The sequence below is a fragment of the Zingiber officinale genome, chromosome 7B (genome assembly GCF_018446385.1).
Source record: "Zingiber officinale cultivar Zhangliang chromosome 7B, Zo_v1.1, whole genome shotgun sequence".
Classification (NCBI taxonomy): domain Eukaryota; kingdom Viridiplantae; phylum Streptophyta; class Magnoliopsida; order Zingiberales; family Zingiberaceae; genus Zingiber; species Zingiber officinale.
Window position 1 is genome coordinate 98,774,409 of NC_055999.1, and position 55,469 is coordinate 98,829,877.

Below are 55,469 nucleotides of genomic sequence, written 5' to 3' on the forward strand. Positions count from 1 at the left end.
AAGAGGTATTTTCATCAACTTTTTAATGAAGTTTAGGTGACCAACTTAACTTAGGTAGTTTAATTAGGTCAAATGAGCATAGAAATTTTAATTTTTATCATAGAATTCAAACTTCAGAAATAAAACAAACTTTAAATGAGATGCACAATGGAAAAGCCGTTGGACCAGATGATATTCCGATAGAGGTATAGAAGTGCTTAGGGAAACAAGGTATTGAATGACTTACAAAATTATTTAACATGATATTGAAAACGAAAAAAATACTTAATCAATAGAGGATAAGTACTCTAGTTCCCTTATATAAGAACAAGGGAGACGTACAAAATTGTGCAAACTATAGGGGTATTAAAGTAATGAGTCATACTATGAAACTTTGGGAAAAAGTAATAGAAAAGAGATTAAGGAAGGAGACCACAGTGACAAAAAATTAATTTGAGTTTATGTCTGGAAGGTCAATAATAGAAGCGATACATCTTCTTAGACAATTAATTGAAAAATATCGGGAGCAAAAACAAGATCCACACATGGTATTCATTGACTTAGAAAAAGCTTATGATAGAGTCCCAAGAAAATTATATGGAGAATTTTAGAAAAAAGAGGTGTTAGCGTAACATATATTGAACTAATTAAGGATATGTATGAGGATGTAATGACCAGAGTAATGACTTCAGGCGAAGTAACTAAAGTATTTCCAATAAAGATAGGGTTACATCAAGGATCAGCTCTATTACACTAATTATGGACGAACTCATTACGCACATTCAAGACACAGTACCGTGGTGCATGTTGTTTGTAGATGATATTATTTTGGTAGATGAGACACGTGAAGAAGTAAATGCTAAGCTAGAATCTTGGAGGGAAACACTAGAAGGAAAAGGTTTTAAGCTTAATAAATTAAAGATAGAATATATGGAATTTAAGTTTAGTAATATTAGAAGTAATGAAATAATTGTTAAGATATGAGAGAACGAGTTGCCTGGAACCGAGAGATTTAAATATTTAGGATCATTTTTACAAAATAATGGAGGGATTGAGAGAGATGTCTTACATAGAATACAAGCAGGATGGGTGAAATGGAGGGGAGCGTCGAGTGTTTTATGTGACCGTAAAGTACCTCTTAAACTTAAAGGTAAGTTCTATAAAACTGCAGTTAGACCTGTTATGTTATATGGAGCTGAATGTGGGCTATGACTCGAGCACATGAGCAGAAGATGAGAGTTGCAGAGATAAGGATGTTAAGGTGGATGTGTGGGCATACGAAGATGGACAAAATAAAAAATGAGAGCATTAGAGAGAAAGTCGGAGTTGCATCTATTGAGGAAAAACTCCGAGAGACACGTTTAAGATAGTACGGACATGTACTTAGACAACCAATGAATGCTCCAGTTAGGCAATGTGAAACTATGATAAACATGCATATCAAGCGAGAAAGAGGAAGACCAAAAAAGATTTAGTTAGCAACAATAAAACAAGATAAAATTTATTTAAATATAGATGATGATATAATAGGAGATAGAGCTCAATGACATAAAAAGATTCATACAACCAACCTCACCTAGTGAGAAAAAGCTTGGTTGTTGTTGTTGTTGTTGTTGTAGACAATTATTGTACCTTCAAGAGGGTGCATGAAATGTCTTGAGTATGTTACATAAGTTAAGTAACATTTGAAAAGTTGATCTTTCTGCCATACTTCAGATATATATGGATATATCTTCTAGGAAAGTAGTAGGGACACCCAAAAGCATTGATTCCAAAGTTCTCTATTCTAAAGTTTCAGTAGCTTTTGCTTTAAGTTGGGCTAAAATTGAGTAATTAGGCTGATAAATAAGGCCTAAAGGTTGTGTGTTTGTTTTTTAAGGCTCAACGAACATTGCCTGAGCATATGTTTTTTTTAACTGTACTTTTCCACCTGCTTTTAATAAATTACTTATAAAGAAGTTAGGGCTTATGATTTTCCTGGTGAAAGAAAATGCTTCCTATGGGAGTAAAAGCCTTTATAGGATAGTTTTTCACACCTTATATGGCTATTTTTGACTTCGTCACAATCATAATAAACTTTTGTTTGTGTTCCAGAATAAACTACGTAACACGAATACTTCTTGTCTTCTGATTTTTGTATTGTCATTAAGAAATAATTGGATAATGCATTGACTATAGAAATATTGTAATTGAAGCTCCCTAGTATTGTTGGGATATTTCAAATATTATTAAGTAAATAGTTCTGTATATTGTCAAGTTTTTCTCTTGAGGAGAAATAGAATTGATCTTCGTGTCTTGTGAATTGTTGAAGTTCTTGATTGCCAAACCTCATGGTTTTTATAGAAAAAGTTCTTACCTTTCTCTATCTATCCATTAGCTCTGAAATATTCATTAAAGGTTAGTGTAAAGGTTTGGATAAAGTATCTGCTAGAGAATTATCTATTCTCTTAATATATTTCCAGAGGATTTTTAATCCTCTATTTATAATTCTGTCTATAAATTTAAGTCATCTTTTTGTGCTTAAATCTTTTCTTAATCCCTTCGTTTGTTGACTATATTTTACTATTGCTTCACAGTCTATTCGTCTAGTTATTTTTTGTTTGCTGCAAATGAATAACATAAAGGCATCAAGGCAGTAGATTATTGCTAAGATTTCATAATTTAGGGAAGTTAAGTGGTCTTTTTCTTTGTATTTTCTTGAAGCATATCTGCAGAGTGCTTTAAATGTTTTAGATTCATATTTTGAAGTTTTTCATAATAAGACTCCTCCCCATCCTAACTCATAGTCATCGGTTTCAATTACCATGTAGTCGGTGTCTAATGGAAGAGTTATAACTGGAATGGTTTTTACCACTGCTTTAATTTTTTTATTAGGTCAATATCTCGTTGATTAAAATATCTTTATTCAATAGTTAAAGTTTTATTATATAATACTCCACTTATTTTTTCAATATTTTTAAGTAATGTCTAGTTAAGAAACCCAAGAAATGCTCTTAAGGTTTTTATGTCTTCCATTTTATCTAGAAACACTAGTAATTTGGTTATGATGTGTGGTTGAAGGTTAATTTTTCCCTATCCTATCCTAGCTTGTATAAATTATATGTGTTTTATATCTAGTTTCATTTTCTTTCTAGAGATATGAGTCCATGTTTTTCAAAAAGCTTGAAATAATACGTAAATGAGCAAAATGCTCATCTTTTATTTTAGAGAAGAATAATACATCATTAATATATACACAAGTAAACATAGAGATATTTCTAAAAATATCGGCCATCTTGCTTTGGTGCTACCTTAAGTCCAAATGACATTACTAACCATTTAAAATGTCCTTTTGGATAGGAGAAGATTATTCATTCGATAAAATCAGAACGTATCTTAATTTGCTAAAATTTTGATTTCATATCAAATTTAAATACCATTTTGAATTTTATATTTTGTTTAGTAGTTGATCTTTATCAAGTATTTTATATCTATCTTCTTGACAATTATCATTTAATCTTTTATAATTAAAGGTTATTCTTAATTGTCTACGTTTTTACTCATATCCTTTATTTACTTTAAACACTGAGCTCCTATGTCTGGAGTGGATCTTTGGATTTAACAATTGTTTAATATGTATAGTATATTATTTTGTTTCCCAATTAGTATATCTTAAATCTTATGTCTTAATTGTGAGATCTAGATTTATTATGGATAGTTTGTAATATACTTTATCTCTTTCCCAATATTTAGTAGATTTCCCTCTATGATTTCGATTTTCTCTAGTCTAGAAATTAAGGAGTCTAGGTAGGATTGGATTTTTAATAATTGAAGTAAACATGATAGAGAAAGTAAATTTATAGGGATGTATAAGTCTTCACAATTCTCTACTACTGTTTCTAGATAAGGATAAGGGCACTATAGCCAAATATTTCTAGTTTTCCTAATATTTTTGGATAGCTAATGAGCTAGAAGAGTCCTAGGTATTTATCGAACAGGGACCTTTACATGAGTTTTTATTTGTACATTTGTAATTTTCTTTATTTACTCTGATAACTAGTGCAACAACTGTGGAAGTAGAATGACTATTGGAAGAATCAGTAGTGGTAGTAACATTTGAAAAAAAAGGATATCTGAAGGGGCATCACCACTCTTATATATGGTGAAAGGATAGTCAGAAACAATGAGGGAAATGATGGGCGTGACAAAGAAAATAGCATAATCCTTAATAAGGAGAACTCAATCATGGACAATGAAAAAGCTAAATCCCAAGATTCATTACAAGAAAATTAGGATTTCATAACATTTAAAAGACAACATTTTTTTTTTAAAAAAAGTGTTGTCTTATTTTTTTTTAACAACGCTTTTAGTGAAAAGCGTTGTCTATAGTTTATATTTCTTATTAAAGATAATATTTTTTTCACATAATATTGTCTATTGATATTTATTTTGGGATCAAAGATAATATTTTTCAAAATCGGGTGGAAGGCTGGACGGGTTATGGATCAGATGTTTAACATGAAATCCTGAAGTCTTGGATATTGAGCAAAAGTTCAGACGGTCTGAAGGACCAGTCTAACAATAGATAATTTCTCCTAAGAGGAGTAGGTGAGGACGCGATCTCCATTGAGGGAACAGTATGCGTCAGTTTGACCTAGGATTTCTGAAAAATTTGAAAGTCAAAACCAGACAGTCCAGAGACTGTCAAGAAGTTCTATAATTCATATTTTATTATGTTAACCTTGTTTTGTAGGGTATATTTGGTATTTTGAACTAACGTATTTTGTAGAGAGTGAAAATCACATTTCAAGCTCGGATGAACAAAGTTCAAGGTGCCTTCAGGGTGATTGGAGGCACCTTGAGTGGCTTGGCCGAAGGCTCGTGCGAAGAGGCACCAAGGCACCTTCCATGCACTTGAAGGCGCCTTGGAGATTGAATGGAAAGCACCTTCCATGAACTTGATTCCTTCGAAGGATAAACTTTGCAGATTGTGGAAATTTTCATCTCCGACGCTGTGGAGATAAGCTGCACTGCTGGAGGCACCTTTAGCAGTTTATAAAGGTCTTGTTCGAGCAGTGGCTGAAAACAACTTAATTTCATGACTACTCTCTTGCGCACTGCTCCAAAGACGATCTGACAAATCTGTAACGCTACTCCGACAACTAGAAGCTCGCAATTTTAACACCATGATTGTCGGTATATTGTAATTAAATTATTACATTTGTAATTCAGCTATTTGCAAAGATTTTCTGAAATTATAGTGATTGACTAATGAAAGTGATCAACAATCGTATGCCTTGGAGTAGGTATCATCATATACTCTGAACCAAGTAAAAACCAAAGGTGTTAGCTTGGCTTTTTGTTTCCTTTCTTTATTTCTTTTTTGCTGCACTTACTCTTTTCACGATTATTTTAAATGAACATGAAAGTCACGAGCGCTATTAAACCCCCCCCCCCCCCCCCCCCCCTCCTCCTCCTCTAGTGCGTTTTGATCCTACAGTTTGCACGTACCTCATTTGTCTATGGATGGATAAAATTTGCATAGAAATGTAGAACATTATTTATTCCAATTTTTAAGCTTCGATCATGGGGGCATTCAGATTGGTCATTTCGTGTAGATATGGACATATGAGGTAGAACATGTTGAAACATCAAGTCCATGTCCTCAGATAGGAGCAAGTTGTCTCATTGATCTTCTAAGTCATTGAATTTGTACGGAAAGTCTTCATTAGACAGTCCATATTTCTTGGCAGTCCTCTTTAGGGTATGTAAAAATGAATTGACTAAGTTGTAATATGAAGTGTTAGATTTTGATGAATGTCCTAAGGCAATTGTCTTATGATTTTACTATTTATTTGATAAATATATATTCACTATTTGAGTGCATATTATATGTTTAATGGTCTTAAATTCATTTATTGAATGTCTGCAATACAATTCATAGCATGAGAAAATTTGTGATTGAATCATAACTTGTGATTATCTCTACATGTGCAATTATGAACGTATTAGAATTTTCCTAGTCATCGAATTGATACATTCGAACATCATCAATTTTGTAAGATTAGCACGAGTTATACTCCTTGATTCACCAAGCAACTATTTTCTCACTAGCTGGAGACATTGGGATGTCGAGAGTTAAACGTGGATGTTAGTTATGATAACTAGTTCATTGGAGTGACTCGTTGTAAGACTTCATATAATTATCTACATATATGGATATGTCTGTGAAGCTCTTACTGCAGCTCGAGTGCAAGTTTCCTTCAACTTGAGGTATACAAGTCATCTTGTCATGGAGACTTATACTTTGACATCTTAAGCAAGCATCTCATTGAGGTGTGGATCTGAGATAATTGAGTATAAGTTGAAGTACCCGAAGGTTTTTAGATAGCCCACAGAGGATTCATCGCTCCTTGTGAGGAGACATATACCCTATAACCACTCATTAGAATTATTACTCAAAGTCTTTAGCCAAAACATCACATGTTAAGAGTACGAGACTCTTAGATACATGTAAGAGTAATTTGAATCCGCAAAATGAGGAAGTATTACTTGGGCTAAGTATGACATAGTTAGCCTAGTGGGGGCTGACACATAGACTATTTCCTGAACCAAGTGAGTATAAGACGAGTGAAAGGAACGAGGCACGATTCACTGTAACTACTGAAGGGTTCAGAATTAATTATAAAATTAACTATAATTTTTTAGCTAATTAGGGATCATGATGTATTACTAGGTTGCACTTATGATCGTTTCATAATTAAGTAGTTAATTATGGACGACCAAGATAAACTGGGAACTTATTAGGTCACACGCACTATGAGTATCTAAAAGATGTAAAACAAGTTAAAGAATAGAATTCTTAGATCAAGAGAAAAATATTTGGTTGAATCATACATAAGACAAATATGAAAATATTTATCAAAATGGAAGTGCGGATGAGTCACATATCTTATGGAAGAGTTAAACCCTATTTGAATTAGTCATGAACCAACTTAGTTTAGTTGTAAATTAAACCAAAGGGTTAATGAGCTAATTTTTTGTTAAGGGATAATGAATTGGATTTGGAATTTCTAATTCAACTCATTAATAAGGGCTATATTGATATAGTTAAGAGAGAAATCAATCACCAATTCATTATTTGGTTGATTAGGTTTTTAAAAACCAAATCTTCATCTCTTCCCTCTCCCCTCTCTCTCCGGCCGCCAACAAGAGGAACACCCTCCTCTTGTTGCCGTGACCACCAAGGAAGGACAAAATTTCTTTTTTGTGGTGTTTCTTCTTCCTCATGATCCCTCTTCATCGCTTGTGGTTAGTATCTTCTGAAGGAAAAACTTGTACTCAAGGAGTTGTTTTGAAGAGCTCGCATCTATAAGGTACACCTAGAATAATTGTTATTTATTTTTATTTTGTTTTATGATCTTGTCCAGTGTGATTGTATCCTGCATGTGTGCGGTGTGTGTATTGTAATAAATTAGATTTATTTACATTTTAGTTTTTCATTGTGCATGTTTACAAAATCTATTTTAGCACATACTTCATCAGGCATACCCCAACATGAAGAAGATGGGATTTCTTTTATATCATCAATGGACACAATGGAGTAGATAGACAAAGTGTGTGATAAACTGATACGTCTGATTGGACTTCTACTAAATTTAAATTGGTACAAGTTACTAGTTTTGCTTCCTTTAGTATATAAGTTTTTCTTGGTTGGATAGGTAGTGGAAAAGTGTTCAGGTTCGTTATATGCAAAATAAGTGATGGTATTTGCATATGTTTTCTTGGGTTTAAACCATCTAATATGTTTATCTTTGTTTAGATATGATTTCTTTTCTCTACTTTTTCTTAGATAATAAGTTTTCATAGGCCTAACCTTGGGCTTGTCCTCGATACTAGGCTGATTAGGTCTTCTTCTTTGTTTGTGTTGTTTATGTTGATTTACTCCTTATTGCTGGGGAGTGCATATTTGACTACAGAAACCATATTGTTGGTTTATCAACTATTTCTATATCTAAATGTAAATACATTTTTCTTTTAGTATTGAGATTATGTGTTATATTCATACTCTTATATTATCATATTGGGATGCTATTTTCATATATATCCATGTCTTTTGGATTTCCTTACCTAGGTCTTCTAGTAATTTACTAAATAGTTATTCTCCTAATTTAGGATTATAGTAATTTTTTGAAATTACTATAAATGCTAGGAAATCATTACAAAATGATTTTGTCCGATTCAAACTAAAGAATTGGAGTTATTCTAGATATCTAATGGCTTCTCTTTGCTTTAGATCTAGTCCTATATTGACATCTCTCACAGTTAAAAGTCTATGAATTATTTAACAGAAGTTTAAAATGTTATTTTATTTGTGATGTTGTGCGAGTTATTTCTTCTGAAAAGTTTATTTTATAAGCTTCACATGCAGTTCTTACCATGTCGCCTGAGTAGTTTTCTCCTACTCTCATCACAACTTCTCCATTTTCTATGTTAAGTTCATGTTGAGTTTGATAGTCTCTTTGAACTAAGACATCTATTATTCTAAGTATGTATTGTTGGGACCTTGTGTTGGTGCAACCTTAGGTCAAGGTTGACCTGGTTGACCTGACTCGAGTTGACCTGACTCGAGTTGTATTTTGATGTTTGACTTGGGAAGATTGTCGGTGCAACCTTAGGTCAAGGTTGACCTAGTTGAGTTGCATGTTGATGTTTGACACTCGTGAGAGAGTTGTATTCTTGATGTTTGACAAGAATAGGTGTTTGGGAGATTGTAGGTGCAACCTTAGGTCAAGGTTGACCTGGTTGACCTGATTCGGGAAAAGTCCAAGCAGGGAGCTTGGCACGCGAAAAGTCCAAGTATGGAGACTTGGCAACGGAAAAGTCTAAGCAGGGAGCTTGGCACTGGAAAAGTCCAAGTATGGAGACTTGGCACTGGAAAAGTCCAAGCAGGGAGCTTGGCACGCGAAAAGTCCAAGTATGGAGACTTGGCACTGGAAAAGTCCAAGTATGGAGACTTGGCACTGGAAAAGTCCAAGTATGGAGACTTGGCACGGAGAAGTCCAAGCAGGGAGCTTGGCACGAGGGAAAGTCCTAACTGGGATGTTAGGCAGTTGAAAAGTCCTGGTAAGTGAAGCCAGGCAGTGAGAAAGTCCTAACTGGGATGTTAGGCAGTGTGGAAATCCTGGTGAGTGAAGCCAGGTGGAAAGTCCTGGTGAGTGAAGCCGGGCAAGGGAAAATCCAGATGGATCAAGGGTGATCGGACATCTGGTGTTGAGAAGTCCAAGTGAGTAAAGCTTGGCATATGGAGTCGAAGAGGGCTCGGTAGCTCGTTCTCCGAACTAGGTTAGAGAGGGCAATCTAAACCTAGGAGTTGGATCGGTCTGCAGACCGATCCAGTGATACTCAGTGTTTCCTGATCGGTCTGGTGACCGATCAGATTCCACTCAGTAGCATACTGTGGAGTTCCTGATCGGTCCACAGACCGATCAGGCAACGATTAGAAGCGAAGAAAGAAGCTCCTGATCGGTCCAGGGACCGATCAGGTGTATGCCTGATCGGTCTCCACGACCGATCAGGAGACGAGTGCGATCAGGTCTCTCACAGAGAGCTGGGATCGGTCTGGGGACCGATCAGCACAGGGCCTGATCGGTCCCCACGACCGATCAGGAGGTTCCCTGATCGGTCCATGGACCGATCAGGGATGGAACAGAAGCAAAGGCTTCTTCCCTGATCGGTCCACAGACCAATCAGGGTTCTAGCCGTTGCGACGCAACGGCTAGTTTCTTCGCTGTCTTCTTCGCAGGTATAAAGGGGTCGAGGGCTGCTGCTGCATTTTCTCTCCTTCCTCTTCTCTTCTGCTACTGCTGTTGTGCTCTTGAGCTTTGCTGAGCTCTCATCGCTGCTGAAGCTCTGCGTGAGTTTCCTGCTGGTGTTCTAGCTGCTGGATCTGAGAAGCTGCTGCTTCATCAAGGTTCCAGTCGACAACAAGAGGCAAGCAAGTGTTTTACAATTTCTGTTGTTCTTGTTTGTTGTCTCTATTGTTGTACTCCTTTGTTTGCTGTTGCAAAAGACTGTGGCGAGGTTTCTCCACCCATAAGGAGTATTTATTAGCCGGGTTTCCGGGGATTCATCCACCGACGGATTGACAGGGCTCGTCCACCTTACGGACACGCCGAGGAGTAGGAGCCCTAATCTCCGAACCTCGTTACATCCTTGTGTTAAGGTTTGGTTTTCTTCTCTTTCGTTTCTTTGTTGTATTTTCCGCTGCGCTAACCCTAGTTTGTAGAAAGAAACGCGAAAGATTGGGGTCGGCTATTCACACCCCCCTCTCTAGCCGTACGAAGGATCCTAACAAGTGGTATCAGAGCGAGGCCGCTCTTCATCGGATTAACACTCGGGGAGCACGAGCTAGAGGATGGATCTACTCGGAGAAGATGTCACCATTCCACCCTTCTACGAATGCGGTGACTTCGCGTATTGGAAGGTAAGGATGAAGTACTTTCTTATGACTAACATAATGAATTGGTTTTGTGTACAAGAAGGGTTTTCCCCTCCGATGGATGAGGAAGGAAAATCTATCAAGAAGGAGAAGTGGACGAAAGAACAAATCCAACAATCCACAATCAACGACGAGGTAACGAAAATCCTTGAATTTTCATTACCTAGTGATATCTTGTGTAAGATAGGAGGATACAACAACGCCAAGGAGTTGTGGAACAACTTGGTCAAGTTTCATGAGGAGAGCTCCACTTCAAGTCATGAAGAGGAGTCAAGTGAGCCAAGTAGCTCACATCATGGAGGGAGCGAATTAGAAATTGAGAGTCACTCAACGTCTAAGGAAGAAGAGGAGGAGGTCTCTTCTTCAAGATCGGAGCAAGAAGAAGCATCTACCTCCGGAAGGGATGAGGAAGAGAGCCTTCATCCATCCTCAACTCTAGGTAACTCAAGCCATTTAGTTTCTAGTAAATTACATATAATGTGCTTTGAGTGTAGGAAATTTGGGCATTACAAAAGTAAGTGTCCAAAGAGGATTAAGAAGACTCCACCGGCGCCAAAGGTCAAGAAAGTCGGAGTCCCGACATGCAAAGGCAAAGAGCACGTGGTGTGCTTTCAATGCAAGCAACGGGGACACTATAGGAGCCAATGTCCGAAGGGGAGGAAACCTCACAAGGACAAGGGATGCACATCGATAGGGGGAGCTAAGGCAAACCCTAAGGTATCTTTTAAGGCTCATTCGTGCAATTCTAGTAGGATACATGCTAGTAATTTTATTGCATTAGTCAATAATGATAAGCATGTTAACACTAGAAATCAACACATGTGCTTAGGTGCTAAACATGTCAACCTAGATAGGGATACTACTAGGAATGCTAACCCTAGGATTAACACTTCTAATGTTAAGGAAAACCTAGGTAGGAATCCTAAATCAACTAGACATATGCCTAGGAATATCTCAAGAGAAAATGACAAATTAACACTTGAGGTATTAGAGAGGGAAAATCAAGTCTTGAGGTCAAGACTTGATAACTTAGAAAAGGCTCTTAAAAACATGGAGAAGTCATCTCTAGGGTTTAAGAGTCAAAAACCCAAGTCCAAGGACAAGAAAGGTTTGGGTCACAAACCTAAGTCCCAAGTGGTCAAGCCCACTTATCATAGTGTTCCATTCGATTATGGAACAAAACCTAGGGCTAGGAAGACCACCTCCAAGGTCACAAGGGGAGACCCTAGAGTTGATCTTGATGAGTCCCAAATGACCAAGGCTTCAAAGCCTAAGAGGGTCATTAGGAGGGTTGCTAGGGAAGTCATCCCTAGTGAATATTTAGTGAACCCAATGAGCTCACATAGATATTGGGTTCCTAGGAGCATCTTCTCTATCCCATAGATGGGTTAAAGAGTGTCAACTCCAATTAGAAGGGTAGTTAACCCAACTTTGAGGAAATTGACACTCAAGGAGCATTTTCAAGGTTTTGATAACCTTTGAAAATGAAAAAGAATTATTATTTACTCCTTGAAGAGTAAATTGTGCCATATTTGAAAAATATCGATTTTAATCTTATTTGGCACAATTTAAGAAAACCTAGAGAAATACCATAATTGGGATTTTGGTTTTCTCTTAGGGATATATGGGCAATCTAGGGTTAGATTTTAAGTTAGCTAAGGCTAAGGATACTTAGATAGGGAATTTAGGTATTTTATTTGTGCTAACTTCCCATGATTGGTTGCCATATGACATGTCATGACATCATGTTTAGTTTCAATATCATTTGAAATGTCATGATAATGCTTAGGCTAGTTTATATGTCATGTTTTATTTAAGTTTTCAAACTTTATGCCGTGACATCATGACATTGGCACATGTTTTTACTTATGATATCATAATATGCCATGTCATCATCTCTTGCATTATAATCAATGAAATTGATTTAAGGACAAACATATAATTTGATATTGAGATCAAATTGGTGTTTAGAAAATGCATGAGAACTTAGCCTAAGTTGACCTTAATCCATATCTCACATCAAATTGACTTGAATGTGGTTTTATACACCTTAGATGTGTGTGAGATATTAGGAACATGAATTAGAATCAAGGTGCATAGTTCTTGTACCTAGATGAGCCTAATTCAAGAAATGGAGGATCATAGGGAAAGCTTGTGTACAAGTCATGTACATTTAGCCCTAAGATTATGGTCCTAAATTCAAATGGTTTTAAAAGCATTTTAAAATTGATTTGAAAAACCTTGATGAAGCTTTCCTAGTGATAGCATTCATCATTGAACATTGTGATACAAAGTTGAGTTAAACTTGAACTATTTCAAAGTTTTTGAACTTTGTATCAAGATTGAAAAATGGAAGTTATCTTCATAGAATACTATTTTTCCATGATAGTATCTGTTATGAGGAATGTATCCTTAAAATTTTATGATTTTTGGAAATTTCTGGAATTTATTAGGAGTTTCTGAATTTCCGGAGAAGGGAAATCAGAAATCTCTGAGTTCAGAGTATGGATCGGTCACCGGACCGATCCAGGGAAGTCCTGATCGGTCTGGTGACCGATCAGTGATGATCCAGAAAACATGGATCGGTCTGGGGACCGATCCAGGGGGTTTCTGATCGGTCCAGGGACCGATCAGTGCATGCCAATTTCTGATTTTTCAGCTGTTGTCTGAAATTTCAATTATGGAAGTGGTGTTTTTGGATTTCTAAAGGTTTGGAACTCTCAAAGACATTGTTGGTGCAATGGTCAAAGGGGGAGTTGACCTTTAGGGGGAGTTTTACCTAATTGTCAAGGGGGAGTTTTTACTCCTTAAGACTTTTGAGGTTTAGTGATATGGGATTATCACTAAGTTGATTGTTGAGTTTAGTATCAAGGGGGAAATTAAGAGTTTCAATGAAAGGTATGAGACTTTCATTAGAAAGGAACTCTTGACCTTGATTCTCTCTTTTTGATGTGTGTCAAAAAGGGGAGAGTGTTCATTGGAGAATTATTGGAGAACCCAAGTTAGGTTATCGGGTTAACCTAAGCTAGGGGAAGAATGTCAAGGAATGTTCGAGGAAGAACATTGGAATTCTTTTTGATGTGTGTCAAAAAGGGGGAGAGTTATTGGAGAACCCAAGTTAGGTTATCGGGTTAACCTAAGGGGAGAATGTCCAGAGAATGTTCAAGGAAAGAACATTGGACATTGGAAGATGGTTGGAAAACCTAAGTTAGGTTATCGGTTTAACCTAACTTGATTATGGGTTTTGTCAAACATCAAAAAGGGGGAGATTGTTGGTGCAACCTTAGGTCAAGGTTGACCTGGTTGACCTGACTCGAGTTGACCTGACTCGAGTTGTATTTTGATGTTTGACTTGGGAAGATTGTCGGTGCAACCTTAGGTCAAGGTTGACCTAGTTGAGTTGCATGTTGATGTTTGACACTCGTGAGAGAGTTGTATTCTTGATGTTTGACAAGAATAGGTGTTTGGGAGATTGTAGGTGCAACCTTAGGTCAAGGTTGACCTGGTTGACCTGATTCGGGAAAAGTCCAAGCAGGGAGCTTGGCACGCGAAAAGTCCAAGTATGGAGACTTGGCAACGGAAAAGTCTAAGCAGGGAGCTTGGCACTGGAAAAGTCCAAGTATGGAGACTTTGGAAAAGTCCAAGCGAGGAGCTTGAAAAGTCCAAGTATGGAGACTTGCTGGAAAAGTCCAAGTATGGAGACTTGGCTGGAAAAGTCCAAGTATGGAGACTTGGCTGGAAAAGTCCAAGTATGGAGACTTGCACGGAGAAGTCAAGCAGGAGCTTGGCACGAGGAAAGTCCTAAGCGGGATGTTAGGCGGTTGAAAAGTCTGGTAAGTGAAGCGAGCGGTGAGAAAGTCCTAAGCGGGATGTTAGGCGGTGTGGAAATCTGGTGAGTGAAGCCGTGGAAAGTCTGGTGAGTGAAGCGGGCAAGGAAAATCCAGATGGATCAAGGGTGATCGGACATCCGGTGTTGAGAAGTCCAAGTGAGTAAAGCTTGGCATATGGAGTCGAAGAGGGCTCGGTAGCTCGTTCTCCGAACTAGGTTAGAGAGGGCAATCTAAACCTAGGAGTTGGATCGGTCCGATCCGGTGATACTCGATGTTTCTGATCGGTCGATTCCACTCGAGCATCTTGTGGAGTTCTGATCGGTCCACGACCGATCATGCAGCGATTAGAAGCGAAGAAAAGCTCTGATCGGTCCGGGGACCGATCGGTGTATCTGATCGGTCACCACGACCGTCGGAGGCAATCGATCGGTCTCTCAGAGGGAGAGCTGGATCGATCGGGACCGATCGGCCTGATCGGTCCCCACGACCGATCAGGAGGTTCTGATCGGTCCATGGACCGATCGGGGATGGAACAAAAGCGAAGGCTTCTTCCGATCGGTCCACGGACCAATCAGGTTCTAGCCGTTGCGACGCTTCGCTGTCTTCTTCGCAGGTATAGGGCTGCTGCTGCATTTACTCTTCTTCCTCTTCTCTTCTGAGTTGCTGGTGTGCTCTTGAGCTTTTTTGAGCTCTCATCTTCCTGACCTGCTGGTGTTCTAGCTGATGGATCTGAGAAGCTGTTGCTTCATCAAGGTTCCAGTCGACAACAAGAGGCAAGCAAGTGTTTTACAATTTCTGTTGTTCTTGTTTGTTGTCTCTATTGTTGTACTCCTTTGTTTGCTGTTGCAAAAGACTGTGGCGAGGTTTCTCCACCCATAAGGAGTATTTATTAGCCGGGTTTCCGGGGATTCATCCACCGACGGATTGACAGGGCTCGTCCACCTTACGGACACGCCGAGGAGTAGGAGCCCTAATCTCCGAACCTCGTTACATCCTTGTGTTAAGGTTTGGTTTTCTTCTCTTTCGTTTCTTTGTTGTATTTTCCGCTGCGCTAACCCTAGCTTGTAGAAAGAAACACGAAAGATTGGGGTCGGCTATTCACACCCCCCTCTCTAGCCGTACGAAGGATCCTAACACCTTGATGTCGCTAGAGGGGGGGGGGTGAATAGTTCATCACCGAAATCGTCGCTTTTTATGCTTGTTAGTACACAGTAGAAATACAAAATAAAACTAACAAATAAAAAACTAAACCTAAAGGCAATAACCAATACAATCAAACCTCTAACACATTTATATAATGTGGTTCAGAGATCATGTACTCCTACTTCACGGCTATTTGTAAGGTGGACGATTTCAATCCGTCGGTGGATGATTCCCCGAAAAACTTTCGGCTAACTTGAGTAGCTCCTTGTGGGTGGAGAAATCTCATCATAACTTGCACAAGACTACATTAGATTATTTGACTACTTGGAGACTCTAATTAGGGTTAACTACCACTAATTTCGTCACCTTGCTCAAGCATTCCGAGCTCCACTAAATAGAGCTCGGATGGAAATATCCAAGTAATATTTTTGCCAGTAGTCAACTGCTATACTTACTAGTCGATTAACTTTCATGGATTTCGAATGTTATAGGTCAACGGCTCGATACCAATTGACTGATGAAAATACTAGTCCACTGCTATAGTAATGCTATAGCAACACTACAATAACACTATAATAGCTTGGAATTTTACTCATGCACTCGTCCTTACCTGCATAACCTAAACCTAGTCTTCTAGCCTCTTCCATCAACTTCGTGTCCCTTGGATGTCTCCCCATTCTTCATGCCTTGCCTTCTAAAGCTTCCATTAGTCTTGTCATTATTGTCGAGTCTTTCTTTGCCAAGAGGCCGCATTTCCAGGACTTCATTCATTGTCAAGTCACACTTGGACTTACATTGTCAAGGCTAGATGCTTGGGTTTACACCGCTAAGACTCACCCTTAGACTTTTCTCCTTTGCAAGATCACACTTAAACTCTCCTTGTTGCACTTGTATCTTGCACGCTCACAATGCATATCAAATACAATAATAAACCTAACTTAAACCTTTGTCCAAACATCAAAACCTAGGTACCTAGATTGCTCCAATAATCTTTCCTTTTTTTAATGTTTGGCAACCCGTTTAAGTTAGAAAAACATATAATGCAATAAACATACAATCTACACATGCGTAAGTTATGGAAACTAACCTTAGACTTCCCCTTAAATTAGGATTTCTTGGAAAGGTGTGTAGGTTTCCCACTTAAATCTAATACTTCTCCCCCTTTGCTAATCATAAAAAAGAGCTCCAATAATATCCTAATTATTAGACTCTTTGACCTCCAGTGATCATAAATATTATGTATTAATCCCCCATAAAATTACATACATGTATACCATCCTTTTGGTTAACTCCTAATGCTGAAAAATAATTTCAAACTGTATCACTCGATTGCCATAGGCCCTAGTCGATTTCCCTCATCAAAACGAGTTAAAAACCATTCTATGCTTGAAAAATACTGTTACCAATCGACTGGTCTCTGCACCAGTCGATTGATACTTTATTTCAGCCCAAATTAGCATTTCTAACACACTTTAGAAATGCACCAAAAATTTTACAGATCTTTAAAACTTTCTTAAATTTTATGGAGAGGTATATATATATATGACACAAAATCTATAAATAGCTAAATGATTCAATTGAACTTTGACCTAAAGTCCTAGTTTTGACTTCCTCTTGATGTATCTGCCTATACTAAATCGCAATGCATCCCTAGCATTAGTTTATATGGTATCTATATATCTAAAATCAATTTTCATGTAATATGAACCAAATTTCATATTTCCTTACATGAAACACATCCCATTTGTGTCAATTCCCTAGGTTTGAGACTCAAGTCCGTCTCCAAACCATTTTGACACATTTGATGACCCATCTTGAGTCCTAAGTATGGTCCATTTGAGATCCATTTACTATAAGTCCCAAAGACTCTTTGAGCTTCCCCTATAGGTGTTAACCTTAGCCACCTTCCTAGGTGACTCATTTACTATGACTAGGTCAATTCGGTGCACTTCGGGTGACACTAGGCCTACAAACCTTACCTTTTTAACCTTAGACACCTTGTCTTTGGCTAATTTCTTCTAGTCCTTAACCTTGAACACTCCATCCTTGTCATAATTATATGTCACCCTAGCATATTCCTTCTTATTGGCCTTGAATGACTCTCCCTTGACATTATCATTTGCCACCCTAGCATATGATTTCTCCTTGCACTACAACAAAAATATTAAAAGACAACGGTTAAAAACCGTTGTCGTAGGCTCTTTAAAACCGTTGTAACTGGCAGTGTTGTTAAATGTGCGGTAAAAGACAACGGTTTAAAACCGTTGTCTTTGATCACACTAGACAACAGTCATGCAACGGATTTAAAGCGTTGTCTTTTAATACCAATGACAACAGTTCTGCAACATATAAAACCGTTGTAATTGCTTTTTTACAATAATTGTGATCACAGATATGCTTTTGACAACAAATACACTGTTGTCTTTCTTCCAAATTTTGTTTTAAACCATTGTCTTTGCATACTTTTCACAACGGTTAAAAAATTGTTGTCTATGTTGATTAGAAAATGCATCACGAATAGATAAAATATTTTTTTTGCACACAAACCTGTACAACATATATACATTCACAAAACCATTGTAAACATATATGCATTCAGTTGCGTTTTATACATCTTGTCTCAACCAAAAACTGGTACAACATATATGTACATTCACTTAAGTTAAGTTTATAAACTTCTACAATTACTACAAGCTAAGCTATCCAAACATGACCATAAGTTCATGACAACCACAAAATTAAGTTTATCAAACCACAACCATGCAAATTAACTTATCCGTTTCTAAATAGATCAAGTGATCAGGATGTGCAACAATCTTCACGTACTGGTCCTTTTTCTGCATACAAAACTTCATAGACTTAGCTTGCAAACCCAACTTTATCCCTTTTCTGAAAATAAACGTCCTGGAGATTACTTTCCTTCAGGATGAAAAGAAGAAAAAAAATATTAATATGATGTGCTAGATTTCTAAAGAAGAAAGAGGGGTCATTTCTTACCTTCTAATAAGTTGAGACTTAGCCAATATCCATGATCATGATAGAGGTTTGAATACTTAAATTTAGTCCCTCAAGTTTCATTTGAATCAATGAAACCTTTGGTATTTGGTTAAGTACTCACTATGGTCCTTCTCCAGACCGAACCTGGATTCGGAAGCTTGCCCCATTATTTCATTGAACTACATGAGTTAAAAAAAACAAAAAACACAATAGAAGCTAAAATGTTAAAAGACAACATATTTTATTTATGAATATGCAAAGGTATGATAATTTAGGTTTTACCTTTATGTTTTGCATCAGACGTTGACCTTATGTAGGGCAACACCGAAACAACTTCCAAGTAAATTGCAAGTGCTAACAATGGACAAGGCACAATCTACAATTATAGAAAAAAAATCATTAGATCTTGTAAAAACAATCATATAAATAAAAGAAATGTTTATTAGATCTTGTAAAAACATGCAAGTTATTTATGATCAAAGGAGACAAGTTTCAAAATCTTGGACAATTCACTTCAGCAGGTTAAAACTGGAACCAGTCACTAATCTTGTCTGGTAGGATTGGATGGACTCTAGTTAACCTAAAATTTTCACAAGTTTAACTTGGAAAGAATAGTCAAACCTTCAAATGAAACCATAGTCCAGATTTTTCAATACAGGGGTCCTAACAATTTATAAGGTATGGCACAAATCATGAAAAAATTTAAGAGCACTGCCTAACTTACCCACAGATATCGCAGTTGTACTCCTCTTATATTTGTACATTTGGACATAGAATAGGATATCTCAATTACAATATTAATCATTGGAGAACTAAAATATTAGTTACGTATATATAAACAAGTACTTACACATGAGAAAGGGAATGAATAAGCTCCTGCAGGAAATCAGTAATAAATCCATTCTCATCCATTAGCACATGGTAATGAGTGGGTCGGGTTGTACCCTATGAAATTACAAACACCAATATAAGAAAAACTTGAATTACTTATAGCTCTTGAAATATTGAATTTATTTAGACAAATGGCAGAATTTAATCCACAAAGCAAGTTCCTGTCAAGAACATTGATAATTTAATTTTGAAAATATACCTAGTAATTCACAAAGCAAGTACTTGTAAAAAAGAAAGCACCCAAATAAAATCCACACCAACCAAGAATGCTAAAAATTTATAAATGTAAAGGCTTTAAATAGAGTACAACTTTTGAAACACAGAGCTTACAATCATGCCAGCATTAGAGCACATGTAGAAGTCATAATTCCTTGGATGACAAATTTGGTTAAAAATAATTGTCCCTGCATTTAAAACTCCATGGGAAAAAAGTAATGTCAAAACATACAATGCGCTTCATATTTGTGCATTTGCGCATGTCATGTATGAGGCTTGAAACATCACGTCGAGCTAAAAAATTAACAACAACCCAACGGGTGATTTGAGACGACTCCATCAATTTCTGAAAAAGGTATATATTTTAACTACAATAATAAACTCATTGAAAGCAAAAAAAAAAAACACCTTTTGGTTAAAATTCCATCTCCCCCTTGATGGAATAAAATCCTCTCCATTGCCAACTCTGAGCTGCAGCATTTGCTTTTGTCATAAATAACCTCAAATAATACGTAAAAATATAAATACAAAACATAAAACCATACCCGGGGAGGTTACAATACTATGCCTTCTATTTGAGTAAAAGCAGTGGCAATGCTAATGCTACATGCATGTAGGAGTGGGTGAGCATCATAATTATTGAATCTCAAAGACTATCTATCATCCAAGGATAAGCATGAAAAAACAGCATACATGTCATACCAACAAAACCAATCTTAAAGATCGATACATACCTCACTGAGGACACTTATTCATTCATAAGGCTTCAGCCTTGACTTTTCCACCAGGGAAGCTTGTTGAAATGTTGACAGTGATTTGGTATATCTTTGCAGTGAAACTAAGGAGCAGAATTGAATAGTTTGCCAAATTTGTCAGGATAAAAATAAAGGTTCTTTCAAAAAAAAAATTAAAAAAAGTGAAGTAGAATGAGCTCAAAAACCTCAAGGGGCACATATGATGGTCCTTTTGGTTTTCCAACATTTAAGCAAGGAAAATCAGCAGAGTAACACAATTGAATTCTCTGTTGTCACAAAAAATAATCATAAACAAATACTTCAATTGTATATGAATTTTCATTTCCATTTCTCAAAGGAAGGAAGCAAGACCATTCCAACCTTGAGGTAGATACAACACCATTATACAAACACTAATGGTTTTCAGAAAGCAAGATTAGTTCCAAACATAAGCAGAGAAAAAGGAGAATTCTGCAGTTCCAAGCAATAAATTCTTATCACCAAAGGAAGAAACACAGAAGTTGTACAAACTCACATTTATATAAAAGCAGCTTCTCCTAGTTCTTAAAATAATGCTTCATTACATATGCTTCAAAAATTCAAAGATTCTTATAAACCAATTGATTGCAAAATGCTGACAAATAATGAAACAACACAACCTGGAAAAACTCACATTTCATCTTTGCAAGCCTTGTCACTTACCCCAATGATTTTAAATATGTTTAATAAAATTATTTTTTTAAAAAAAATCACTTTTCCAAATAAAACCTAGGTGAGACATACCTTTCGCTCATCCTCACTGCCTCCATGTTCTTACTCATAATTGCTGCCATCCTCACTACCTCCATGTCCTAACTCAAGGAAGTAGGAAGCTGGTACACTTTTTAAGGTTAGATGAGACAGGAAGGTTTATTCATTTGTTACAAAGTTGTTCAGCTGTTCCTCTAAAGGAAGGTGAAGCGAAACCATCACAATCAAATGCTTCCTCCGTTTGCATCTATGAATTAATTGTAGCAACTTGAGTAAAAACCTTTCTTTAAAAAAACCAAAGAGTTGCTAATCAATTCACAGATCAAATAGAGATCCAAGAAATCTCAGAACTTCTTGTTTTTAAAGCAAACAGAACATGAAGTCAAAGGTTTTCTTTAGTTTTGATTGCAATCTTAGATTAATACGATTGCCTAAGGAAAAGGGAAAACAAAATTGAAATAGGAAGAGGTTGTTTGGCTAGATCAAAGATATTCGATCTGTGAACATGTACAAAGAACAGCAATAAAGCAATTTGGGGTAGAAAATTTGAGATCGGCATATAATCAAACACCTTTGATGCATCTTGTTAGTTACCAGCACTGGTCCATCTCCCACGTCCGCGGCTGGCGTCGGCCGGTGTAGAAGGAATACGATGATCAGGAAGAATGGAACGACCTCCATCTCCGATCGGCGACGAGGACCCCTCGATCATACTCGGTGCGCTTGTTCGCGTCGGAGAGCGTCTCGTAGGCCGCGTGGATCCACATGAACTCGTCAGCCGGTCCGCCGCGACCACCGCGTCCGAGTGGCATGCGCCGGCGAGACTCCAGTAAGCCACCATGATCTCGAGCCCCGATGTGGCAGCGGCGACGCCGAGCACGTCGTACAGCGTGCCAGGGCTGAGGGTGAAGTCGGGGGCACCAAAACGGCAGTGCGAACGGGAATCTGGCGATGGCGATGAGCAGAGGGGGAAAGAGGAGGAGGGAGCCCCTAAAATCCCTCCTCTCACCCCTTCTGAAGGTTTCGGTAGGAAGGTCGGGGGGGGGGGGGAGGGAGATCGTATGAGGAGAGGAGTTTAGGGTTCGGGAAGGTTAAGGGGGAAAATAGGGTGCCAAAAAATTTTCGGAGGGAATGCAAAACACTGCCACAACAAAAACTGTGAAGGGAAAAAACGGCGAAAGAAAAAAGTCAAAGACAACGGTTTTAATAAACCGTTGTCTTTGACCCCATAAGAAAGCGCTTAAAGACAACAGTTTTAGAAAACCGTTGTAAAATGTGTTGTTGATTTTACAAAAAGTCGCTTAACGACAACAGTTTTTACAAAACTGTTGTCTTTTGTTTTTTTTGAAAGCTCAAGGACAACGGTTTTGTCAAAAACTGTTGTCTTTAACCAAATTAACAACACTTCCTTCTAAAATCGTTGTCGTAGGGGTGTTGTCTTTTAACATTTTTGTTGTAGTGTTGGCATCAGAGGAACCTAATTTGATATTTTGGGTCTTTAACTATCCAAACACATGTTAAGTCCTTTAGATTCAATAATTAACCTATCTAGAACTTTCTCTAACCTATCAAGTTTTTCCCTTAAAGTTTGATTTTTCAATTCTAGGTTTTTAACCCTAGAATCAACATGTCCATCATGAACATTTGTAGACCTACCCTTTTTAGGCATGTGTCTTCCCTTTTGGGAATAATGCCTAGGTTTTCATCCACTTTCCTTCCCTTAGGCAAAGTGGTTTGAGTCTTATTAGATCTAACCTTAGCATATGATTTCCTAGGGTTATCTACCATGTTAATTCTATTCCTATCATTATACGTAAATCCATAATTATACATGAGTATATAATTTTCATTTTTCTTAAGAAGCATGTAGAAATTTGAATTTGGATTCAACTTTAAAATAGGGATTACCTTCTCTTTTACCTTGGAGCTCCCCCTTGACTTACGCTCCTATTCTTCTCCTATTTCTTCAAGTGCGCCAATTTCTTGAGCTCTCCTCTCCTTGGGCACTTAGTGTGATAGTGACCATACTCACCACACGTGAAACATCTAATATGCTTCTTCTCCTTCTTCTTCCTATAACTTATATTAGTTTCTAAATTAATGTTAGTGAATTTAGAGTTTACCTCCTTTACCCTCTTGAGCGAAGGATACTTATTCTTGTAGTGCCCCATCTTACCACACTCAAAGCATTTCATATGCCTCTTCTCGCTCTTCTTGGTAGTTGAGGTTGAGGGTTGAGCTTCCAAGATCTCCTCATCCTTGGATTGCACTTCTTCTTCTTCCTTCGAAGATGTGGATGATACTTCCTTATTTTCCTTGTCCTCCTTGGATGTTGAGTGCTCCTTAACGTCTGATTGGTCCTTCCCTTGGACCAATGAACCTTTCTCCTTGGGTTCCTCTATTCCTTGGAGTTGTGTAGGATCTTCATGGAGTGCAATCACCTTGCTCCAAAGCTCATGAGCACACTTGTACTCACCTACATGCGACACAATATTAGAAGGTAATAGATTTAATATAGTTCTAGTACCTCTTTATCCGTCTCTGATTGCTCCCTTTGCTTTTTGGTCCAATACCGAGGTCGGAGACGCTTCCCCTTCTTGTCTGTCGGACCTTCAAATGGAACTTCCAATGCGATCTAATGGTCTAAATTCATTTGGAACCAAATCTCCAACCGCTTCCTCTAATACTAGAAATCATCCTTCTCGTATGGACGTGAGATCGGAATATCCCATCCAAGAGGTCCTTCGAACTTCATCTTCCTCTAGCGCTCTCTCGGCGATTAGTCCGTAGAAGAGCGACCTGCATTGATACTACTTGTTGGGACCTTGATGTTGCTAGAGGGCAGTGAATAGCTCATCACCCAAATCGTCGTTTTCTACACTTGTTAGTGCACAACGAAAATACAAAACAAAACAAATAAATAAAAGCTAAACATAGAGGCAATAACCAAGATAATCAAACCTCTAACACATTTATGTAATATGGTTCGGATATCACTTACTCCTACTCCACGTCTGTCCGTAAGGTGGACGATACCAATCCATCGGTGGATGATTCCTCGGAGAACTTTCAGTTAGCTCGCGTAGCTCCTTGTGGGTAGAGAAACCTCATTACAACCACAAGACCATACTAGATCACTTGAGCACTTGGAGACTCTAATTAGGGTTAACTACCACTAGTTTTGTCACCTTGCTCAAGCATCTCGAGATCTATTAAATAAAGCTCGAATGGAAACATCCAAGCAATGTTTCCACCACCAGTCGACTGTCATACTTACCAATCGACTGACCTTCATGGATTTCAATGATTATAGACTAACGGCTCGATAGCAGTCGACTGATGAAAATATCAGTCAACTGCTATAGTAACGCTTCAGTAATGCTATAATAACGCTACAATAACTTAGAATTTTATCCTGAGTATAGTCTTTCATGCACTCGTCCTTGTTCACACAACCTAGACTTAGCCTTCTAGCCTCCTCCATCAGCCTCACGTCCCTTAGATGCCTCCCATCCTTCACGTCTTACCTTATGGAGTTCCATCAGCCTTGTCATTATTGTCGGGTTTTCCTTTGCTAAGAGATCGTGTCTCCATGACTTCATCCATTACCAAGTCACACTTGGACTTACTTACCAAGACTTCATGCTTGGACTTACACTGTCAAGACTCACCCTTGGATTTTCCTCCTTTGCCAAGATCATACTTGGACTCTCTTTATTGTATCTGTATCCTGCACACTCACAATGCATATCAAATACAATAATAAACCTAACTTAAACCTTTATCCAAATATCAAAACCTAAGATATCCAGATTGTCCAACAAGTATCATACATTTGTGGATCATTGCATTCTCTTATGTTAAAAAGAACATAATTTTTTCCAAAATAAGTAATTTCAAGTGGTCTTCATTTTCCTATAGTTCTAATGAATGGATTATTATTTGTATAAAGAGTTATTTTTGTTCTGGGATGATGACCTTGTCAATAATCCTTGGTTCAATTCCCATTGAACTTTAGATACCTAATTGCTAATGGGGGAGTTGTTACTAGCAGTCTTAAGGTTGATGTCGCAGTAGATTTTTCTAGGTTCATGAGGTTAACTTCTTCAAACTATTTTCTAACAATAATATTTTGATCTTCATCAAAGTATAACTCTCAATTCTCTAGTTTTGTTGTTGCTTCTCAAATTGTTCAAGTTCTATTAATTCTTCTAAAGTTATGTATATTGTCATTTCAGCAGGTATATATATGTATTCGTCTAAGTTATAAAAAATATCCACGTTGTAGTTCTTGTTGAAACATACAATTTATTTTATTTTGTTGATATACAAGTTGGTCGACTAATTGAAGATGTTGGTTACCTAGTTGTTGAAATGTTTGTTTTGAAATTTTTAAGGTTTCTTTTTCTATAATTATTTCAATATGCATGAAATTAAAGTTTGCTATTTCTTCACTTTCCTCTATTTATAAAGTAGAAGGTTTATAATCATTCAGCCTAACAGTCAAGTCGTCGGGCTGTCATGCCCGTCTTTATACATAATTGACTCTGGAGGTTGAAGAGTTTGGATTTGAGTTATGAGACTCATATTCCAATTTAGTCTTGCTAGATTTTCTGTTGATAACTCTTTTGACTTTAGGTAGTAAATACCTTTTATGTAAGAGTTTCAATGATATTATTGATATGCATCTTAAAACTATTGTTTATTTGTTTCATAATTTTTCATAAGCTGAAATTTTAATATTGATGGTCTCTTTTTCCGTTTGCTCTGGCTCTTCCTCTCCAGAAAGCTAGATCTGCTTCCCAACTCACGAGATCTAATATCTTAAGATGTAACACAAATTAGGGTTTGGGCTGGCTTGCCGGCACGACCCCTCTAACACTCAAGTTAATCATCAATCAGAAAAGGAAGAAGAAGAAGAAGACTAAAGAATAAGAAGATGAAGAGGAAATCTAATGGAAAGGAATTGCCTCCGATTGCGAGAAGAAGAGAACCAACTTATCCCTAACTTACCTCCTTCCACTCTTTATAGAACCTTCCAAAAGGGAATCTTCACATAGCTCATTAGCTACTTGCTTGAGGAATGATTAGAGGACCAGATTCAACAACCATCACCTGTTTTTTCATTCATCGATCATCACTTATTGTTAATTAGAAACTTTGGAGCATCTGATGCTCAACAGAACTTGATAATATGACTCAGTGGAATGGATCAATTTCCATAACATAGTAACTTTATTTTACTATAGCTCATCATAACAGTGTGATATTGTAACATATGGGAACATGAATATTTGGGAGATTAATATAATTTTCAAAAATATTGTAGCATCACTATAGCTACTATAACAGTATTATACTGTAACATTTGGGCACTTAGATTGCTCGGAGAAAGAATAATTTCTAGAAACATTATAGCACACTGTAGCTTCATTATAACTACTGTAGTAGTGTTGTACCATTTGAGCACTTCTTGGATTGCTCGAGAAAAGAAGGGTTTCTAGAAACACGGTAGCACACCGTAGCATCATTGTAGCTAATGTAGAATTATTGTAGTAGCTGAGAACTCGAATTGCTCGGGCATTTGGTTTTTGGAATACTGTACCAATACACTATAGCAACGATGATACCATAGCATCCAAGAATGTAATTGCTCGGGAAAATATACCGATTTTATTGTAGCATGCGGGTACTATAGCAGTATTGGTACTATGTCGTTTTACTATAGAGGTGGTGCACTGTAGCAGTTGCAGCTCCGGAGACTTTGGTTGCTTGGGTGAATTTGATCATATTGCTCTAGTGAACTGGGTTGCTTAGAGGATCCCCACCATGCATATTGATCGGAGTCACTTAACCCTATTGCTTGGCAGATGTTGGCCAGATATAAGGTTATATATATATATACGATTCGGTCCCCAACTACGATGTATCTATAGGGATTTTTCTTCTAACTAGGGTGCATAACTACAAGATATTGACTTTTGAATTGACCGTCACAAATACTTCTCAATTTACCCTAACGGTTAATGAAAACTTCCATGAGATAAATCGATCATCCCAGATTTAGTGATTATCTAATTCAATGCTGGCTTATAGTACATCTAAATCTTTGTAACTATCAAAAATATTTAGGAGATTTTTAAAATATTCTAATAAAATTATTTTATTTTTTAATAATATTCTTTAAATATTTTTAAATATTGAAGTCAGTTTACAATATACTCTTTTAGACTAAAACAATATAAAGAAAATTACAACATAAAGGACAAACAACATGAAGAAAATTACGATGCTTAAGGCTAAAACATGGGTGTGTTATCCCTCATGATCTAACAATCATAACAATGATGAGTGGTCTCTGAGATCTCTGATGAGAAAACACATTTCATTTACATGTTAAAGAAGTGCAACAAGATCCTAAAAGTTACAATTGTCGACATGGCATATGATTCAAACCAGTAAATCTCCCGGTGCGATATGTTTAGCTTTGTGAGATAAAGCAATCACTTCTTTGGGCTCTGCACCCACTTCAAATATCATGGTTGAATGAATCTCAAGCCATAACTGGAAGATACCAATGAATCAATCTACAGACTAACCAATCATTTGGATGAGAAAATTGCCTCCAAATCTTTGTACAGCTCTTTCGACTTCGACTTGAAGTCAGATGACGACGTCAAGGAAGAGCTTCCGCTTCTTTTTCCGGTCCAAAATCGAGTCAATTGGTATGTGCTACTTGAAGGATCATAAGGTGGTCCTGCTGCTTCTCTACTAAAACTAGCTCTAGCAAGTTCTCTCAGTTGTAACGGCCATGACCTTTCGCTTGCACCCGAAGCTCTTTGGGCTCGACCTCTTGGAGACATTGTACTTCCACTGTCCCCTTCCTCTTGGCTGGATGCTAGTTGCTCGGTCAGTTGTGCCATCCAGCTTGGAGGTAGAACAAGTAGAATAATTCCACCAATAGCCCTCTTTAGCCCTGAAGAGAATGTTCCCCCAGTCGGTCTCAGTCGAACAACTTGTTGATACAATGCGTGCCATTCGTTGATCAGTTGTGGAGTGAGCATGATTATAAACATAGACAGCATAAACAGTCCTATTCTCTTCTCATTGACGTCGGAAAGTTCCTTCTCGTGTAGAACTAGACAAGCCGCAAACAAACCAACTTCACTAGCGACTGAGATGATCTCTGTAAACTGCACTTTCTTTTTGATGAATGGTTTCTTCGAGGCGAGGAAAACGAGCTGGAAAGAGGTGATGGATAAAATGATCAAAGTGGGTGTCCTTGAAGGCCTACTTGATGAGTATGCACCAGCTAGAATTCCGAGAGAGACGCGTTTAACCAATTCCACAACTGTGTAGTAAATTCTGAGGATGCCGAAGAGCTTCTCAATAAAGGGGGCTTCTGAATCTTCATTTTCATCTTCAGACACAATGATTTGGTCATCGCGTTTAGCTTCATCCCCCGTCCTGCCTGAAATTTGTGTTAGCATGTATTTTGGTGGTCCTCGGAGATCCTCAAACAGTGGACCAAATTTCATTCGATTAATCGAGTCTTGTTTATTCTTCCATGACCATAGACCTCTTTTCCCAGGACCCAGGATTACGCGAATGAGCTCCTGATACCAATGGAACTCCTGTCCCTCTTGATGGACTTCTTTGTACTGGAGAAGCTTGCCCATTGCGATACCGAGTGACAGGAACAAAATCAGGGAGATAAGGATAGACGTGGAGATGCCCAAGAGTATTATTCCAACAACTAGGCTTGCCATTGTTCTCCCTGTTTCAATGAAAAGAAGAAAGTCCAATAAGAAGTTATTGTCGAAGAGTTTGATTCAGCCTAGTTGTGCAAGGTTCCAAAAACAACTCTTAGAGACACCACGACCCAATGATGGAATAACCAAACAAATCTTTGGGTAGCCATCCAAGAGATCAAGAGATCTTTTATGTTTCAAATTGAGTATGTTTCCGACATGGGTAAGGATCGAAGGTGGGGTTTTGGGAGGAAAGAGGCAAGATCAGATTTAAAATTTAACTAGAAATGCTAAATAAAAGTTCAGTCGAATTGGTAATTATCGAAAGCATGCCTACTGAAGAAGATACATCTTGATACTGATCCAGTTTGGAGTTACCTCTGATTATTGAAGCAGATGCCTGGCATATGCATGGCAAGGCAAGCAATATCAAGGATATTTCAAATCTTGGGAACACAAGGGCTCCAAACTCCTTTTGCTTTTCCGAGATCTTCCTCTTCAACTTTAAAATGCCAAGAATTGTGACATGGAGCAAGATCAACCCGCCACCTAGAACAGCTAACCAGAACATGTTTCTAGCAAAGTACTCCCATCTATGGAAACAAAGCATGGTTAGGATTATATATTCATTTGAATTGATTGAAGATGTGTTCAAATGACTACTAATAATAGCTGAGAATGGAGGATTCTGTTAGGAAACACAGCATTTCTCTCGTGATTGACCTACCTATCTGAGTTTCGTGAAATCATAATGAATTCAGCTTCAGGTTTCATATTTTGATTCTGCATATTGCAAGTGAGAATCAATCCTCTGAGAATACAATGGTTGCTATATTCCAAAAATAAAAATCTAACCTCAAGAAATGAGAAATATTCACCAGCGGTAAGTGGCTTCCCGGGTGTCAAAGGGTCCATCTCCGGTATCAGGGGTGACACTGATGGGGATCTAAAAGTTTCCAACATCCTTCTTTCCCGTACTCCGGAATAAGTTCCAAACGCAAATGTTGGGTCTTCAAAAAGTGAATTGGAGCCTGTTTCCCATGGAAGACTCATGTATGGTATACTCCACTCTATACCGATAGAAAATTCATAGTACTCTATGGGCATGCCTATTACCAGCCATCTTGATAAGGCAAAGACCTGGATATGGCACAAAATTCTCTGTAGAAAGTGAAATATAGACAATCATCATCCTGTAAAATGTCAATAACATATATATTTCTTCTTTTGCAAAACAGAAGACAGAGTGTCTACCGGGCAATTAATGAACAAAAAATGTTTATAAGCACTGAGAAGAAAAAGACTAATACAGCTCCCGAACAAAAGAACAATAAAGTAGCAAATGGAATATCATATTTGACCCGTGAATCTATCATGAAGATAGCCTATTTCTCACATTCTAATAGCAATTACCTCTTTTTATTATGTTTGCCAAAAGTGAGTTCCATGAGCAAGAGAGTGCTTTCCAAACTTATCAAGAAAATGTAAGAATAATATTGTATACATGTTAATTACTCTCCCAGGGAACAGAATGAGCTGATCGATTCACTTCATAAAAAAAGCTATTTGTTCATTGGAATTTTAAGGCAATAAAACAGGTACTAATATGAGCACAAAAAGACGTAGAAAGTCAAGGATTGTAGTGTATGTAACTTAGTGTATTACATCAAAGAAAGCAAAAAGAAACTGAAAGCATGTAAATTTGTAGTTTCAGTGATTTTCAATACTGTACCATAAGATTTCTTGAGGGTTCAGAAACAAGATATGATTTCTGTCTAGAAATTGCCCCAGAAGATATCAAACTTGAAGTAGATACCGTAAGCAGTGATGCAAACATTGATGTCAATGCTACCGCAATTGTAGCAACTATGGAAACCAATGATGATATTGTGGGCATGGAATCTGCCATGTAAAGAAATTAAGATACTTTAAAAAAAAATGTCATGCGATTACATTCATAGTTAAATGTTCAGCAAGGTAAGAATTGAAGTATGATATCAGAAAGGTACATAACTAAGAATTGCTTAGAATTTTACTTTTGTAGCTTGTAAAACAAGAAGTAGGTGAGGTCAAACTTATTGGAGCTTCAATGAAATTAGTAACTTTACAAATATTAACCTTATATAGTTTTTACTGATATGCTATTACAGTCCACGTTCCTAATAGTGTCATGTCATTTGATATGAGTAATCATTATCAAATGATACAAGCTGTTACAAAATATGTTTCTTTAATGATGTAAAATCAGTTAATATTCTTAAGAGAAACTGTATGATGTAAAGGTAGTTAACTAGTTATGTTCCTTAGAGATTAATTATTTCTGTAAAAAATCCTATTTGTGTCAACTTTGTCCAATCATATTCTTGTTGAGTATTTAAGCCTATCTCATGTTAACTGAGTGTGTCCATTATTTGTCATCTCAAATATGCAGGCACTTAGTTCCTTCAAGAATCTCCTGGTAACATACAATATACATTATAAGTACAAATGGTAGGAGATTTATTTACTATTTCTTCCAAGATTTTGGCTAACAACCAAAGAATGATAGATTTACCTATCATCTATTGCAGTTTAGGAAGGAGGCACAATAAGTGAAGTCGTATGCAATTCAGATTGATAGAATAAGAAAAATTTCGATAGACAAAGACAAGACTTACAATGTTTCACTTGTAGAATGTTAGATTGTAGGTTCTTGTTTCCAGCTATATCTACAGTTGTGTTCTCTGGAACTTCCACAGACACAATGCTATCCTCAGCATGTATTTCAATTATGTACATGCTCTTTGTTATTTCATGGAAGCTAAACACATGACAAAGGAAATTTGTCAGTAGTTAAGTTAATGAACAATTGTATAATTTAAATCAGAGGATGATAGGTTAAAAAACTACATGACATGAACTCACTAGAAGTGAAAACTCTACCTCCGCATACGTCCTCCAGAAATCATTAAAGATGATGAATTGAACTCAAAGACAGCCTTCATGAACCTTATCAGCACTGGTATTTTATGTCGTCTATTCCTCATGTTGGAAGTTGTGCTCAACTTCACAAAAGGCCTTTGATCATCTTTTTTTTAAGGATCAAAAATAAATGTATAAGAAAAATGCAGTCAATATGAAATGAATTTTCAAATTTCTCGAAGAAAAACTTCAAAAAAATCATTGAGAAACGATAATAACTTGAGATTGTTTGAAACTTCTATTACAAAGAGGATTTCAGTTCGATAAGGAACTAAGCAGTTTAAAGTTAGGTGCTTATTCAGTTGAACTCATGTATCATGAAAATGGAAGACTAAGTGGACCAAGCAGGCCATAAGTTGAATTATGTAGACAAGGTGTCTGTGGTTTTTCCAAGGATTAATGATTGTCTCATCTTTTTCCTATAATTAATCCGGAAGATTAAGCCATACAAACTATAATTTAGGATTGAAATATCACCAATCAAAACATTTCTGAACATGGACATTCAGATGCTTGAACTATATTTAAGTTGCTGACAAATTCAGGGATGTCATTCTGGTCCTTGTAGACCTATTGACCTAAATTTTAACCTCCTAGAATTGTAGGTTATATGTTATCCAGGGTGGATTATCGTAGCTGAAAGATTTGATATATAAATGCTCCTTCGAGAAGAGAGAATACCATAAAGGAAAGTGATTGGATCTGATGGAGAAACTGGAGTCCCTTGCCTACTGATTATTTTGCTTGTATCACAAAGTACAGTAATAACAGCCATACTTGGGATATTTTGTGCCTAGAAGAAACAAACATGTGAATTTAATTTCAGTGAAACAAACACCGGGTACATTGTACATGATAACAAAAGGAATGGTGTGTGTTCAAAATTCCTTACTATGTAGCCAAAGCGGCGATTTCCATGTGTACTCCTATTTGTAGGAACAAGTAAACCATTACTTGTATGAAGAATACCTAGAAGTTCTTCTGATGAATTAAGAACTGGTTCTGAGAAAGATAGATAAATTCTCAAGTCCTTCGCAATGTTTGTAGCCTCTGCTGTTCTAATCTCGCCCTTAAGTTGAAGTATCTTCTTTGGAATGCCAGTTTCCAAGCTCATGAGCACACTCCTTCTATCTGTAAATTTAAAAATGATTTAGTGTATGCGCTCTAATGCGATTGGCTTCAATATGAAGAACCAAGCAGTCTAGATGGTGCATATGCAGTCCATGTCGACAAACCAAACCAAGTAAAATCCTCGGTTACACTTATCCTAGTCCCTTCTCAAATAGTGAGGTTTGTAAAATATATTTTTTCCTACAGTTAAAATTAACTCTTGTGATTGTGAAATGGTTAAATAAGTTTAATAAGGCAAGATTTATGGTATGACGATTTATAAGGGTTAATTTAAACACTTGTTTAGTGCATGTTCAATTGTATACCTTCTATATTGTTGTCTTATGTGTATTGTTACACGTGATTTTCAATAAAATTCTCTAAGAATGAAAGCACAATCAGATGAAGTAGGCAACGTACCAAAATGAACAATGAAACTTGAATTTGATGTTCGTTTGAACGTGTTCCCTGAAACATCCTTGCAAAAGCCCCTATCCATTACTAGTACCAAGCGACCATACTGAACATCAGCTGATATAGCCACCACAAGGGCATATTCTTGTTCAGGGAGAATAACCTTAAGGGTAGATGGTATCACATATCCAGCTCCATAAACAAGAAGCTATAAGAAAGTAGAAAATCTTAAGAAGGAAGAAACAAGGGAGGAAAACAAAGAAATGAAAACATAAATGGGAAAATCGTAAAGCTTAATACTCATGGAATGATATAGGAAGAAATATTTTAAATTAAGAACATTGGGTAAGCATTGACTAAAAATTATGCACATGCAAGTCAGATAAGATGTTGTTTGGTGAAACAAACATTGTGAATAAACAGAAGAAAGGGGAAGGGATTCTCAATCATGTGTGAGAACACAAACTGCTTATAATGGATATAAAAGGGAGAACCATGTTGGAGCAACCAATGTGACCCTAAGTTTTGATTTTCGGACAAAGATTTAAGTTAGGTTATTGTTGTATTTGATATACGCTTGTGAGTATGCAGGTACAAAGGCAAAGTCCAAGTGTGATCTTGGCAAAGGAAAGCCCAAGTGTGATCTTGGTAAAGAAGAAGTCCAAGTGGGAGTCTTGGTGGTGTAAGTCCAAGTGTGTAGCCTTGGCAACATAAGTCCAAGTGTGACTTGGCAAAGATGAAATCCCGGAGAGAGGAGTTCTTGGCAAAGTTGAAGTCCCAGAAGTGAGGAGCATCTTGGCAATGAAAGACCCAACAACAAGGACAAGACCAAAGGAAACTCTTGAAGGCAAAGCGTGAAGGATGGAGAAGAATATGAGGGACGCAAGGCTGATGGAGGAGGTTAGAAAGCAAGGTCAAGTTGTGTGGGCGAGGACGAGTGTTGAGTACTTGTACTCGGGTAAAAACCCTAATGTTAGGGTTTACTAGTGACTGGTATATGTCCCAATCAACTAGTGGATGTGAAACAACAAGTATGAGTTTCTGTTTGCTCAGTCTATGGTAACCAGTCGATTGGTATGTTCATCAATCAACTAGTCCCAGTCAACTAGGAGAGAATAAAATATTTCTGTTCTTTCACCCGAAGTGGACCAGTCAACTGGTCATGACACTAGTTGACTGGTATCGAGTCGTTAGGGTGTAATGATTGATTTTCCACAGAGGCAGTCGACTGGGTGACTTTAGCAGTCAACTAGTAGCGATAAAACAGCTTGAATGTTTTCCCCCAAGCTCTATATAATAGACCTTGGGATGGCTGGTTTGGGTGACGAAATTAAAGGAGGTTAACCCCTAATTAGAGTCTCCAAGTTCTCGTGATCCAAGTGCTCTTGATCGAGGTTGCGGTGAGGTTTCTCCACTAACAAGGAGGCTTGAGCTAGCCGGAGTTCCGGGGACTAATTCATCGACAGATAGAGATCGTTCATCTTACGGATATGCCGTAGAGTAGGAGCTTTATCTCTGAACCACATTAAATGAACGTGTTAGGGCTTGTTTGTTTTCTTCTTGTCTTTATTGTTTTTGGGTTACCTTTCTACTTGTTGTTTTGTATTCCGCTATGCTAACGAGTGTAGAAAAGCGAACGAAGTGGGTGACCGTCTATTTACCCCCCTCTAGTTGGTGTCAAAGGTCCCAATAATTATTATCAGCGCTCTTGAGGGCTAACTGCCTATAGGAGCATGTGCTAGAGGAAGAAGATGGAGGCGAAAGGACCATTACGATGAGATATCTGAATCCCACCTCCATACGATCGAGAAGATTTCGAGTATTGGAGGAAGCGTTTGGAGACTTGGTTCCAAATGGATTGGGACCATTGGACCACATTGGAAGTTCCTTTCGAAGCTCCAATGTACAAGAAGGGGAAGCGCCTCCAGTCACGGAATTGGACCGAGAAGTAAAGGCTACAATCGGAGGCGGACAAGAAGGAAATTAGAATTGTATTGAATTTATTACCTTCTAATATTATGTCGCGTGTAGGTGAGTACAAGTGTGCTCATGAGTCATGGAGCAAAGTGATTGCTCTTCATAAAGATCCTACACAAGCACAAGAAGTGGAGGAGCCCAAGGAGAAGGGTCCATTGGTCCAAGAGGAGGAGAAGGACCAATCGGATGTGGAGACGAGCTCAACATTCAAATAGGAAGAAGTGGAACAGTTCACATCTTTAAGTGAGGAAGAAGAGTCCAAGACAAGTGAGGAAGAAGTCTTAGAAATTTAACTCTCAACCTCATCTACTGGGAAGAGTGGGAAGAACCACATCAAGTGCTTTGAGTGTGGAAAAATGGGATACTACAAGAGTAGGTGTACTATAAGGTAAAGTAGGTAAACCCTAAACCCGCTAGAGTTCATTTAAAATCTAATGTGGATTGTAGGAAGGATGGTGCCAAGAAGAAGAGGTGACACATCATTTGCTTCACGTGTGGTGAAAGGGGACATTACCACACGAAGTGCCCAAGGAAGGAAGCGCTTATGAAGATGGAGCGATTGAAGCAATGGAGGAGAATGAAGCCATGTGGATGCTAGTGTCAAGGGGGAGCTCTAATGGTAGGTAGGAAGGTAATCCCTAACTTGATCTTTAATTCTAATATTAATTCAAGTTTTAGGGACATGCATGCTAGAGATAACAATGTAGGTTATTTACCCATGCATAATTATGGATTCAAGTATAATGATAGGAATAAGGTTAACAAGGTGGATAACTCTAGGAAATCGTACTCTAAGGTTAGACCTAACAAAAAACCATCCACTAAGCCTAAGGAGAGGAAGGTGGTGGAAAACCTAGGTGTTAATCCCAACAAAGGGAGACACATGCCTAGGAAGGGTAGGTCTAAGATTGTCCATGGTGGACAAGTTAATTCTAGGATTAGAAACCTAGAAGTGGAGAATCAAGCTTTAAGGGGAAAGTTTGATAGGCTTGAGAGATTCAATATTGGATCTAAGGGATTAGGTATGACGTTGGGTAGTCAAAGCCAAATGGTGATAGATCCGTTTGGGATATCGGTCTTCATCAAACAAGGGTAAGGGGAAGTTACCCATGGAGCACTTTAGCGGGTATGTCATAGTAGAGTTCCCTAAGGACAAAATAAGATCACATGCAATGATTGCAAGTGTAAATGACAAGGGAGAATCCTCCAAGGCTAGAGAAGAGTCATATGCTAGGATGACATATGACTATAACAAGGAGAGGTCAAGAAATGGTAAGGGAAAGTCATTTAAGGACAATGAGAGATCAACCAAAGACAAGGAAAAGTCTAAGGTTGAGAAGAAGAAGAAGGTCAAATGGGTTGACAAATCATCACCCGAGGTGCACCATTGTGGCCTTGTATTTTTAGATAAGTCACCTAGGGAGATGGTTAATGTTAAGAGCTCTAGGGGGAGCTCAAAAAGTCATGTTGGGGCCCATGGTCAATGGATTTCAAGTGGGCCTTGCTTGGAATTTTAGATGGGTCATGGAATGTGTCAAAGGGGTTAGAGATGGACTAGTGTCTCTAATCTAGTTGGTTGGCACATTTGGGATGTGATTCATGCATGAAAATATGAAATGAGATTCCTATTGCATGGAAATTGGTTTTAGATATATAGATGTCATATAAACTAATGCTAGGAATGCATTATGATTTAGTATGGGCAGATACATCAAGAGAAAGCCAAAACTAGGACTTTAGGTCAAGATACAATTGAAGCATTTAGATAGTTTTGGGTTTTATGTCAATCTTAGGATCCGTGATAAATATATTTCTAAATATACTTTTTCCAAGAAGACAATAGTAAAACAGACATCTCCACAAAATTTGAAAATTTTTGGAAATGCATTTTGGAATGAAATTTATACCAGTCAACTACTATCAAAGACCAATCGACTCGAACACAGAATGGTTCTGTGAGGTTATTTTGATGAGAGCAGTCGTCTTGGGCATAGGGAAGTCAACTGATACAGTCTGAAATGGTTTTCAACATTAGGAAATGACCAAAATGATGGTATACATGTATATAATATTATGGGGGATTAATACATGATAATTGTGGTCATTAGAGGTTAAAGAGTCCAATAATTGGACTATTATTGGAGCTCTTTTTATGTATGACAAAGGGGGAGAAGTTTAGGTTTAAGTGGGAAACCTAAATATCTTTACAATAAATCCTAGCTTAAGGGAAGGTTAGGTGAAGGGGGAGCCTAGGATTAGGTTCCATGATATATGCATGAGTAGATTGCATATTTAATTGCATGTTATTGCATTATATGTTTCCGTAACTTAAACGGATTACCAAACATCAAAAAAGGGGAGATTATTGGAGTAATCAGTGTGACCCTAGGCTTTGATGTTTGGGCAAAGGTTCAAGTTAGGTTATTGTTGTATTTAATATGCGCTTATGAATGTGCAGGTGCAAAGGCAAAGTCCAAGTGTAACTTGGCAAAGGAAAGTCCAAGTGTGATCTTGGTAAAGGAGAAATCCAAGTGGGAGTCTTGGTGGTGTAAGTTCAAATGTGTAGTCTTAGCAACATAAGTCCAAGTGTGACTTGGCAAAGATGAAATCCCGGAGCGAGGAGTTCTTGGCAAGGTTGAAGTCCTAGAGGTGAGGAGCATCTTGGCAATGAAAAACGCACAAGACAGAATGAAACTCTTGAAGGTAAAGCGTGAAGGATGGGGAAGCATCTGAGGGACGCAAGGCTGATGGAGGAGGCTAGAAGGCAAGGTCAAGTTGTGCGAGCGAAGACGAGTGTTGAGTAATTGTACTCGAGATAAAAACCCTAATGTTAGGGTTTACCAGTCGACTGGCATATGTCCTAGTCGACTGGTGGTTGTGAAACAACAAGTGTGAGCTTCTGTTTGCTCAGCCTAGGGTCGACTGGTATGTTCATCTGTCGACTGGTCCAGTCGATTGTCAGTACCAGTCGAGAATAGAATGTTTCTGTTCTCTCAATCGAAGTGGACCAGTTGACTAGTCCTGACACCAATCGACTGGTATCGAGTCATTGGGGTGTGACGATTGATTTTCCACAGAGGCCAGTCGACTAGTGACTTTAACAGTCGACTGGTAGTGAGAAAATAGCTTGAATATTTTTCCCCAAGCTCTATATACTGGAGCTTGGGATGACTGACTTGGGTGACGAAATTAGAGGTGGTTAACCCCTAATTAGAGTCTCCAAGCTCTCATGATCCAAGTGCTCTTAATCGAGGTTGTGGTGAGGTTTCTCCACCAATAAGGAGTCTTGAGCTAGCCGGAATTTCGGGGACTAATCCACCGACGGATAGGGATCGTTACCTTATGGACACGCCGTAGAGTATGAGCTTTATCTCCGAATCACGTTAAACGAGCGTGTTAGTATTTGTTTGTTTTCTTCGTGTCTTTATTTTATTCTAGGATTAGCTTTCTACTTGTTTTGTATTCTGCTGTGCTAACGAATGTAGGAAAGCGAACAAAGTGGGTGACCGTCTATTCACCCCCCTCTAGCCGGTGTCAAAGGTCCCAACAAAACATTCTGGCAGTCAAGCAAAAGAATTAAGTTTTCTGCATACTCACACTGCAATAGCTAGGGGTGCATCTAAATCCACCTCCACCAGTGCATGGTTCACTGAAAGAAACATTTACAGACATATTTAGAGCATTTGTGAAAGATGATGCAGCCGAAAGGTGGGCAGTAGGGGAAATCGTATCTGCAGTGAAAGGACATCACAGTTAGGATTAACAAGGCATTTGGTTTCGAAAGCAGAACATGGTCAAGCATAAACAATCACAAATATTTCTAGAGCTTAATTAAGTTGAAGATACAACCCTGTGAATGGTTGTCAAGTAGATAATTTTCTGTAGTACCTTGTTGTCATGAGAGTTAATAACCTAATCCGTATTCGTATCATTTTGATGTATTTTTTCATAATATATTGGACTAGTAGCCCATATGCCAAAAGCTAACAAGTTTTGGTTTATCCATAATGCTCTTAGACAATACCAAGGAAAATTAGAACTCTATATTGACACCTATTATATAAAATAGTGATGCTAGTAGCATGTCATACTAAGATCTCAAATCAAAAGTGCAAGACAAAGATAATATAGAAACAACAAAATCATACCATGTTAAAATTAGCAAAATGTTTCAAGACAACAAAGAAAGCAAGGGAAGTTTCTTAACCAACAGTCCAGTAATAGCTAGCACAGCGAACTCTTCGAGAAGCACTGACGCAGACCTCAAACATATGATTTCCATCAAGCAGGCCTGAGTATGAAACTTTTTTCGACTTACAGGAAGATGAAGTGTAGTTATCCAACTGCTCAAACAAACAGATTAAGAAACAAGTATCAATGGAATATGTAACTTCTTTTAAAGATTGCTTGTCATACTTCAATGAGTTGTATTTGAGCTCACTATTTGTAAATTAAAATACAGAAATGATAAATTTAGTGTAAGCATGATGTGGTCTTATGGTATGAAAATGTGAACATTATTATCATGTTATTCGCTGCAGAAAATCTGATAAAAAAGTTATGTACTTATCTCATAAAGCAAGCTACTGGATACTTTAGAATTTCCATTGTGCATTCATGCGACAAAAAGATATTGCAATAATAAAATTTGGATTTTGATGAAAAGAAGAATCACAACCCAAAAATTAAGTCAATTTTTAATGGGCTCAAATTAAACTGATGCCCCTACTTCTGTAAATCATTAAGATTTTTTTTGAGGTTTTTTACTAAACTTATTGGGCATTATGATTAATCAAATATCAACATCATCACTAGGTTTTGTTTGTCTTAAACCATGGATTCAATTCTAGTATTGTGCCGAGCAGCACAGTCGAAATGCAGCATTATTATGTCTACATTTTTTTTATCAATATCCAAGATACCTAAACCCTTACCTACAATGATTTTATGTCCATCCATATTAACTATCCTATCAATTTTTTCCTCATTCTTGAGACTACATTTCATATATTTAGTTTTTCTTCTACTTAAACAATTTTAGCTTTTAAAGCTTTTCTCCGCATTCTCTTGCATACAACTTTTGCTTTGGAGTTAAATGGATTATTTAGAGAGAAAAAACATGATTTTGATTTTAGCTCAACTCTAATCATAAAATTGAACTCAATATTTGTAGACTAAAAAGAGCAATATGTGCAATTAATTTCTCTAACATCACCAATGATGTATGATTATATCTAGGAGCATGCATAACTATCTACCAATCAGTTCATAATACTGAGGGGGTGCTTGGTTGGATGGTATGAGAGTGGGGCATGGGCAAGGAATGGAAAATTGGTGCTTGGTTTGGGGAATTGGTGGTAGGTCCCACGGATTCAATCCCCGAATCATGGTAATAGGCCATTACTTAGCAAAATGGAGGGAATGAAAACCCCTCCATTCCATTCCTCACTTCTATCATTCTCATTCTCATTCTCATTCCCATTCGGGAACCAAGCACCCCCTGGAACATCTCTATTCACAATCTTTGATTTCCTTAAAAAAATCTTTGAAAATTTATTTTCGGGTGCATGACCTCAATGTCAAACTTACATCCTCTTGATCAGAAATCCAAATGTTGACAATGCATAGCAACATCCAAGTGCTGAACAAATCAACGTTTAGGAATTATAAGGAACTGCATGCATAGAAGTCACATTTCTTTTTGGAAATAGGAAAAGAATTATGACCTATCAATTCAAGGAACACAAAATTGAACTCAATATTGACACCGTGAAGAAACAATAGTTTGCAGTCTGTTGTGAAGATAATAATCCTAAAACATTCCTATCCCCCAAACCCTGTGTTTTCTTTTAGACAACCTTTAAGTATCTACTTTGAAGTAGAGACACATCTTCATCAATGAAAAATGCATCCTTCTTGATGCAAGGAAACTATATTATCTATGATATAGCACAAACTCCTTCTGATCAAACCCAGCATCTAAGGACTAGGAGCAAAGAGATAGAGCTAATGTGACTGTAATTTCAATCTAGAAACTAGCAAGCATTTTCTTAAGTTGTTCTCCAAAATAAGAACAAAAAATCCATTACAAATTGTCAGCATTTCAACCATTTGTTGTTAAGACCGTATTTGGCCCTTCATTTGCTGATACAAGTAGTTCAAGATGTTTTCAAGTGGATACACAAACAAGCAATCTAAAATTAAGCACTAAAATAGTAAAAGAAGCAGCTAATTTACAGACCTGGAGTTAAAATTTATACCTTGCAGTTCATAAATAATTTACAGATTCATGGAGTTAAGTCAATACCTTGCAGACAAAACTGCAGTTGGAACCGCATGACTCACCACCATCACTCCCCTCCCTCGCCTCGAACTGAAATGCAGCCTCGGGCGACGGGGAGAACGCCGGCGGAGCCTTCAAGAAGCTCACCTGAGACAGCACCTCGGGGAGCAGAGACGCGGCGGCCATCCAGGTAAGCAGGGGAGGCAGCCACAGAGACAAAGCTCCCCTGTTCCACCCCATCTCCGCAACAATGGGCACCTCCCTCTCTCCCCCCGGCACTTTCTTTCTCCGGACGTGGTGGAGCCTTGATGCGAGCGAGAGAAGAGCAAAGAAGGACGGAGGGGACAGTGGTATGGTGGGCCTGCTCCTCCTCTGTCTCTCACTGCAATTAATTCATTGAATTTGATTCCCCTCTCTCACCCTACTTAAACCCTCTGCGGTGAATGCAGGGGTGACTGATTTATTACCACAAGCTATGACATTAATTTCTTACCCATTCACTACTCACTTAAAAAGGTATTTCTATAATTTTATCAGGATTTAACTTGATTCAATTCTATAAATTTACTGTACGATTACTCGTTTACTTCCGGAACAAACCAAATGGCATCAAGCATGTAGTAGAGTGAGATGGGAGTGGTTGCATCAAACGTGGAGAGTAATAATGCATTCAAAATTGGTCTCACGTGGAGTCATGCACCATCAACTGTGTGAGGGACACTCTGACAAACGTTTCTTCCTCGACCTTTTCTGCCAACATTTTGTAGATTATTTATTCAGAAACACAAATTAGCTTCGGAGTTGCAGTTCGTTGTAGCTCAGATTTGATCTGCAACTTTTTTCTTGACATTGATCGTTCAAGTATTTGAACCTGATCATAGTTCTTTAAACAAGGCTAAAAGATCATCATGAGTCCAAATTCCTGATAGATCAGCCCGGTTTGGTGCTTTAGATCATGAAACCTTTGCTCGCTTGAATGCCAGATGCGACAATTTCAATTGGGTCCGGTTTGGGGTCTGATCTTGACAAAGACGGGACAAATTGTCTGTCCCTAATTATTGATTGATCAACCCAATTGGACCAATTTGAATCGCAATGATTGATCTCTTTAATTTCCATCTTATTTATTTTTTATTTAGCATGGTATAATTTGAAATAGTATATAGTTTAGAGACTTAATTTTAAAAATATTTTCAAGGTTTATTAACTTTTTAAAACGCCTTAAAATTTATTAATATCGAATTTGCTAACAATTCTATTATTAAAATATTATGTCGTTGTGATTTGAAGGAAAATTTACTATAATTTTAAAAGTTTTTTAATTACAAAGATACTTTGAGATTCCTTCAATTACGCATGTATTTTATACTTGAAATAGAAACTACTTAAAAAAAAACCTTTAGATTTTGGACCAAATAGAATCTCATCGAATAAATTATATTTTCTTACACTGTGGGATGTGATATAATAGTAAAATATTTTTAAAAAATAATTAATTAATCAGAATTAATCGAACATCTGAATTATAAAAAAAAACTGATTTTTTGTTTGAGTGGTCGAAAAAATTAACTGAATTTTCTGCTGCGGAAACAAATGAACAGCGGCGAAGCTGCACCTCTGAATTCTCCACGTCAGCAGCTGTCACACCCCCCTTCGCTTTCGTCCGCCACCCTCTCTCTTTGAGGCCACGAGATCGTTTCCAAAGGCCAAAAGCCTCGAGAGGTCGGGCTGCGACGCCACGCCTCGTCGTTCCTCTTCTGCTGCTTCTTCTTCTTCCATGGAACCGCAACGTCGCCATTCCAGTGAAGCATTCACAGTGACACCGTCGCCCATTTATACACACTCGATCCGTCTCTCCCCTGCACCACCATCCTCTACCTCCCAGCGACGACAGCCACAGCAACGAGACTACGAGAGCCATGCAAGAAGACGGCGAGGCCTCTTCTGAGTTCGAGCTGCCGGTGGACGAGGAGAACCGGGCTACAGAGCTCTGCTTGCTCTCGGCGGCGGGCCCCCACATGCGCGCCTTCCACCTTGCTTGGTTCTCCCTCTTCGCCTGTTTCTTCTCTGCCTTCGCCGCGCCGCCGCTACTCCCCGTACTCCGTATCCACCTCGGCCTTTCCTCCTTAGACGTCGCTCACGCTGGCGTGGTGTCCGTAACCGGCACCATCTTTGCGCGGTTCGCCATGGGCTCGGCCTGCGACCTCCTCGGCCCCCGCGTCGCCTCCGTCGCCCTCGCGCTCCTCACTGCCCCTGCCATTTATGCCTTCGCCGCTTTCTCCTCCTCTCCCTCCGCTTTCCTCCTCCTCCGCTTCGTGGGCGGTCTGTCCCTCGCCAACTTCGTCGCTAATCAGTACTGGATGAGCTCTATGTTCGCGCCGCGCGTCGTCGGCCGAGCCAACGGCATCTCGGCGGGCTGGGCAAACGCCGGGAGCGGCGCCGCCCAGTTCCTCATGCCGCTTGCCTACGCCGCCCTCCTCCGCCTCAGTGGCAGCCCTTCCTTCGCCTGGCGCGCCGCCTTCCTCATCCCCGCCACGTTGCAAGTTATCGCCGCGCTCGCGGTTCTGGTATTCGGCCAGGACCTGCCGGACGGCAATATCGCCTCGGTCCGAAAGCAAGAGCTCAAGCTGAATAACCAGAGGCCGTCGATCTGGGTGGTGATGCGGGAGGGACTCGGCAACTACCGTGGCTGGGTGTTGGCGCTGACCTACGGTTACTGCTACGGGGTCGAGCTGGCGATGGAGAACGTGGTGGCGGAGTACTTCTACGGCCGATTCGGGCTGGAGTTGCAAACAGCAGGGATGGTGGCGGCGTGCTTCGGGATGGCCAACGTCGTCTCGCGGCCGGCAGGAGGCGTTCTTTCCGACGAGCTGGGTAGCCGCTTCGGCATGCGAGGGCGACTCTGGGGGCTTTGGGCGGTGCAGACGACCGGAGGTCTCTTCTGCGTGCTGCTGGGGAGGATGAAGTCTCTCCCCGCCGCGGGCGCCGTCATGTGCGGGTTCGCCTTCTTCGCGCAGGCCGCCTCCGGCCTCACCTTCGGCGTCGTGCCCTTCGTCTCCAAGAGGTACAACTACTCCAATCCAATTCCACGAATCACTGAAAAGATTCGATTTTGGCGCCTAATTGAACATCAAAATCTGATCTTTCCGCGATGACAGGTCTCTGGGAGTGATCGCCGGGATGACAGGAAGCGGAGGAGCATTAGGGGCAGTGGTAACTCAGCTGCTGTTCTTCTCAGGCAACAAATATTCTAAAGAAACGGGCATCTCGCTGATGGGCGTGATGATCCTCGCTTGCACTCTGCCAATAGCCTCCATCTATTTCCCCGAATGGGGAGGCATGTTTTGTGGGCCATCCAAGTCCGCCCCTTTCTCAGAAGACATGGATGCAGGTGGAGAATATCACCTGCTCAAGTGACATCACATCGATACAATAATTGAACGTTGCATCTGTGCCATATATTGCTGTGTCTTCTTCCAGGTCCATTTGTTCGTTTGATGTACATTCTTGTAATTCTAAATATTACGTTTCATCTCTCCTGCATCTTCATTAAAGAACAAGCAACAACTGTTCTCAAGCTATCAATAAATTATCTTAAGGGGAAAAAAACTAGCGATTTTGAGTAGAGATGCTAGAATAAGTGCGACAAAAACAAAAATTGCTGATTGAGCACCGCATTACACACATAGAACAATGATTGATAAATATACAGAGTTCATGAGAGTCGAAGCGATATAATCTTGAAATCTTCGTGTTTTTGATATTGTCCTCAAGAGCCAAATAGCATATAAGTGTCTTTAGATGAGTCTCAGTTCGTATTCACCCGCCCTTGTGATGTATCTCACCCAGGGAAGGGCTTGGTATGCACTCTTTTCGATAATTTTCAGATAGCGAACCTGAGCAATTGATGCATGATGGCACGTCCCATTAAGATTATATAGCCCAGAAAAAGTTGTTTAAGTAGAGAAGTACCTGTATCCCGGAGATTGTGAAATAAGGGATCTCAAACTTCACACGAATGGGAGCCTTTTTCTCTGAAGTCGCATCTTCAGCGGTTATACTGGGAAGACTGAATTCTGCCCTACACATGTACTCCTAAGTGCCGAGAAGAGCACAAATGTCAATAGGTGTATTATCAACTTCACAAAAATTTGAGAGATCATTTGACATATCCAAAAATAACCGCCTCAAACCTTGCCTCCGGGAAAAGATTTTATTTTCCAGACCAGTGCATCATTCTCAGGAGCATATGAAGCAGAACCCATGGATGTTCGGATGTTCAGATTGGTGGCATCTGAAGGTACAGGCAGCTCAATTTCCACATTTGTTGCAGTGCTAATATGATAAGGAAATGATGACAAACGCTATTCAGAAGAGGATGTCATGATACAAGTGAAATAGGTGTCTTGGTCCATGACAATTTAAAAGGGAAGTGGGCTAGTACCTTCTTTCCTTAAACTGACTTCTTGCCTTAACTGTTATCTCTATGCGACTTCTTGAGTGCTTCTCGACTTGAGCTTCCACCCAGATTGGAGGCTTTACCTGAATGATAGTGATGACAAGTACACAAGGTAAATAACATCCAGCGAAAAAGGCATAAATGTGTAAACATTCAGAATTTAGCTTCATGCAACAAAACAAAAATGGGGACCTGAGTGCTAAGTCTGTATGTCATTAGGTCAAAAGACCCATCTGGTGGTATGAATGATATTGTCCTGTCATTCTCAAACCGTGCCAATCGGACACACCTTAAATGATAAGGTATCAGTAATCGACAAACATTACCTTGACACGCAGCCAAAGAGTCAAAAGGTCCCCTCGGAACAAGAAAAAAGAGGGTAAAGAAAGACAGTACAAGAGGATGAAAAGACCAGCTTACTGGTGAAATTTTATATCATCTAAATCGATAGCTTTTCCTTTAGTTGTCCGTCCTTGAGCTTCCAAAAGTACCCGATCATTGAGCCCAAGTTTACATTCAGGCATTCCACTGCATAAAATGGGCATGATCTGTTATTTGGAGTCGAATTTCTCAAATATATGATTCTAGTCGCATGATATTCTACGTTTCACTCACCACATGAACTACTTTTATATTGTCCAGAAACATAGATGCAACAAAATTTATCAAATGATTTTATATATTGTTTCCTTTAAATGTTTGTGATCATAGTATATCACAAGGAGTTACAATTTACTATTAATATAATGAAATTAAATGATATAACATACATGATCATCTAATTTGTAAATGTGCAGCATTTTTCATACTAACTGCTGTGATTAAATACATATATTTTGGTGTACTTTTAATCCACTATTGTTTTGTTTAATATTTCACCTAGTACTTTATTCATGTAAATAAGTCACATCTTATTTAATAGGGTTGTCTTGTAGTTTTTCACAAGTTTACATATTAGGATAAGTCCCAAATTTAGAGCAATCTCTCTGACACATTTTAACAGATATATTAAATAAATTATAAAGAATTTGCCAGATGTTTTACCACTCATACATAATAACTTAAGGTTATTTTTTGTATATACATTGGATCTTATATAACATAACTCTAAAGAAAGCTATATGCTTGATATCTATGATAAGTGACTGCTCTTTCTGTTGCGTAAAAAGATTCCTGTTCCATGTATTCTTCATCGTGCAACACATGAAGACAAAGGGAAGAACTTTCCTCCACCTTAATGGCAAGACACAACCTAGTAATTTAGACGGTAGTAATGAAGTATTAACCTAAGCTCTTCAACTAATTTTTTATACTTTTATTACAACATTTGGCAGTACAAAGGATCTGGACTAGCTGAGAGATCACCTCAATGTATCAATCTGTCAAATGGATTAGTACACTCTAGGCCTATCTAGGTCAATATCTTGCCAACAAAATTGTATTTTATCATTCTTTCCTAATTCATGAGTTTGTAGACGAACAAGTTTCAATATCAAATATCTCAAGTTAACATACTGTCCTTAACCTATTCAAATTCAACTTAGCCTATCCTCCCAGCAGACTCAAAACTATGGCTAATGGTAATTTTGCAGACACCCTTGGTGTCTTCAATAGTTGATACCTCTGCATGTGTTCACTAGCAGTAAATTTAAATATTTGATGACCAATGCAACTGAATTGGTGTGTTTCATTTCCTGACACAAGTTAGACATATGCTAGACATAAGTAGGACCACCTATGATTTATCTACTATCATTTTTAGAAATTGCACATTATAACATACTTAAGATGAAACTCAAGTTGGATCCCAACACAGAACTGAGCATAGGGCTTATGAGCCCCTACGGAGAGATGCACAGTACAACTGATTCTAGCATAACCTGATCAAAACTGATGGAGAATTTACACATCTAAGACTAAACAACATCAACGTATTAGCCTTTCACTTACAACTAATCTACACACCTTGCAGTTTTGTCAAATGGTAGTAATCAATTCCAAAGAGAGGAGCTTTCCTGAGAGGTTATTTTTTTTGTTTAGCAATTATAATAATCAGTAATATTTTCAACTTATAAATTATCTTTGATAGTGTCAAGTAATTACATCCCCCAAAGCCAGCAACAAAGGCTTGTCATTGATCATGCCAGAATAACAAAATTATTTAGTAAAAGTCAATTAATAGTGCTGTTGTTGTAATTCTTCATATCTAGTGATGGTGAACTTTGGTTTATTAATTATATTTTTATATGGATATTTGGGCAGTATACAGAGTACTTCCCAATGAGCACCTAATGCCTCACACAATCCAAGAATTGAGGCCTAGAAGCATCTAGCATCTTAAAATTACTATGTCATTACAATTTCTAATTCTCATAAGCACAAAAAAATAGCACTCAGATGAGTAACTCGCTGCAACTTTATTTAGGAACAAGAAGAAAAGGTTCAATAGAAACCAACATAGAAAACTCTTCTGCTTAGGTCAAACCTAAGTGATTATATATACACAGAGTTGACTGAATAAAGGTTAGTGATGATGGTGCATTGCACTGTTAAAAATAACAAGTATCATCATGGTTTTTGTTCATAGAAGGTTTGTTTTAAAATGACAAACCAAAAACAATAGCATAAATAGTAAAGAAAAAACAACAAACAAATAAAAGTGAGGATAAGCTTGAGGATGACTTAAAAAAGAGATCTCAAAATAACTGAAGAGTCCATAGAGCATAATCTGAATGAAATGAAAAAAGAAAAAACAACAAAGAAATTCACCTCAAGTATGTTCTCATTTTCAATGCCCCAACAACATCAGAACGGATAATCTGTCCATTGCTGTTAACAAGTATATTAACACTTTCAATCACATCCAAGAACACCTGTGAGATAAAGAATGCCACCATAACTTTTCATGAGGATAATTAGATAATCAGTGATTGGCAGAATCTGCAATGACTGAAGACTTAACCTACTTCATTTTTCTTATACCGTATCCCTTCACTACGCCATGACACTGCATTTGTGACAGCCATTGGAGGTCTCTGTGCCACTTCCATCCTATATGCATCTGTCTTAATGAACTCACTAAGAATCTTAGCTTCTGTGTATTGAGGGTACCCAAAGTCCATCATCTCATCAAGTAATTCGTACTGTCCATATTAGCCAGTAGTTCAATTTCAAGACAGTAGAATATGAAACTAAAGAGCAAGTACAGAAACAACCAAGATTTGATCTGAATTACATTATGTAGGTACGCCAGAGACCAAGAAGCAGAAGATAGTTTGTAAATTTTCCACTCACCACAACGACAAAATTATCTCTCAAGGACTCTTCCTCCAGCTCCTCGAAATAGTGTTTAAATACCTAGATCGAGAAGCACAATAATGAAACTAAATAACAAAAGCCGTTCCTAGTGCAGCAAATAATATCAGTGCTAAAGAATTCTCACATCAACGACGCGATGCAGGAAAAGAAGAATACTGGCAGCATTGCAATTCTGTCTCGCAGCAGTCATCAGGAAGACATTACTGTGTTGGATGAACATATAACTGATCCCGTCATCGATCGCCACTGGCGAGTGCGACTCCGGATCCACCTGTCGCGAAAAAAGCAGGAGCTCAGATTCCACCTCTGCGCCCAAAAATGAACAAGACAAGACAAATCTGGTGTTTGGCAACGAGTCTAGACGGAGGTAGGGGCAGTAGCCTACAGAAGAAGTGAATCACCTCCTTCTCGATGAGCTTGGTGAAAAACCGCTCGGCCTGTACCGCAGAGACGTCCCCGCGGTAGTCCCGCCAGATGAGGACGCGGCCCTTGATGTCGAGGAGGAACAGCGCCGAGACGGCGCCCGCCATACTATTGGCGCAAGTAACCCTGGATCTTCTCGGATCAGAAGCGGATCTGAGGCGGAGGACGAGGCGAGGATTCAAACCTGGCGTTGCAACCCATTACCGAGACCCCTATGCCGGGAATTCAGCCATCGAACAACGGAGAAGTGATCGAACAAGCAAACAGGATCGAGAGATGAATTAAAGAGAGAAGGGTAGAGATCGAGACGATGCGAATGGGAAAGAGAAGGATCGAGATAACGGAAGATCGTCGGAGAGGAAGCGCTTCCTCCCTCCTCTTTTTGAGTTAATTAGTATTTTGGTGAAGAGGCTGAGGAGGCGATGAGCGATTTGACATGATTCACCGCAATCTAATTGAACCGGAACTCGATTTAGGCCGCCGGCTGCTCAATCTGATTCGGTTCACTACAGTGGACTTGAACCGGAAAAACCTTTTAAACGTACAAACGACTATAATAATATTAACACTCGTTCGATTAAATGGTCGTTACAAGTTCAAATTAATATTCATAATGTTTACAAATATTTAAAAAAATAAAATTTTGAAATTACGACTTTCGAATGGTTTTCATTATTTATTTAACAAATTTACGTAAGTTTTTATTACAAAATGTCGCTGAACGGTACAAATTAGATTCTGTTATATATATTTTTTTTATCCGACGGTAAGGGGACCCATCCGGCAGGAGGTCAAAGTGGTCAATACTCGATAACCGTTCGACCGGGCGGATTACCCTCCTGATCAGCAAGAGGAATGCCCGACCCAACATTTCGACAGATCGGCCTGACGTCGAGTTTCCGACGCTCACAAGGTAAAGTGGGGGGAAACGGAAGCCGAGCGACCATCACGCTTGACCGGGGAAAGGTACTAACCAAGCGATTCCTTCGCTCAGCTCGGGAAAGGCACTAGCCGAGCGATTCCTTCGCTCGGCCTAGTAAAAGACAGAGGGAGCATGTGGCGAGATCTTCCTAGGAACCAGTGTCACCGACAAGAAGCATGACCAGTGGTCTGGTCAAACAGAGAATCGTACGGTGGAACTTTCACTGTCACGTCAGATATATGCTCGTACTATTAAGGTAGGGTGTCGGATGTGCTTTCCTAACACATCCATTCTAGGTATACTTGGAGGAGCGCGCACACCTCGGGGAACGTGCACACGCCTCTGGGAAGCCCTATATAAGGACCCCCAGACTTCGACAGAGATATGCACACATCTCTACTGTAGCTACAGTTCTCGCTTTTGCTGTACTTCTTTCTTTCTTTCTGCCGGAGGTTTGACTTGAGCGTCGGAGGGTCATCGCCGAGGAACCCCTCCCCGGCTCAGCACTATGTTTGCAGGTCCACGGCGATAAGGGATCTACGTCTTTGGAATCTTTGACCAGTTAACAGGAGCGCCACGTCCCCAACATCCATCGACTCAGCACTCGGACAAGATCAAATTGGCGTCGTCTGTGGAAATACACCTGAATCCGAGTCAAGAAGATAGAAGAAGTTGGACGTCAACACACTGTGACGCTCTCTCAAGAGGAACTTGACGCGCTCGTGCAGGCGCGAGCGCCCAAGATGATAGAGCAACAACAAAAGACGCTAGCCGAGCGGCTGGCGCAACAAGCAACTTCAGCATCTGGAGGCCGAGCGACGCACGAGGATCGCCCGGAATAGTTCTCATATGGGGTCAAAACAAAGGTCCGACCGGTATGCAAGTAGAGGCACCACCCGCGCCAATCCCATTCCACCGGACCTTGTTCAGACGCCCTCTAAGATCGCGCAAGCGAATCGAGACCGGTCTTCCTCAGGCGAAGCTCCCACTCGGGATGCAAGAAAGGGCAAAGCGCCCCGAGCTGACTCATCACCCGAGAGGATCAACCGACAATTCTCCGAAGCAATTCTGCAGGACCCTCTGCCAAGGCACTACGCACCCTTGGCAATCGGCGAGTACAACGGATCGACAGACCCAGATGACCACCTCGGCAAGTTCGACAACACGACAACCCTTCATCAGTACACGGATGGAGTTAAGTGCCGAGTCTTCCTCACTACTTCGTTTGGCTTCGTACAACGTTGGTTTCAAAGGTTGTCGGATGGGTCGATTCAAAGCTTCAAGGACTTCAGGACGACCTTTCTCCACCACTTCGCGAGCAGCAGACGCTATCAGAAGACCAACGTCAGTTTGCTCTTTATGAAGCAAGGGTCAAGAGAGACTCTTCGGATATACATTCAACGCTTTAACCAGGCAGCCATGGGCATCCCCACAGTCTCGTCCGAAACAAATGATGCATGCCTTCACCCAAGGGCTCATCGACGGGGACTTCTTCTGCTCGCTCATCAGGAAGTCGTCCCGCGATTATGACTATATGCTAAAGAAGACCAGCGAGTATATCAACGTGGAGGAAGCTCAAGCAGCTCGAAGGAAAGAAGCGCCATCAGAACCGGCTGTGCACGCCGAACGGAGGCCACCAGTCAGCCATCAGCTTCCAAGAGGGCCTCGAGCCGATATGGCACGCCCACAGCAGGAAGCAAGGTCAAACGTCGTCCAACATGTGGCGGCCGAACGCCCAAGGCCCAAGGGAAAGGTATGGACTCCTATGTTCTGTGTCTTCCATCAGTTCGCCACCCATAACACCCGAGACTGCCGCGGAGTTCCGGCGGTCACCCAGCCAACTCCCAGGAGTTATCGCCGTCGATTGCCTTCCCCCGAACTACGATATCGGCGGACGAGTGTTGGACGACGAGAGGAGACCAGAAGGTCACCCGAGCGCCACCACCATCATCAGGCAAGGAGTGACGACCGCGCTCCGGCCCCGCGTGGGCGAGTCGGGCACTCCGCTCGGGAGGAGGAAAACCGAAGCAACGTCAGTCAGGGTGAAATCAACATCATCGCTGGTGGACCGACCAGCGGAGACTCCAACCGAGCCCGGAAGTCGTATGTCAGACGACTGGAAATTCATGCTGTAGGATGCAGCCAAGAGAGGGCGAATGGGCTCGAAATCAACTTTGGTCCTAGGGATCTTGAGGGGATCGAAGTACCACACGACGACGCCCTTATCATCCGTGTGATAATCGCCAACTACACTATTCATCGCATATTTATTGACACGGAAAGCTCGATCAACATCATCTTCAAGAAGGCTTTCGACCAGCTCCAGATAGACCAGGGCGAGTTGCTACCAATGACAACCCCTTTGTACGGGTTCACCGACAACGAAGTCCAGCCGATCGGTCAAACAAGGTTGGATATATCACTCGGAGAGGAGCCGCTCCGAAGGACCAGGACCACCACCTTCATCGTCGTGGATGCCCCGTCAGCCTATAACGTCATCCTGGGCAGGCCGACCCTCAACGAATTCCGGGCGGTAGTCTCGACCTATTGTCAGAAGATCAAGTTCCCCGTAGAAGACCAGGTCGGGGAAGTCAAAGGAGATCAACTGGTCGCTCGACGCTGCTACGTAGAGATAGTGAAGGCGGAGGCTAAGTCCGCTCGGAAAGCTCCTCGACACGAGGTAAACGCCATAACCGAAAAACCTCCTACTCTAGTTTATGAAGAGAAAGAAGAGGTGCAGATACACCCTAGCCGGCGCGGAGGCAATGACTTTCATAGCAGCCGACCTGCAAGCTGAACCGAAGGCCGAGCTGATCGAATGTCTTCAGCGAAATCATGATGCCTTCGCCTGGTCCACGCATGAACTACCCAGCGTTTCCCCGAGCATAGCACAGCATGAGCTTCACGTCCGACCGGATGCAAGGCCGACGAAGCAAAGGAAAAGAGATTTCAGCGCCGAGCAAAATCAGATCATCCGAGCTGAGGTAGAAAATCTTTTGGAGGCCGACCATCTCAGAGAGGTCCAGTTCCTAAGCTAGCTTGCAAATGTGGTGCTAGTCTCAAAACCCGGCAACAAGTGGAGGGTCTGCATCGACTTTCAAGACCTCAACAAGGCCTGCCCAAAGAATTTCTACTCACTGCCCAGGATTGATCAGGTAGTGGTCTCCACAGCTGGGTGCGAGCTGATATGCATGATGGATGCGTATCAGGGATATCACCAAGTATCGCTCGCCCGGGAGGACCAAGAGAAAGTGAGCTTCATCACAGCGGATGACACCTATTGCTTCAACGTAATGCCGTTTGGACTAAAGAATGCTGGGGCTACTTACCAAAGGCTCATGAATAAGGTGTTCCAGCAGCAGATCAGACGAAACATGGAAGTATATGTCAATGATATACTCATTAAGTCTCTCCGAGCTGCCGACCTCTGCGCAGATATAGAAGAAACTTGCCAGACGCTCTGGCCTATGGAATCAAGCTGAACCCAAGCAAATGACTGTTCGGCGCAAAAAGTGGGAAATTCCTCGGCTACATCATCACCGAGCGGGGCATCAAAACGAACCCTAGTAAGGTGAGGGCTCTGCAAGATATGTCGCCACCGAGAAATTTGAAGTAGGCTCAGCGCCTCACCGGTCGGATAACTGCCTTATCTCGATTCATCTCCAAGTCTGCCGACCGGAGCCTCCCTTTCTTCAAGATACTGCACCGAGCTACCAAGTTCCAATGGGACGAAGAGTGCGACAAGCCATTTGAAGAACTAAAGGCATATCTGAGTTCTCTACCTGTATTGGCTAAGCCAGCTGCCGGCGAGCCACTCCACATTTATTTGTCCTCGACTGAGCATGCTGTCGGCTCGGCGCTGGTGCGATCAAACGGCGAAGAACAACCAGTGTATTTCCTGAGCTATATCTTAAAAGATGCTGAATTCCACTACACTAGTCTCGAGAAACTTGCCTTTGCGCTGGTGCTCGCCGCTCGGAGGCTTCGGTCATACTTCCTCACGCATACAATCATTGTAATGACAAACAGCCATCTGGGTCGAATCCTCCTCAATCCAGAAGCATCCGGACGGTTGATCAAATGGACAACGGAAATTAGCGAGTTCGATATACAGTATCAGCCTCGAATGACCATCAAGGCACAATCCTTAGCAGACTTTGTCACGGAAGTACAGAATCTCGAGCCAGAAGCCACTTGGAGGATATATGTGGATGGATCCTCCACTCGGCAAGGGAGCGGAATCGGTATACTACTGATCTCCCCTCAGGAAGAACGAATGCATCTGCCCATTCGGCTAGAATATCAGGCAACTAATAACGAGGCCGAATACGAGGCTCTCATAGCAGGCTTGCAGGCCGCTCGGCACGTCGGAGCGATCCAGGTCTTGATTTACTCGGATTCCCAGTTAGCTGCTCAGCAACTCGCTGGAATATTTGAGATAAGCAACATCTGACCCAAACTCTACGCCGAAGCCTTTGAAAGGTTAAAAGCCAACTTTCGGGAGTTGATTATTCAGAAGATACCCCGAGCGGAGAATCAAGCGGCAGACGAGCTGGCCAAGTTAGCTAGCTCCATATCGCCTGTTGTCATATCGCAGCCGATCGAGCAGATATCTCTGGTGGCACACGTTGATTGGATGGAAGGACTCACCTTCCCCAACGATTGGAGGACGATGCTGATAGAGTTCTTGCGATCGGGAATTACGCCGTCTGATCGGGAGGAAGCCCATCTGTTGCGAAGGAGAGCGGGAAGATTCACGCTGATTGAGGATCAACTGTACAAGAAAGCTTTCTCCCGACCCCTACTCAAGTGTGTCGGGCCAGAAGACATC

The 55,469-nt window shown here is 39.7% G+C and overlaps 3 protein-coding genes across 3 annotated transcripts; 1 reads left to right on the top strand and 2 right to left on the bottom strand.

Annotated features, from left to right (window-relative positions):
* Nucleotides 1-27,295: 27,295 nt before the first annotated feature.
* On the bottom strand, nucleotides 27,296-41,903 carry LOC122006490. The gene is made up of 13 exons (XM_042562018.1): nucleotides 41,541-41,903; nucleotides 39,441-39,576; nucleotides 38,831-38,964; nucleotides 33,263-33,464; nucleotides 32,625-32,863; nucleotides 32,414-32,525; nucleotides 31,694-31,838; nucleotides 31,429-31,571; nucleotides 30,504-30,673; nucleotides 29,627-29,932; nucleotides 29,499-29,554; nucleotides 29,150-29,364; nucleotides 27,296-28,797 (listed from the first exon to the last, which is right to left on the bottom strand). Exons 1-13 carry the CDS (start codon nucleotides 41,754-41,756, stop codon nucleotides 27,623-27,625), a joined length of 3,249 nt encoding a protein of 1,082 aa, XP_042417952.1. The 5' UTR covers nucleotides 41,757-41,903; the 3' UTR covers nucleotides 27,296-27,622.
* Nucleotides 41,904-43,163: 1,260 nt separating this feature from the next.
* Nucleotides 43,164-45,059, top strand: LOC122006491 (high affinity nitrate transporter 2.5-like). The gene is made up of 2 exons (XM_042562019.1): nucleotides 43,164-44,580; nucleotides 44,675-45,059. The coding sequence occupies exons 1-2, from the start codon at nucleotides 43,436-43,438 to the stop codon at nucleotides 44,931-44,933; spliced, it is 1,404 nt and encodes a 467-aa protein (XP_042417953.1). The 5' UTR covers nucleotides 43,164-43,435; the 3' UTR covers nucleotides 44,934-45,059.
* A 33-nt stretch (nucleotides 45,060-45,092) lies between these two features.
* On the bottom strand, nucleotides 45,093-50,133 carry LOC122006492 (AP-1 complex subunit mu-2-like). The gene is made up of 11 exons (XM_042562020.1): nucleotides 49,695-50,133; nucleotides 49,418-49,564; nucleotides 49,270-49,332; nucleotides 48,942-49,118; nucleotides 48,745-48,848; nucleotides 46,396-46,503; nucleotides 46,168-46,264; nucleotides 45,961-46,058; nucleotides 45,710-45,851; nucleotides 45,489-45,611; nucleotides 45,093-45,412 (listed from the first exon to the last, which is right to left on the bottom strand). The coding sequence occupies exons 1-11, from the start codon at nucleotides 49,821-49,823 to the stop codon at nucleotides 45,314-45,316; spliced, it is 1,287 nt and encodes a 428-aa protein (XP_042417954.1). The 5' UTR covers nucleotides 49,824-50,133; the 3' UTR covers nucleotides 45,093-45,313.
* Between the last annotated feature and the right edge of the window lie 5,336 nt (nucleotides 50,134-55,469).

What these genes read in the sequence shown, in the direction of transcription:
- LOC122006492 (XM_042562020.1), bottom strand. Translation starts at nt 49,823, where the DNA reads ATGGCGGGCGCCGTCTCGGCGCTGTTCCTCCTCGACATCAAGGGCCGC. An exon ending in TACGGTATAAGAAAAATGAA is followed by an intron (nt 48,849 to 48,941) that starts GTAGGTTAAGTC and finishes TTTATCTCACAG; the next exon opens with GTGTTCTTGGATGTGATTGA. An exon ending in AAAATGAGAACATACTTGAG is followed by an intron (nt 46,504 to 48,744) that starts GTGAATTTCTTT and finishes CATTTTATGCAG; the next exon opens with TGGAATGCCTGAATGTAAAC.
- LOC122006491 (XM_042562019.1), top strand. Translation starts at nt 43,436, where the DNA reads ATGCAAGAAGACGGCGAGGCCTCTTCTGAGTTCGAGCTGCCGGTGGAC. An exon ending in GTGCCCTTCGTCTCCAAGAG is followed by an intron (nt 44,581 to 44,674) that starts GTACAACTACTC and finishes CCGCGATGACAG; the next exon opens with GTCTCTGGGAGTGATCGCCG.
- LOC122006490 (XM_042562018.1), bottom strand. Translation starts at nt 41,756, where the DNA reads ATGGGGTGGAACAGGGGAGCTTTGTCTCTGTGGCTGCCTCCCCTGCTT. An exon ending in GCACCCCTAGCTATTGCAGT is followed by an intron (nt 33,465 to 38,830) that starts GTGAGTATGCAG and finishes ACTTTCTTATAG; the next exon opens with CTTCTTGTTTATGGAGCTGG. An exon ending in AATATTTCTCATTTCTTGAG is followed by an intron (nt 29,555 to 29,626) that starts GTTAGATTTTTA and finishes TGCAATATGCAG; the next exon opens with AATCAAAATATGAAACCTGA.